Raw genomic sequence first — 57,786 nt, 5'->3', positions numbered from 1 at the left:
TATATATAATATAAGTATATATAATATGTATAATTTAATTATATATAATAGTAACTTACGAACAAATAGATTTAAGTAATACCTTTCTAAGAACTGTTTGGTGATAAAAAGAAACACTCAAAAAGAAACAACCATGAAGAATCTCCCTAAAACAAATCAAAGATCCAGCTTATCCCCAATGGTTCCTCTTCTTGGTCCTGGAAAGAAGTGACTAGTGGAGTTCCATAAAGAGGATTCGGTCCTGGGCCCTTCAGTTCTGTTCAACATCTTTATTAATGACTTGGATGAAGGTTTAGAGCAGTGTTTCACAACCTGGGAGTTGGGACCCTTGGGGAGGGGTCACGAGGGGGTGCCAGAGGGATCATGAAAGACCATCAGAAAACATAGTATTTTCTGTTAGTCGTGGGGATTCTGTGTGTTTGGCTCAATTCTATCATTAGTGGGGTTCAGAATGCTCTTTGATTGTAGGTGAACTATAAATTCCAGCAAGTACAACTCCCAAATGTCAAGGTCTATTTTCTCCAAACTCCACCAGTGTTCATATTTGAGCATAATGAGTATTTGTTCCAAGTTTGGTCCGAATCCATCATTGTTTGAGTCCGCAGCTCTCTGGATGTAGGCGCACTACAACTCAAAAACTCAAGGTCAATGCCCAGTATTTTCTGTTGGTCATGGGAGTTCTGTGTGCCAATTTTGGTTCAATTCCATCATTGGTGGCATTCAGAATGCTCTTTGATTGTAGGTTAACTATAAATCCCAGCAACTACAACTCACAAATGACAAAATCTATATTTTCCCAAATTTGGGTGTATCGGGTGTTTGTGCCAATTTTGATCCAGGGAATGAAAATACATCCTGCATTTACATTATGATTTATAACGGTAGCAAAATTATAGTTATGAAGTAGCAACAAAAATAATGTTATGGTTGGGGGTCACCACAACGTAAGGAACTGTATTAAGGGTTGCGGCATTAGGAAGGTTGAGAAACACTGGTTTAGAGGGAATGCTGATCAAGTCTGCAGATGGGACCAAATTGGGAGGGGATGCTAATACTTCAGAGGACAGTATCAGGATGCAAAAGAACCTTAACAGATTAGAGAGCTGATTAGCCAAAACTAACACAATTAATATCAACAAGGACAAATATAAGATATGATATTTAGGCAGAAAAAATGGAATGCAAAAGTACAGGATGGAAAATGCCTGGTCATGTGAGAAAGATCTTGGAGCTTTGTGGAGAGCAAGCTGAACATGAGCCAAGAGTGTGATGCAGCAGCTATAAAAACCCATGGTATTTTGGGCTGCAACAAAAGGAATCTAGTGTCCACATCGAGGGAAGTCCTGGTGCCTCTCTATTTGGCTTTGGTCAGATCTCTTCACCTGGAATCATACTGTGTCCAATCCTGGGCTCCACAGTTCAAAAGAGATACTGACTCTAAGCTGGAAGGTTCCTAGAGGAGGGAAACTAAAATGATCAAATGTCTGGAGACCATGAATAATCCCTTTGAGAAGTGTCTTAAAGAGCTGGGCATGTTTAGCCTGCGGAAGAGAAGGTTGAGAGGAGACATGAGAGCCATGTATCATTGTGTGAAAAGATGTGATAAGGAAGAGGGAGGGGGGTTGTTTTTTTGCTACCCTGGAAACTAGGACTCAATGGAGCAATGGGTTCAAATGACAGGAAAGGAGATTCCATCTGAACATTAGGAAGAACTTCCTGGCTGTAAGAAGAACTGTTCAGAAGTAGAACTCTCTGCCTAGGAGTCTGGTGGAAGCTCCTTCCTTGGAGGCTTTTAAGCAGAGACTGGGTGGCCATCTGCCAAGGATGCTTGGATTGTGCTTTTCCTACATGCAGAAGGGGGTTGGACTAGATGGCCCATATGGTCTCTTTTCCAACTCAATTATTCTATGATTTTAATAATGGTTTCATACTGTTTTCATTGCCATGACTTCCAATCACAAGGAAACAGAGCCAGTGAAGCATTACAGAGGACTTACTGACTGCACAGTGTAAAGTCTGCCTCGGAGAGAGGCGGGTTCTCCTTCTTTGGATGTCCTTAAACACGGGGGTGTGGGGGGGGGGGGTGCTCTTTCAAGTGGGATTTAGTAGGCTGTTAGGAATTGTGGGAGCTGAAGTCCAAAACACTTGGAGGGCTGAAATTTGCCCAAGAAAACATAACTAAATCCCAAAAATTTACTCCAAGCCAGAGATTAAGACTGAGAGAGACACACAACTGATATATATTTAACTATGAACTTTAATACTGTTTATATTTCGTTCAGCTTTAATGTTTGCAAATTTGTATATTTTGAATTGTATGCTAATGTTTTTATGTTAAGCCGCTTTGAGTCTCCTGTGGGAGAGATGAAATGGAATAATAATAATAATAATAATAATAATAATAATAATAATAATAGATTCATCGCCACTTTGAGTCTCCTTGCAGAGAAAAAAAGCGGGGTATAAATAATAATAATAATAATAATAATAATAATAATAATGAATCCTAGAGTTGGAAGGGAGCCCAGTCCAATTCCCTTTCTGCCATAAAGGAAGACATCATCAAAACCTCCAGATAGATGGTCATCCATCCTTTGCTTCAAAATCTCCAGGTAAGGAGACTCAATCACACATCATTCAATGGGAGGATGGTGGGATGGCCATCTGTCGGGAAGGCTTTGGCTGTGTCTTCCTGCCTGGCTGAAGGAGGTTGGACTAGATGCCCTTTGGGATTTCTTCCATTGGGGATGAGGGGAGCCCTTTTAATGTGACAAACTTCTGGACTGCAGACAACACAATCACATCTCCCAACAGGCAGTTTGGAAAGTACATCCTGGTATACCCTTCCTCTCCTTGAATTCACTTTGGTACAAAAGGCAGCATGTTCACTGTATCAGATCATTTCAGGTCATGCGGCCACAGCAGTTTTGGGGTTTGCTTTTTCCTTCCTGGCATGCATGAGAATATATGCATATCCGCAACTGTCAAGAAAAAGCCTTTCTGTCCTCATGTCAATCTTACCACCCAGGCTCCTTCTGCACTGCCATATAATCCAGATTATCAAAGGCAATAATCCACATTATCTGTTTTGAACTAGATTATATGAGTCTGCACCAGGCATGGGCAAGCTTCGGCCCTCCAGGTGTTTTGGACTTCAATTCCCACAATTCCTAACAGCCTACTGGCTGTTAGGAATTGTGGGAGTTGCTGTCCAAAAAACCTAGAGGGACAAAGTTTGCCCATGCCTGGTCTACACCGCCATCGAATCCTGTTCAAAGCAGATAATTTGGATTTTATATGGCAGTGTAGAAGGGCCCCTGTTTGTGCTCCAGTTGTCCCTCTGTTTCTGAACAAGAGCAGCAAGTACAGTGCCTTCTTTTCCCACCCGCAGAGCAACCCAATAACTCCAAGGCAACATTACCCTTAGGCAACACTAAGCTATAGGCAGCAAAGCTTGAGAAGTCACCTTTGAATACAGTGAACCGAATTGAATGGTTGAACCTATCCTTAAGTGGTTCTCCAGACTGCAAAGCAATGCTAGGAGGATAATGGGATGCCACAGAGTTCTGCCTGGACCAATGCTATTCAGCCTCTATAACAGTGGTTCTCAACCTTCCTAATGCCGTGACCCCTTAATACAGTTCCTCGTGTTGTGGTGACCCCCAACCATAACATTATTTTCATTGCTACTACATAACTAATTTTGTTACGGTTATGAGTGCATGTAAATATCTGATATCCAAATACCTTATACGCCCAAATTTGAAAACTGGTGGGGTTGGGGGGATTGATTTTTGTCATTTGAGAGTTGTAGTTGCTGGGATTTATAGTTCACCTACAATCAAGAAGCATTCAGAACTCCACGAACAGTGTAATTGAACCAAACTTGGTACGCAGAACTCCCAAGGCCAACAGAAAATACTAGAAGGGTTTGAGGGTCACTGACCTTGAGTTTTAGTTCACCTACACTCAGAGAGCAGTGTGGACTCAAACAATGATGGATCTGGACCAAATTTGGCACAAATACTCAATATACCCAGATATGAACACTGGTGGAATTTGGGGGAAACAGACTTGACATTTGGGATCTGTAGTTGTTCGGATTAATAGTTTTTAATTCACCTATTAAGAGCATTCTGATCCCCACCAACTGTAGAATTGGCCCAAACTTCCCACACAGAACCCCCCATGACCAACAGAAAATACTGTGTTTTCTGATGGTCTTTGGCAACCCCTCTAACACCACTTTGCAGGTGGAGAAACGCTGCTCTATAATAGCAATAATTTGGGTGACGGACTACAGATCATGCTTAATCAGGTTTGCAGGTGGAACCAACGAAGCTAGCATCAAAATCTAAAACTGCAACTCAGAAGATAGGATCACAATCCAAAATGACCTTAACAGGTGAGACAGCTGGGCCTAAACTGAGTAAAAAATGAAATGTACAGAGGTGAAGATGGGAGTCACCTGGCTGGAAAAGAGTCCATATGAAAGGAATCTAGGTGTCCTAGCAGTGTGATGGAGCAACTAAAAAAGCCAATGTGATTCTAGGTGGTACTCATAGGAATGTTGGAATCCTCTGATTGCAACTCAGAGGCCCTGTCACTGAACCAGAGCCCAATGGTGGCTCAGGGATTTTACTCCTCCAACACGGGATAGGTGGCAAGCAGCATCAGGTGTCAAAAGTGAGGAAGAAGAGCCCACAAGTGATGAGAAGCTGCAACCGTTTTGAACTTCCTGGGAAAAGCAAGATCCAGCCCTTCTGATCTTGGGTTGCTGTGAGTTTTTTGGGTTGCATGGCCATGTTCCAGTAACATTCTTTCCTGCCATTTCACCTGCATCTGTGGCTAATGGCATCTTCAGAGGTTTGTTCAGAGGTCTGTTGGAAATGAGGCGGAGTGTATATATATCTGTGGACTGTCCAATGTGGGAGAAAGAACCCTTGTCTGAAACAAGTCTACTTGCAATGGTAAGCTTGATTAGCACTGAGTAGCCATGAAGTTTGCAAAGTCAATTAGTGTTGTTGCCTGGAGGCACCCTCTGTATGGGAGGTGTTAACTGGCCCTTGATTGTTTACTGTCTGGTCTTCCCCTGTTGCTGAGTGGTGTCCTTTGTTTACTGTCTTGATTCTGGTGGGTTTTTTTTAAAAAAAACTGGTAACCAAATTGTGTTCATTTTCATAGTTTCCTTCTTTCTGTTGAAATTGTCCATGTGCTTCTTGTGGATTTCAATGGCTTCTCTGTGTAATCTGACATGATGCTTGTCAGAGTGGTGCAGCATTTCTGTCTTCTCAACTAATATTCTGTGTCCAGGTTGGTTCATCAAGTATTCTGCTATGGCTGACTTCTCAGGTTGGATTAGTCTGCAGTGGCTTTCATATTCCTTTACTTGTGTCTGGGCAATGCTGCTGTGTTTGGGTGTCCCTATGCAGACTTGTCCACAACTGCATGGTATACAATAGACTCCTGCTGAGGTGAGAGGATCTTCTCCACTGAGATAATGGAATGCAAACTCCTTTTGCAATTTGAGCCCAGTTTGCAGCAGTGATTGAAGTACACTGAATACAAAGGGGGGAGTGGGAGGAACAGTGAGAAACCAGGACATTTTGAAAGCAGCTGGAAAAGTGGGAAGACAGAGGATGTATTTACCCAGATGGTCACATCGGCACAGTTGGAGGAACAGTGTGCAGTTTAGAGGGAGTTTCCAAAGGTGTTCCATCCTCCCTTTCTTTCTTTCCGTACCCCTTGTTTCTCAAATCTGACCTTTATTACGTGTTTCCCCATGTGTCCTGCAAGGAGACAGAGGCGACAAGGCACAGAGTGACGTCAAGAGAGCAGATTGAAGGGGCGATGACTAGCTTGGCTTATCAGTTGCTGCTGGGATCTGTCTGTGTATCCAAACATGTTTGTCAAGCCAGCAAATGGGTGAGATAGCTGCTATCGAGGCAGGAGGGCCGCCAGCACTTGCTTGAATGTTTGGCCAAGGCTAAGTGCTCATTTTGGGCAAAACTAAGGCATGGGAGAAGAGAGCCTGGGTGGGCATAGCGGCACCATCTCCAAGCAGAGTGGGAAACAAGAAGGAAAATATGGCCTCCTTCCAGTTCAGGCCTGGACCAACTTCGGCTCTCCCTCCAGGTGTTTTGGATTCCAACTCCCACAATTCCTAACAGCCAGTAGAAAAGTGAAACAATGGAACCCATTGACCAGAAAAGTAGTGTAAGTTTCTTTCTCCAGGCATATGAAAGGAAAAGGTAGAGGATGAGATGATGATGATGATGGTAAGAGGCTGGACAGCAAACTGCTGGAAATGCTTTAGCTGGAAATCTGGTACTGAGAAGAGAGTTGGACACAATGGTGCATGAGACTCCTTCCAATTCTGTGACTCCATGACTCTCTGACTAGTCCCAAAGTTTATATATTGGAGAGAGCAATAGTTCAGTAGCAAAAAGACATGTGCTATGTTTATGTTTCCTATTCTATATCTACTCTTTCAAGAGTAGAGAAGACCTCTGAAGATGCCATTAGCCATAGATGCTGGTGAAATATCAGGAGAGAATGCTACTGGAACATGGCCATACAGCCCAGAAAACTCACAGTAACTCAGTAGAGTACAGCGATAATGCACTGACTGCCTGTGGATACCTGAAACCATGGATAATAGCAAAGATAAGACGCATATCTTAGAATCGCAATGGAGGAGCCAGAACAGCCCTCTACTCCTCTACTCCTCCTTTGTTGGGAGGTGTTAGCTGGCCCTGATTGTTTCCTGTCTCCAAGTCCCCTGTTTTCTGGGTGTTGTTTTTTATTTACTGTCCTGATTCTAGAGTTTTTTTTAATACTGGTAGCCAGATTGTGTTCATTTTCATGGTTCCCTCCTTTCTGTTGAAATTGTACATGTGGTAATTATGGATTTCAATGGCATCTCTGTGTGGTCTGACATGATATTTGTGCTCTCAAATAATATGTGGTGTCCAGGTTGGTTCATCAAGTACTCTCCTATGGTTGCCTTCTCTGATTGAATTAGTCTGCAGTACCTTTCATGTTCCTTGATTCGTGCCTGGGCAATGCTGCCGCATTTGTGGGTCCCTATGTAGACTTGTCCATAGCTGCATGGTATACGGTAGAATCCTGCAGAGGTGAGAGGATCCCTCTTGTTCTTTGCTGAACGTAACATTTGTTGAACACCTCCCAAAAAAGGATTCCCCCAGGCAAGAACCAGCTAGGCTTTGAAGCTGCAAGGCTATTCAGTACTAATCAAGCTTGTCCATTGCAACATTCACACTTGCCTCAAACAGACAGGAGTTCTTTCTTCCACCCTGGACATCATTCCACAGATATATAAGCCCCATTTGCTCCTGGAGCATGGCCATACAGCCTAGAAAACTCACAGCAGCACAGTGATTCCGGCCATGAAAGCCTTCCACAACACAATTTCATGTTTAGACTTGTGTCCCATCTCCAAGATATCTCATTATGCATATGTAAATATCAATATTTCAAAAATGGGGAGGTGCGGGGACGGGGGGCAAATAGGGATTGCTCTGATCCCAAGCATTTTGGATAAGAGATGCGGGGACATGAGGGAAACCTTCCACAAGGATGGTAAAACATCATACATCTGGGCATCCCCTGGGCAATGTCCTTGCAGACAGCCAATTCTCTCACACCAGAAGCAAATTGCAGTTTCTCACATAAAAATGATACTCAACCTGCACTGTAATAATAATGATACTAATTCATGCAGCATTCACGAAGAGAAAGAAATCAATGAGATAAATGTGTACGGGTTCTTACTTGGAAGGCATTGGGGGGGGGGGAGGGGTGCTGGCAAATCTCCTCGTTCCCTTTTTTCTCCCCCTCGTTCTCCCTACTTTCTTCTTTCCCACCTTCCTTTCTTTTCCTGATGCCAACAAATCTAGCAACTCCTTTTTCTCTTCTTAGCCTTCTCATGTGTTGTGGCAAAACAGAGGGAAACTAGTAAAGTTTTTGATGCCTTGGATGCACCGGTGATTCAGAGAATCTATGGGTCTATAGGAAACATAAATTAATTGTATGTTTAGACCTGGGTCCCATCTCCAAGATATCATACATGTGTGCAAATGCTGGTGTTCCAAAATCTGACATCCAAAACATTTATGGCCCTAGGTATTTTGGATAAGAGATGCTGCAAAGCATTGCAGAATTTTAAAATATTTAACAATAGAGAGTCAACATTGTACGTATAACACTAAGAAACAGATTTAATTAATAATTCTCCCTCAGGAGAGTGTATGTGCTCCATCAGTGTTTAACATTTACACAAATGACCAGCCACTGCCAGAGGGGACAGAGGGATTCATCTATGCTGACGATCATGCCACCACCACTCAAGCAGGGAGCTTTGAAATGGGTGAACAGAAGCTCTCCGGCCCTTTAGGCGCTCTTGCTGCCTATTATAGGAAAAACCAGCTGATTCCTAATCCATCTAAAACACAGACGTGTGCTTTTCACCTTAAGAACAGACAAGCATCTCAAGCTCTGAGGATTACCTGGGAAGGAATCCCACTGGAGCACTGCAGCACACAAAATAACTGGGAGTCACTCTGAACCATGGTCTGACTTACAAGAAGCACTGCTTGACTATCAAGCAAAAAGTGGGCACTAGAAATAATATCATACGAAAGCTGACTGGCACAACCTGGGGATCACAACCAGACACAGTGAAGACATTTGACCTTGCGCTTTGCTACTCTGCTGCTGAATACGCATGCCCAGTGGGGAATACATCTTACCACATTAAAACAGTGGATGTGGCTCTTAATGAGGAATGCCGCATGATCACAGGATGTCTACACCCTATGCTGCTGGAGAAATGATGCTGTTTCATCAATATTGCATCACTTGATATCGGTCAGGAAGTAGCAGCCTGTAATGAAAGGACCAAGGCAGTGGCATCTCTGGCCCATCCCCTGTTCGGATATCAGCCAGCAATCCAATGCCTTAAATCCAGAAATAGCTTCTTAAAATCTAGAGAGATACTCGCAAGAACACCTCAGCGAGTGAGAATCCAAAAGTGGTAGGCTAAAACCTGGAACCTCAATCAGTGGCTGATACCGGATGAGAGACTCCCTCCTGGGCACACACAAGACTGGGCGACTTGGAAGGCGCTGAACAGATTGCACTCTGGCACCACGAGGTACAGAGCCCACCTTAAGAAATGGGCCACAAAGTGGAGTTCACAACATGCGAGTGTGGCAAAGAGCAAACCACAGACTACCTATTACGATGCAGCCTGAGCCCTGCCACATGCACAATAGAGGACCTTCTCACAGCGACACCAGAGGCAGTCCAAGTGCCCAACTTCTGGTCAACGTATATTTAGTATAATGCCAAGTTTTTAACTTTGTAGGGGGTTTTTTGGCCATTATAACTGCATTCTCAGTTAGCTTCTGACACGATAAATGAATAAATAAATAAAGTAATATTGTTTCCCATAATCAACACTGTATTATATCTGCTATATATTTTTATTCTTCTGCTTTGTTTGCATGTTTTTAAATGGGAAGACCCAGCCCTCCAGCCAGCCAGCCAGCCAGCTAGCTCACCTCTCTCCGGTTCTGGCCTGGCACCTATTATTTGCACATGAGTTGTTGAAGAAGCATTAACTTTCTTCTGGAGATGATGCCTACTCCTGAAGTCAAAATAGCATGAAATTTAATTTTACGCCTATTTGACAAGGCTTGATTTAGTCTCCAAACCAACGCAGGAGATAAGAGTCCTCTGTCAACCTGCGTCCATCCGGGGCGGCTGGGCAGCTGGGGCGGCAGGCCTAATAGGGCCAATGAGCAGGAATAACACTCGAAAATCCCCCAGGAAGTGGGCCATTAAGGTGAGCCCTATCTCCTGTCCTTGCCGGCTCCTTGTCTGCGGTGTTCTCCGGTTGCCGGGCACTAAAGCAAACCAGAGTCTTGTTTGCAGAGGCTACGATTACAATACAGCCGCCAAATATTTGCTAGTCCCCAGTTCCACCAATTCACTATAAATACTTCAGCCCCAGGTGGGAAGGTGGAGAGTCGGGAGAGGAGACGCTGGGGGGCTGAACAAGCAAGCCACGCACAGGTAAGCGGGGGTCTGGTCTTGCCAATGCTGGAGGTGGGGGCAATGAAAACAAAATGCTGCAAAACCAAGCATCAAAATGCATGAGGCTCCTTCTTTTTTCCTTTCTTCTCTGTCTCACATGGATATCCTGCTGGTTTTACTCTAAGGAATTCAAGCCACAGAGCTTTGGAGCTCTCCAAATCTTTTCCTGGGGATTCTAGGAGTTGGAGTCTGAACTATGCATTGCATATGCCTCAACAGAGCAAGGAGGAACTGTTTTTCTGGACCATGAATTCCATATTCCCATAAGTGGCAAATTATTGACGTTGTTGCCTGAGGCCGCGTCTACTCTGTCAAATGAATAATAATAAATAATAAATAAACTTTATTTATACCCTGCCACCATCTCCCCGAAGGGGACTCAGGGTGGCTAACATGAGGCCAAGCCCAAAATTACAACAAAATACAATGCAAGTACAGCAAAATAAAATACAAAAAGCAAAAATACCATCAAAAATACATAACATAACAAAATAAAATAAACAGTTCCAAAATGACATGATATGAGAAATGGGACATAGTGGGCAGGCCAAATGTACTAGAAGCAAAATTGATATAATTGATAAAACCTTGGATGAGTTAGGGAGAATGTGTTTCTGAGGGGGGAACTCAAAGGGGTGAAAAGTGGGATTAAACCTTCATTAAGGGCAGAGGGAAAGTGCATCATGAGGATGGAGCTGTAATTGGGACAGACTAAAATGGAATATATATTCACTCACCAAAGGCACATTGGAAGTGCCAGGTTTTTTAGGTCTGTCTTAAAAGCTGCCAGAGGAAGGGCTTGCCTAATCTCACTAGGCAGCGGGTTCCAGAGTTGAGGGGCAATTTGGCACCACTTTGACTGCCATGACTCCATACTAGAGAATCATGGGACCTGTAGTTTTCTGGGATCCTAGCACTGCATTAGTTCAACAATGTAGATGTACCCCGAACTACAATGCTCAGAATGTCCCCTCTTATGAGACTTTGGGATTTGTGTTCCAGAAGAATTGCACCTGCAAGCTGTGTTAAGACTTATCCATGGGTTACTCCGCTCCCCAATATTCTCCTTACCACAACTCTATGGGCTAGATAATGGCTAAGGGTGCATCTGCACCAGGCACGGGCAAATTTGGGCCCTTCAGGTATTTTGGACTTCAACTCTCACAATTCCTAACAGCAGGTAGGCTGTTAGGAATTGTGGGAATTGAAGTACAAAACACCTGGCGGGCCCAAGTTTGCCCATGCCTGATCTACACCATAGAATTAGTGTAGTTTGATGTTACATTAACTGACATGGCTCAATGCTATGAAATCATGGAGTTTGATGTTGTGCCAGCAATCTTTGGCATAAAAGGCTTAAAACCTTGTGAAACTACATCTCTCATGATTCAACAGCATTGAGCCATGGCTGTTAAAAGGGTGCCAAACTATGGTGCGGTTGCACCCAAAGGCTATAAATAAGATGACAGCAAATCAATGTAGAAGCAGGTGTTGATACTGAATGAGTCACAGTACTGAAAGCATAATTCATCTAGCAAACTCAGAGGAAGGAAAGCAGTTCTTTGGTTGATATGCAATGGACGAGAGGGTTTGTTTCTGTTTACCAGGGGGAAGGTTTTTGAAAAACACAACACATCCTTTGCATGCCGTATGAAGGGCTGCAGTTGGGAATTGTAGCACTATGGACACCCACTTCAAACATTCATTGAAGGAGCATTGAACATTTTTGGCAGTGGACTTCTTTGACTGAGGGTACATCTACAGTGCAGAATGAATGCCATGGCTTAAACATTCAAACAGTTCCTTTATATAGCTGACTGTTTCTTTTCTCCCTTCTGTGATGTAGTCCACGGAATCAAGCACAAAGGGCAAAAATGGCAGCCGGCGTCATCCAAAGCCTAAGCAAATTCAGGCTCTCCACAGCCTTCCAGCACTCGTTCCTATCTCCAACCGCCTGCCAAGAGCTGATATTCCAAGACTTGTCTGAGGAGGAAGACATGGAGGATGAAGAAGAAGAGGAGGAAGGAGGAGAGGAGGATGAAGAAGAGGAAGAAGAAGAAAGGGAAGTTATGGAAGAAGGCGATCGTTCTGCAAGCCATGGAAGGAAAGAGGTGTTTGCTTCCAGCTCAAGCGGCACAGAAATGACACAGCAGCTTCTTCACTTTGCCGAGCGCATCAGTGATGACATCCAAAGCTATTTCGGCAGCAAAGGCAAAGAGGAAGGCTCCTGCAACATCTACGAGGCTGGCTGCTCCCCGAAGCTCTCTGGGCAGGTGTTGTACTACACCGACTTGGTCAGGCTTTCTCAAAGCAGGGAATCTGAGGAGGACGAAGGCTCTCCAGCCTCTCCGAAGGCTCCAGGCCAAGGCGATGGAGTGCTGTGGAGGCAGTTCTGCAGCCAGGAAGAGGTTGAGAAGCTGGGGCCCCTGGCCGAGCTCTTTGAGTATGGCCTGTGTGGGTACGTCAAGCAGCAAGTCTCCTCCGACAACAGGAAGCTGAGGCTGGAGAGGAAATACACCCGCGTGGCTCCAATGCACGGGCGAAAGCTGCCCCCATCCTTCTGGAAGGAGCCATCTCTCAGCCCACTATGCATGCTCCATGGCAACCCTCCGGACTTTAGTGACCTCCTGGCCAACTGGACCTCCGAAACCTGCCAGGAAGAGCTTAATGCTAGCCAAGAGCATCTTACTGGGGCTAACAGGCCAGGGGCGGACCATTTTGGTGGCTTATGACAGTCTGCTAGGACAGTAGTATCAGTAACACTTCTACTTTGGCGGTCTATGATAGTTCAGTCCAACAGATGACAAGCCTCTGCAGACTGAAAGCCAAAACCAAGGTCACAACAACGCCTGTGATAGAACTCCAATATGCTGATTATAACATAGTCTGTGCACATTCAGAAGAAGAACAACAAGTCACTCTAAATGCCTTTGTAGAAGCACACAAAAAGCTTGGCTTCTCACTGAACATCAGGAAAACTAAAGTTGTTCTTTCAGAAAAAGCCACTAGTCATTCCCTCTGCAATGCCAGTAATACAACTTAATGGTGTAACATTAGAAAATGTTGACCATTTCCGCTCCCTTGGCAACCACCTCTCCACAAAAGTCAACATCAACACTGAAATACAACACCGTCTGAGCTCGAATGAAGCCATAACAGAACACACAATAAAGCAAGCAGGGCACAGAATATTATTTGAGAACATGGAAATTCTGGACCTCTGACAACCATCATGTCAGATGACACAGAGAAGCCACTGAAATCCACAAGCACATGAAGGATTTCAACAGAAAGGAAGAAACCATGAAAAGGAACATAATCTGGCGCCCCATATTGAGAAACACCAGAATCAAGACAGTAACTAATGAACGCCATCCAGACACAGGAGGCCTCCAAGCAGCAAGCAATCAAGGGCCAGTGAGTACCACCCAGGCCAAGGATGTCTCCAGGGAGCAAACAGTTCAAAAGAAACAAAGGCCAGGCTACTTCCAGAAGGATGCCCTCATTATTGACTATGCTATCTTCTCAACTACTTACATGCTAATGGATGGATCCCTCTCAAACACTTGCAAATCAAGCTTGCTAACTGCACCCCTTTAATTTTGTATAACAGACAATGTCTTTTCCCTCCCACCCTGGACATTCCACAGGTATATTATATACTCCGCTTGCTTGACTACCATCAGATCCTCTGAAGATGCCAATAGCCAGAAATGCAGGCAAAATGAAAGGAGGAGAAAATGCTGCTAGAACCCGTTGGCCATGCACCCCGGAAACCACACCACAACACCCCAGTGATTCCGGCCATGAAAGCCTTTGACAATACAGTCACCTGCTTTGGTGGTCTGCAACAGTCCACTAGGGCAGTCAGATCAGGATTCCTTCATGTGCTTATGGGACTCTTTTCTCTTCACTGTATAATATTTGTAAATAAAGACTCAGGGGAAAAAATCAGTCTTTTCTAGTTCTTGTCCTGGATAAGGATGCTGTTCCTGGAAAAGGATGTTTGCAGGTGACAATGATAACAAAACAATTAGGATTGGGCCTTTTGGAAAAGATCGGTTGTGGAGAGTGTACCATTGCAACACAACACCCTCATGTTTTACTAGTGCCCCATCTGCACTGCCATGCAATGCATATTTGAGACTGCATTATATGGTCAGTGTAGACCAGGCATGAGCAGACTTGGGCCCTCCAGGTGTTTTGGACTTCAACTCCCACAATTCCTAACAGCTTTAGGTCCCTTCCTTTCCCCCCTCAACCACTTAAGAAAAGGGCCTGAGGTTGTTAGGAATTGTGGGAGTTGCAGTCCAAAACACCTGGAGGGAGGGTCCAAGTTTGACCATGCCTGCTCTAGAGGAGTCCATCTCAATGTTCCTGACATCTATTTGGCAGTGGAGATGGAGACAAATAGAGAAGATGCATTCTTTTAGTGCTTCATCACACTAGATTATGAATCCACTTTAAATCTGGTTTCTTCCTCCTGAAGAATTATGGGCTTTGTAGTTTAGTGAGGCTGTGAAAGGCTCCTCCTTAAACTACAAATCCCAGAATTCTGCAGGAGGCAGAAATCTGATTTAAAATGGATTCATTATGTGATGAGGTACTTAAAGGCAACACTTTTGCCTTGGGATTCCTTCTCCCTGAAGGCTGGAAAAGAAGGCTTAAGTCCTGAAGCCTGGGAACCCTGCATGGCACACACGTATGTGTGTGTTTAAGCATGTGCAATTGACAAAAGCATTTGTCTCCTGTGAAGCCCTCCTCCCAGCTCAGGAAGGCTCTTATCTATAGGAAAACAGCCTCACATCCTTTCTACCGAACCCTGACTTGAAGACAAGCTAGTGAGTTCTCTGCTATAGGCTAGTGATCTTGGGCTAGTGGGTTTTTGGCTATGGGAGGGACTGAGAGCTGATAAACAGTGCAAATCTTCTTAAGGTACCTTTAAAAAAACCAAACTTTTAAAAATCAAACCATACAATTCACCATTCTAGACACAAGGTGGCAGGAAAGGAACAACAAATGCATATACAATGACTCCACTAAGGCTGAACAGTCCACTAATTTGAAGACCACTGTGAAGTTATTGTATGAATTACAATGTTTTTTTTAAATCGGGACCAATAGTTAAGGAAGGCTATCTTTCTTTCTGATTATTATAAGGAAACAGTTTTCTTGACTGTTTCCTTAAGGTATCTTTGAGCGAGCTGATCTAAGACTTGTCTTGGGGAAAGGGGGGGGAAATAAATGCAACATCTAGAGAAATAAATTGGACCGAGGCATGTTAAATGTTTCCTCAATATGTCAAAGCAGCCATCCAGGTTGCAAACTACGGGTCAAACCACTGACGATGGTTGCCAGTTGCATCACGAAAATACTGCAGGAAGAACCATGCCTATCGTCTTTCCAGGTAAAATCATATTATTTTGCATGTGCCTATGCCCTATAACATATTTCCCAGATGGAAACATGTACCCAAGTCATATTGACATGGGATCAAGATGGCAAAAGTTATTAAAGAGGAAAAATACACCAACTAAAAGATGTTGCAGCGGTTTGCTTTTTGTCTGAGCCCAACTGGGAAAGGCAAGATGTTGCTGCTCCTCTCATCTCCTCCCAATGGGATAGTTGATGCAAACTATGGCTGGATCTCCATTGCTGTATATCGCAGGACCAGATTATCTGCTTTGAGCTGGATTATATGTGTCTACAGTATAATTTAGGATCAGATCCTGGGATATATGGCCGTGGAGATCCAGCCTCAGTTTGCCCTTTGAAATCCATCTGCAGCAATTGAAATATGCTGAGGGCAGAAGGGGAAAGTGGAGGAGGAGACAGACACTGGGACATTATAAAAGTCACCAACAAAGATGGGGTGAAATGAAATGTTTTTATATAAGGAAGGGACACCATTGTATTACACCGTGTTTCATTTTATTTATATGTGAGCTTCAGGAGGTCTCAGAAGATTGCGGTTTCATCTATAGGGACATAGTCTGATATTTAATGGACATTTCCCACTCCCCATGGGTCATTCAATGATTTTTTCACGGGTCAATTTGCAACAAATGGGTTTACAGTTTCTGACATCCACAATTTCCAACAAAGTACAGTAGAGTCTCACTTATCCAACATAAATGGGCCGGCTGAACGCTGGATAAGCGAAAATGTTGGATAATAAGAGAGGATTAAGGAAAAGCCTATTAGACATCAAATTACATTATGATTTTACAAATTAAGCACTAAAACATCATGTTTTACAACAATTCAAAGAAAAAGTGGTAACATTTATGTAGCAATTACTGGATTTACAAATTTAGCACCAAAACATTGTAATGTATTGAAACAGCTGTGGATCCGGGCAGGAGACAGACTGCATTGGATAATACAGAACGTTGGATGAGCGAAGGTTGGATAAGCGAGACACTACTGTACATAGGAAGCAGGATGTATGACTGTATCACCAACTGATGCCAGCCATACTGTTAAACCCAATACAGGCAGTCCCTGAGTTACAAACATCCAATTTACAAATGACTTATAGCTAAGAGGGGCCCAGACAGCAAAGAAAACACCACAGGGGCATTACCCCTCCCTATACTATCCAAAGCATGCAGATAGATAGATAGATAGATAGATAGACAGATAGATGGATAGATCCAACTTACATACAAATTCAGTTTAAGAATAAACCTGCAGAACTTATCTTGTTCGTAACTTGGGGACTTTAGAAATAGGAAAGGATATAGTGTGCATAAAACTACATATTTTCAGCTGGAATGCAAACCAAAATTTATATTTTGTGAAAGCACAACAACTAAAGAACAAAATGACAAAACTGTGTGGAAATGGAACACTATGGTTAGATGATGTCAACTGTTCCAAAGACCACCACAGATACCAAAATCTATGGATGCTCGAGACTCATTATATACAGTGTTATAGTAAATTGCTGTCCTTTATATAAAATGGCAAAAGTAAGGTTTGGGGTTGTTGTTTCTTTGGACTTATTTTGAATGCATTGACGTTTGAATCCATAGATGCAGAGGGCCAGTATTTGAGTCAGGTATCTATTACAGTGATTCTCAACCTTCCTAATGCTGTGACCCTTTAATATAGTTCCTCATGTTGTGGAGACCCCCAATCATGAAATTATTTTTGTTGCTACTTCAGAGCCATCATTTTGCTACTGTTGCAAATCGTCATGTAAGTATCTGATATGCAGGATGTGTTTTTATTCACTGGACCAAATTTGGCACAAATACCTGATATTCCCAAATCTGAATACTGGTGGTGTTGGGGGGGGGGGGGGGGATTGATTTTGTCATTTGGGAGTTGTAGTTGCTGGGATTTATAGTTTACCTACAATCAAAGAGCATTCTGAACTCCACCAATGATGGAATTGAACCAAACATGGCATACAGGACTTCCATGACCAACAGAACACACTGGAATTGTTTGGTGAGCATTGACCTTGAGTTTTGGAGTAGTAGTTCACCTACATCCAGAGAGCACTGTGGACTCTCTGGATGGATCTGGACAAAATTTGGCTTGAATACTTAATATGCCCAAATGTGAACACTGGTGGAGTTTGGGGAAAACAGACATTGACATTTGGGAGTTGTAGTTGCTGGGATTTATAGTTCACCTACAATCAAAGAGCATTCTGTACCTCACCAATGATAGAATTGGGTCAAACTTCCCACACAGAATCCCCACGACCAACGGAAAATACTATGTTTCCTGATGGTCTTTGGTGACCCCTCTGACACCCCCTTACGATCCCTGCAGGGGTCCTGACCCCCAGGTTGAGAAACGCTGCTCTAATATGACAACAGCTCAATAATGCCCCCTTGTAGTTATTACTAGCACAACAGTTCTCACTGGTGCACACAGAGAGCACACAGAAACAAGGAATGTTATTTATTTATTGAAAGTCTAAAAAACTCAGTTTTCTGCCCTCAGGCCTTTGCCTGATTAATATAATCTGCCTTTGATCTTTCATTTTATTGGAAGTCTGCTTTTCCTGTCTGATTTTGTTTTCAAGCTGAGTGTTATCATCAACAGCCACCTTGCAAGTAGGGAAATACAAATACATAAACTAAACACATAAATAAATGAGGCCCAAGCTGGGTTTGCTGTTGCTGTCTTTGTGACCAGCAAAGAGTCAAGGCTTGTGTTTCTATCAAAGGATTCCCAAGAGAAGATGTTTTTTCTTCACTCGCTTCATTAACCAGGAAAAAGCCACACCTGGTAACAACTAGAGTTGATAGCAACCCAAGGCAAAAGCCCTTGGGAGGGACAGCAAATGCACTTGTAATCCATTTCTTCTAGGATTTGCTTCTAGCAGCTCAAAGCCACCTCCAATCCATTCCCCTTCCTTGGATCGCATGGAGTTCGGAAGCGGCCCCCAAAACAGTGGTGCTGCTGCCTTCCAGGAGCAGGTGCAACGCCTCGCCAATGAAAACGTAAGGGTCATATGCTTGATTTATGATTCACTGATGAAAACATTGTTATATCTAAGGATCTGGAGAGGGTCTGCAATAAAACTGATCCATGTTAAAAACAACTTCAAACGTAACACTGAAAAATGAGGAATGGTTTAGGGGGCTGGGTACGTTGCGCTTGGAGAAAAGAAAGCTGAGAGGAGAAATGAGAGCCATCTTTAAAGATCTGACAGTCTATTTCAGAAAGATCTTGGAGTCTTTGTGGGGAACACGATGAACCTGAGTCAAGAGTGTGATGCAGCAGCTCAAAAAGCCAATGGAATTTTGGGCAGCATCCACAGCAGTCTAGTGTCTAGATCAAGGGAAGTTGTGGTGCCTTTGTATTCTGCTTTGTTTAGACCTCTTTCCCTGGAATCCCACTGTGTCCAGTTCTGGGCAAAGCAGTTCCAAAGAGATATTGACAAACTGGAAGGTCTCCAGAGGAGGGCGACTAAAAGGATCAAAGGTCTGGAGACCATGAATCCCTCTGAGGAGCGTATTAAAGAGCTGGGCATGTTTAGCCTGCAGAAGAGAAGGTGGAGAGAAGGAGGCGTGAGAACCATGTATAAATATGCAAAAGGATGCCATAGGGTGGAGGGAGCAGGCTTCTTTTTTGCTGCCCTGGCAACTGGGGCTCATTGGAGCAATGGGTTCAAATGACAGGAAAGGAGATTCCACTTGAACATTAGGAAGAATTCCCTGACTGTAAGGAGAGCTGTTCAGCAGTGGAACTCTTTGCTTCAGAGTCTGGTGGAAGCTCTTTCCTTGGGAACTTTTAAGCAGAGGCTGAATGGCTATCTTTCGGGGGTGCTTTGATTGTGCTTTTCCTGCATGGCAGAGGGGTTGGGCTAGTCGAGGCAGCTGTTATGGATTTCAACTCCCACAATACCAGCTGTTAGGAATTGTGGGAGTTGGAGCCCAAAACACCTGGAGGGCCGAAGTTTGCCCATGCCTGGACTAGATGGCTCTCGTGCTGTCTTCTTCCAACTATGATTCTATGAAAAGGGTTACCACCTGCAAACATAAATCAAAGCATACTGAAATCCAGAAATAATCCCCATCAGTGGCTGAGACACTGACACTTTTGTTTTCTGATGATTCAGTATGCACAAACTTTATTTTCATGTGCATTTTTTAAAAATGGTACAAAATTGCATCTGTGCTATGTGTATGAGGTGCATAAGAAACATAAAGGGATTTTATGTTGAGTCTTGGGATTCGCCTCAGTGTGATAGGTTTTCCCCCCTTTGGCCAGGAGCCCTCATTATTCCCAAGCTGGCCACTTTCTATTTATTTTATATTTTATAACTGTATTTGGCCATTTTTCAAAGCTGAAGATGCAAAGTTCTAAAAATGAGAATGAAAAAATAATTAAGTAACAGCGATAGTGTAGGAAAGCAGGGTTATGAGCACACGAAGTGTCATCGCAGGACCTTGAACTGGCAAATCAAGGCAACTGCAAGTGTTGGAAGAGAGGTGTGATGTTGAAGATGTTCAACCTATTACGTATCCCCTATCAACGATAGTGTGACTGTAGTAGTGAAATAGAGGGTTCATTTGCTAACATCCTTAGACGAGAACTGCAAGGCTTCTTCATCACCCCATAAACCAACATTGTTCTCCTGTGGAGCAGGTCCAGTTGCAAGACAGGAACGAACGGCTCTACAGCAAAATTGGAGAGCTGCAGGAAAAAATGGGAGGCCTGGCTGGCTCCAAGACCAACCTCTCCGCCAGACTGATCCACAGTGAAGAGGAGAAACTCAAGGTAATGCATAGAGTAATGCAATGGAGATGATGATGATGATGAGGGTGATAATAATAATAATACAGTTTCCTTATATTCCGCTCTATCTCCCTGAGGGGACTCAGAGCAGATTACAGTATACACATATATAGGCAAACAGTCAATGCCTTCTATATAGTAACAACAATGACATACAATACAAACAAAGGCAAAGGTTTCCTTATCCATCTCCAGCGTCTGCAGGTGATGCTCAATTTTGGCCATGGGGAGGTGCTCTTGTTCCATTTGCCATGCCAAGGAGCCTGTTGTGTGTAGACCCTCCTAGTCATGTTTTGCCGGAATGTCATCATGGGGCGCCTTTTACCTTCCCACCGAGGTGATATCTATTGATCTATTCACATTACATGTTCTTGAACTGCTAGGTAGGCAGAAGCTGGGACTGACAGCGGGAGCTCACCCTGATCCATGGCTTCGAACTTCTAACCTTCAGGTCAGCAGGTTTTTATGCAGCTAGCAGTTTAACCCGTTGAGCTACTGCAGATCATAATTCTTCATTCCCACCAGAACCCAGCCCAGTCAGGAAAGTTTAACACCTCAAATGTACTTAAGGCAGTCTTAGGAGCTTGCAATCCCACCACCGTAGAAAGCTAGTGTTGTGGTAGGTGAGCTCAGCAAGGTAGGATTCTTATTTGGGAGGGAGAAATCCTTCATTTGGCTCCCACCTGGCCCCATAGCCATACATCCAGAGCTGCCCCATGTAACCTCAGGGTTAGTCTCTGCTGGGTTTGGGTGGGGAGAGGGTTGGTTGGTGCAGTAGATCAACTTCCTTCCTTTGTTTCTTCACCAGATTTCCAAGGACTTTGTGGATTTTCAGATTCAGACCAATAAAATGAGGGAGCAACACGAAGCAGAAAACTTTGAGCTGAAAAATGTGGTACGTCTGCTTCCAGAGACCTTGTGGCTTCCTTCCAACCTCATGGGGTCCTTTGTCCTACATGTTCCTTCCTCGCCATCTTATTATTTTTCTTTTCTTTTTTTAATAGATGGGTTTCTTCTATGGCATATTGGTCTAAAGACCATTTAAACCTGGGACAGTGTCTGCCAAAAACCATAACCTTGGCTTTGGAGTAAGTTATTGACAGATCTTTCTCTTGGCAGTAGGTTCTGAAAGCCTTCAGAAGACTTTTAAGACCCAACAGAGAGAGGAGATGAGCACTAGATCATCTGCATACATCAGAATGAAAATCTTTCTGTTTCTGATTGCCATCGTATTCTCCTCCAAACCATCTGGCATCACCACTACTGACTTAAGTGAACTTAAACATCACCTCCTTCCCCCAAAGAATACCAAGAGGCCAAGACAGTGCCAGACTATGGTAGCTGTGTATCATGCCCTTATTAGTGATCTCACCTGATAGTGACTCTACATCCGTTCACACTGCAGGATTGTTGTGCTTTGATCCCACTTTCACTGCCATGGTTCTGTCCTAGGAAATCCTAGGTCTGGCAGTTTAGGGAGAGTCATTACTTCTCAGCCAGAGTGACTCCTTTGGTGCCGCTGACCATACTACAAAACCTCAGAATTCCAAAGGATGAAAACATGGCTGTTTACATATTATTTAAACACATATGTTTCCTAGATTTTGACCCTGGAAAATCGTATTCTGGAAGTCGAGCTTCATGCTGAGAAAATGGCCGGGGAACGCAATGCTTTGCGAGAACGCCTGCAGGCCCTTGAAGACAGCCGCAAGGAGCTGGCAGATGAGTACCTTGTGCTGAAGAGCAATTACCTTGCACTGGGCAAGGAACATGGACAGGAGGTAAGGGTTACTAACCATAGCATAGGCATCTAGTGTTGGCATAAAAGAAGATGATTTGTAAGATAACAACCACCATTTCCAAGATTTTTGTCATTTCTTGTTATGTCTGTGGGAGACGCCTTCATACTGCAGCTGACACAATAGTGTGTTGTGACACAGAGTTTGGAAATATCTGATGTAGGGTCTTTCATGGCAACACATTTGCTCTTCTATCCGAACTGTGATGGAGTGTGGACATTGCCGGTCTTCTTAATAAGTCTGTTCTCTTTCTTGGTCTCTTTTATAGATTGCTAAGAATGAGGAGTTGAGCAAAGAGTTACTCAACCTAGCTAATTCCCTTCACCATGTGTGGGGCAACCTCCCCAAACCCAATGTTGAAACGGTTGAGCCATCTGAGGAGCTGAAGCGGGTGCGTGCTTTGGTCCAGCGTCTTTCTGCCCGCCAAGTGAAGGTATGTCTCTTTGTCGGAATAATACCCATTCCAACAGACACTTCCACGAGAGTTTGGAACTATTTCTTTTTGGGACAGCAGTTTCCATAGTCTCTCAGCCTGCTTGGCTATCACAGGAATGAGGGATTCTTGGACTTGGTGTCTGAGCTTTCCTGACTTCTGGTGCCTTCCTGAAATGTTGGGTTGCCATTGCTGATGTGTGCCTTTGGGTCCTTTCCAACTTATGGCAATTCTATTATAGGGTTTTCTGAGTGCGTGACTTGCCCAAAGTTAAGCAATAGGTATCCATGGCCAACCAAGGAATCCACTCTCAGACACCAGACTTTCATTCCAGGTCTTGAAGTCCTTGGTGAATGAAATAATTACTTCAAGTGGTTTGCATGGACCGAAAGTCACATTCTCAAAAACTCTGTCTCTCCTCTACTGATAGAAATCTAACACTTGCTCCTTTTCTGTGTCTTTTCCCCTGAGCCTGAAGACATAGTGGCTTCAGAATATGAACGGCAGAAACTGGAGAAAAGTGTGAGTAATATGATTGTTGTGATGTTTTTTAGAGCTAGATCTCTTTGACAATACTCTAGTTTTACCATGAGTTGGATCTTTCATCAACGGGACTCTAAATTCTTTATGCAACTACAAAACACAGCATTACATATGAGCACGATAACTGAGCCCCATCCATGCTGTCATATAATGCTGTTGGAAATTGCATTATAGTACTTGCTTTGAATCAGGCCGGATTTTAGCACAGTAGATTAATCACCAGCTGCAGCTGCAGTAAACTGAAAGGTTGACAGTTCAAAGCCCGGGTCAAGGTGAGCTCCTGGCCATCAGCCCAACTCCCTGCCCAACTAGCAGATCGAAAACAGAAATGTGAGTAGATAAATAGGTACCGCGTTAAAGCAGGGAGGCATTTAGGCATGGCAATTATATCAAAAAAGGAGGAAGTTTATGACTAAAAAGCTCTTTCGCAGGGAAAATAGAGTGAGAGCACCACCCCATCCCCCATGGCTGGAACTGAGCACAGCCATCAAGATGCCAAAAGATAGGAAAGCCTATATAAACCTCTATCTATGTTGTCTGTCTTGTCATTGTATAATCGGCATTTAATGTATGCCGTATATGTATTCTGTGATCCGCTCTGAGTCCCCTTTGGGGTGAGAAGAGCAGAATATAATTACTGTATTTATTATTTATTTATTTATTTATGACATTTATATGCCGCTCTTCTCACCCTGAAGGGGACTCAGAGCAGATTACAAGTAAAAAGTAAATACAATATATTATATTATTATCACAGCACAATATTAATATTATATATTACATTGTACTATAACATTATACTGTAATATTATTAGTAATATTACATTTAATATACAATACTAGCTGTACCCTGCCACGCGTTGCTGTGGCATACTCTGTGGCAACCCTATTCTACCCTCATGGTGGAGAAGCATAATCAAAGCACTTCTGACAGATGGCCAAGCAGCCTCTGGTTGATGAGAATAGTAGAATGGTAGGGTAGGAAGAGACCTCCAAGGGCCATCAAGTCCAGTCCCTTTTGGAAAATGGGAAAAGCACAATCTAACCACTCCTAAGAGATGGCCAGCCTCAACTTGATGATGATGATGATGATTGAATCCTATGGTAGGAAGAGACTTCCAAGAGCCATCTAGTCCAGCCCCTTCTGGGATAAGGGAAAAGCACAATCAAACCACTCCTGAGAGATGGCCATTCAGGCTCAGTATAATACTACTACTACTACTACTACTAATAATAATAATAATAAAAGAATCGTAGGATAGGAAGATACTTCAAGGGGCCATCCAGTGCAGCCCCTTTTGGCAAATGGGAGAAGAACAATCTAACCACTCCTGACAGATAGCCAGGCTCAGGTTAATAATAATAAGAACAATAACAATAATAATAATAGCAGTCCACTTACATCTGGAGAGTACCGTGAATCAAAACAAAGATGAATCTGGACCAAACTTGGGAAGAAAACTCAATATGGCAAAATTTGTACACAGTGGAGTTTGGGGAAGACCTTGACATTTGGGAGTTGCTTGTGGTGGTGGGGGGGGGGGGCGACGGGCCCTTCACTCTTTCACCCCACGTAGGACAGAAGGGGAAAGAAGGGAGGGAAGGAAGGAAGGCAGGAAGGAAGGAAAGATAGAAGACAAAGGGAAGAAGGAAACGAAGGAAGGAAGGGGAAGGGTGGGAAGGAGGAAGGGAGGAAAAACAGAAGGAGAAGAAGGGAAGGAAGGAAAGAAAGGGCAGAAGATAACAGAAAGAAGGAAAGGAAGGAAGGGCAGAAGATAAGGTGAAGAAGGGAAGAATGGAAAGGAAAGGTAGGACAGAAGGGGAAAGAAGGGAAGGAAGGGAAGGGAAGGGAGGAAGGAAGGAAAGAACAGAAGATAAAGGAAGGAAGGAAAGAGAGGATAAGGGGGAGAAGGGAAGGAAGGAAGGAAGGAAAGAAGGAAAAAAGGGAAGGGTGGGAAGGAGTTAGGAAAACAGAAGGGGAAGAAGGAAAGGAAAGGGAGGGAGGAAAAACAGAAGATAAGGGAAGGAAGGATCACAGCACTCTGCCTGCCCCATGGGGTACAGGGAAGCTGGGGGGGTGGTGGTGGTGCAAGAGGCCCGCCTGCCTAGGAAGGCGCCGGGGCTCGGGAAGGGAGGCGTGCAGCAGTGGAAGGCCGGGCGGAACTTGGTGCTGGGCCTCTGGGAGACCTCTTGGGGGGAATGGAGGGTGGGAGGGACGGACGCGAAGCCCCAAAACAGCCAGGGAGGAGGGGGAGGAGTCCTCTTTGCCTGCAACTGCTCCTGGGAAAGGTGGGCCAAGCCTCCCCCAGGCGCAGTTGCTATGGAGTGGAGAAGCCGCCTCCTGATTCTCCTGCCTCGCTTGAGGCTCCGTCGGTCAGGCTGGTGTTTCTGATTTTGAATTTCGGTGGAGCTGCGGCTGGCTCCGGGAGGCCCAGCAGCCGTTGCCGCCACAAGTTCTGCTGCGAGAAGATGGAGGAGCTCTCTTACATGCACGTGCACCCCCCCCCCCCACAGCTGCACACATGCGCTGTGATGGGTTCTCCTTTTCTTAAGGATTTATAAGTTCTTTTTGTTTTTTTGTTATTTTTATTATTGTTGATCACACCTTGTATGGTAAGGAGTTTTGTTGCCAAATTTGGTGGGTATTGGCCCAGCGGTTCTTTTGTTTTTAAGCCACTCACGACGACATGAGCATTTTTATATATATAGATATAATTATAATATCATTTTATTAGTAGTAGTAGTAAATTGTATTACATTATAATATTATCAATATTATATGTATATACAATATATTATATTATATTATATTATATTATATTATATTATATTATATTATATTATAAGCACAGTGCAGGAGACAAGATGGAACTGTAAATAAATAAATAAATAAATAATATCATGGATTTCCACTGCATCATAAAAGTGACTAAATAATGCAGTGTAGCTGGAACCTGAGTTGTCCAAAAGAGATCAAAACTAGATAAAAATTAATACGGTATGACTTCTACAGTTTCACTTACCCTACATATTTTTTATACATTTTCTAGGTCTTCTAGTGCTATGCTATGATACGTTTCTGTTGGAAATAGACTGGTTTTTGATGCCACACTTCAGCTGCTTGGCTAAGTTTATCTTTTACGCAATGAAGACAGATTAATGTTTGATCCAGCATAAAGTTTACTGTGTCTTCAATATGTGTAAATATACTTTCTGATGCATTAATTCCTCTCTTTCTCCCAGCTCTTTGGGAACCAAGATCACTTCACCAGAGAGATTGAAAATATGAAAGAAATGTACAACTCCCAGCAGCAGAAATTAGAGGAGAGAATGTGAGTACGGCCAACGTAGCCTGCCTTTGACCTAGAGCATGATTTTTGATCACAAGGTCCTTCAGGTATTGTTGGACTGCAAGGCACAGTAGTCCTGGCCAACACAGCTAATTGTGAGGTTTGATGGGAAGCACAGTCCAGAACAATTCCCTCCCATAATTCGAGTGTATACACACTCAAATATATATTTTAATATATGTAAAAAACTAAAGGTTTTCCCCTGACATTAAGTCCAGTTGTGTCTGACTCTGGGGGTTGGTTCTCATCTCCATTACTAAGCTGAAGAGCCAGCATTGCCCATAAACAACTTCAAGGTCATGCGGTAGGCATGACTGCATGGAGCGCCGTTACCTTCCCACCGGAGCGTTAACTATTGATCTACTCACATTTCCATGTTTTCGAACTGCTAGGTTGACAGAAGCTGGGGCTAACAGTGGGGACTCACGCCGCTCACTGGATTTGAACCTGTGACCATCTGATATGAAATAATATAAATGACTTTTTTTTTTGCATAGTGTTAACAAAATCCACATCCAGGGCTATAGCCACATAGCAATTTTACCACACACTGAATGCCATGGCTAAATTGATTGGTAGTTTTAAAGATACTGACCCTTCTCCATCAGAGTTCTGGTGCCATAAAAACTACAAACCCCAAGATTCCATAGGATGGAGCCATAGCAGCTGGTGCGGAGCTACTACGATTCTGCAGTCTGGAGTGGATCATGCCCAAAGTGGATTGTGCAAATGGATGGATATAAAGCTTAATCCCTCATTGGTAGAAATCCCCCAGATTATTCTCTTTGGCTTTGGTTTCCTTCACCAGCCACTAGTCACACAACTTCTTTTAAAAGTATTTTTAAACCATACGTATTAGAAACGTCGGCATTCCCCTCTTATGATGCCACTGTCAGCTATGCATGTGGAACTACTATGTTATCCTGGACCATATAGGATTACATGTCAACCTGTTTATCCATCTCAAGCTGTCTAGGGCACTCTCCACACAAGAATGACCACAAATAAGATGATAATTGGGGTTGCACATTTTAAATTTCAGTTCCTTCACATTCCCCTTGCCCCTATCCAAATGTGTGTATTCATACCTGCCAACCAAGGCAACCCTCAAGCTATTGGATGAACAGGCTGGCAGTCCAATTTATGTCACACAGAAGCTCATCGAGGTTTGTTTGCTCAGCTTCTGTTGGATAGCTCATGTTTTTTGCATGTCTAGGGTTTCAATGGGGAAGGAGCTCCAAGAAGCAAAGAAGGAGATCCGGAGCACGCAGCACAAGCTTGCGGAGCAGTCGGCGGTAAGGAAAGCTTCAAATGGAAAGGCAGAAGTTGAAAAGGAGGACATGCTTAAGAATAGAAAAAACAGGACCAAGCAGTGGTCATAATCCTACATCCAAGTTGCGAAGCATATGGAATGAGGCACGAATGGTGCTACACAGTGACCACACCCAACTTTTCACAGAGACATGCGTAGCCAAACAATGTTACACTGGGGTAAAGTTGAGCAAAAGTTATGCGTGAGGAAGAAAAGGCAAGCTAGGAGTGCCTGCCACACTTTGCTTTTGTTTGGGGCTCCTGGGAAAAAGGAGACACCAGTCTCTCTTTTCCTCCTGCTCCAAAGTAATTGAGTGAGATCTCGTTTTGTACTTTGACTTAATGCAGCAAAGTGGGAGAAGAGAGAAACTAGGACTTTTTAATAGAAGCAGACAAAGGCACGGCTTACTTTTCAGAGCCGTTCTTGCCAAGCCAGGACAGCTAGAGGGTAAGTGAACCAAAGCTGCAACTGTGCAGCTGAATGCTCAGCTAAATGTGCATGCATATCTATGCACAGTGTGCATAGAAACGCAGAGTGTGCACCCATGGGCAAGGCCACCACATGCACAATACCACCTTTGCCAATATGACCTAAGAGTGGACCTTGTGCATTAGAAAAAATAAATGTCCAAAGACTTCATTACACAAATTGAACCACATTAATAATCACTGAGGAAGAATACTAAACTAACAAATACTAAAAGAAGTCAAAAAAGTAACACAGCAGTGTGCAAAATAAATACTTATGACAGCATAATGAAGACAAGTGTCTTGATTAATAACAATGAGGAGAGAAGGAAGCAGTCTGGTTGGCTTTGCAGAACATGTACATTTTTAAGAATCTTCCAAAACAGGGCTGCCAAATATTCAGGATAAACTTTCTTGTTTTTCTTTGCTTGGATGCCAGGTTTTGCTCTCTTCTCAAAGCCAGCTCCAAGAAGTAGAGGAGGAGAACTCCCGGCTGCAGCTGCGACTGAAGGAGCTGGTCGAAGAGTATCGTTCGCGGCTCATTCAGTACATCACAGACCTGGCGGTGAGCATTTCCTCCTCACTGGAGTATGATGAGTAGCAGGTTCAGGTCCTGCCCCCATGTAATAATAATAATAATAATAATAATAACAACAACAACAACAACAACAACAGCAATTTATTTGTAATTGTAATGCACCCCATCTTCCCTGGGGGACTCAGGGTGGTATCAAAGCCTAGCTTCTACAAGATAACCCCTTAACTTAAGGCAAAAAACCCAAAGTGTATAAATCAAAAAACAAGATTGGCTTCCTCTCCAATTCTGTATTATCCTTTATGTATAATTTTGGTTTTGAGCCAGGCTTTAGCACAGCAGGTTAAACTGCCAGCTGTAGAAAATCTTGCCGATAGAAAGGTTGGCAGTTCAATCCCAGGTCGGGGTGAGCTCCTGCCATCAGCCCAACTTCTGCTCACATAGCAGATCGAAAACAGCAATTTGAGTATATAAATACCGCTTTAAGCGGGGAGGTAATAAAAGGTGCCAATAAGGACATGCCAGCGATTCGATCAGGAGGACATCTATGGACAACAAAGCTCCTCGGCATGGAAGATGAAGCAGCAGCACTTCTCTGTTGCCGGAGTTGAGCACAGCCTCCAGATGCTGTAAATGGAAAAAGATGGGACAGCCCATATCTCTGTTTATGTATTGTATATCCTTGTTAATTGTATAATGGCATTGAATATTTGCCGTATATGTGTTCTGCAATCCGCCCTGAGTCCCATCGGGGAGATAGAGCAGAATATAAATAAAGTATATTATTATTATTATTATTATTATTATTATTATTATTAGCTATACCCTGCCACGCGTTGCTGTGGCCCTCAGAAAACAGAAGAATTCTAGTTGAAGGAATAGACAGAAGGGACAGATGTAAAATGAGGTAGCCAAGCTTGTTTCAAAAATAAAAATGAAATAGAGGTAATTTGATAGCAATAGTTTCAATGTTTTTGAATATTTGCATAGAGCTGTAATTTAAGATAAGACTGTCCAACTCTGATTAAATCATTATTGTGGAGGTTGAAAGACTGTGGCTTACAACTCGAGGGAGAGACCACCTCAAACAAATGGACCCTACTGAAAACACAGTACATGAAAGGCCTTTTTCCTGTGCAATCATCCTTCAAAGACCTGATGAAAGAAAAGGATCTTCACTTGTCTACAAAAAGATAGCAAGGAAGACACCCAGCAATACTAAAATATTAATTATAATACTACATATAATATATAATGACAATACTGTTTTATTATTGTATATTTTATATTTTAAGTTGTATTATAATGTTTTTAATTGTGAGCCGCTTTGAGTCTCTGTACGGAGAGAAAAAATAGGATATGAAATAAATAAATAAATAAATAACTCCTACATTTGAAGTCCAAAACACCAGGAGGGCCAAAGTTTGCTCATGCCTGATCTACACTGTAGAATTAATGTAGTTTGACTGCTACAAAATCCTGGGATTTGCAGTTTCCTATACTCCTCGGCAAAGGAGGCTCAAGACAACAAATCCCATGATTTATTTAGCTGCGGAAGTGGTACTGAACTGCATTCATTGTAGAAGCAGCCCAAGGCCTTGTCAAACTACAACTCCCCGGGATCCACAGCCTTGAACTAAGTTAAAATGCTACTGAACCACATTAATTTCCCAGTGCAGATGCACCCCCCCTAGTTTCATCTCCCATCCTTTCTCAAAGGCATCTCCCATCATCCCCAGAGTGTTTTGTATCAATCCATCACCTTTGGAAAGCTCAAGGAATCACTCTGCACATGCTCAGAGGCACCCAGCAATTCCAAGAATCTTTGCCCACAAAACTACTCCTCTTGCAGGCCTCAGACCCCAATCTCAGGCTCCTGCCTCTCACAATTTCTCCTCCAAACAGGAGCCTCCTCTGCAGTAAATAAAGCTTTTGGTCACTCTTGCTGGCCCTGGAGAGTGGTGGGCAGGGTAATCCTTGGCTCCCCTCCCCCCAGGAGCCATGTGACACAAACTTAAAGTTAGCATGGGGCTGGAAGCCTGCAGAGCCATAGCCAGGAATCCGGTGGATGCTGCACAGAGAGAGAGAGCATGTTGGAGCATGGAGAATCGAAAAAAGAAGGGCATTGCTGCAGAGTGAAGGCACAAAATAAATCTAAAGTGTTGTTTACCTCTGTTTGTTTGTTCTTTCCCCTCAGCTCCTAATGTGCCCCCCCCCATCCCTCCTTTCCTTCAGTTGCAAGTTTACTCCTTGGAAGAGGAGGAGGGAGCCCAGCCTCCTCTGCACTCTGCTGCTGCCTGGGGAAGCACTTCTGGGGTGGGGGGTGGGAGGGGGACTCACCCTTCTCCACACCCCATAGTTTGAGGACCCCTGATGTAAAGGATAGTGACAGAGTAGCAGGCCTGCGGGGATGAGGGCTTTTTCTCCAGCTCCTGAAGGGAGGGCCTCCATGGGAGCCTGCTGGGCATGCGCACTCGCTGCTGGCCATGCACGTGCACTCCTTCCCTCCCCCTCCCTCCCTAAGGCTTACAGTTGAACGTCTTTCTAAGGGGGGTGGGGGAAGGGAGGGGGGAAGTGTTTTTTTTGGGGGGGGGGTAGTGGAGAACATATGTTGGGTTGTTAGGTGTATTGTGTCCAAATTTGGTGCCAATTCCCCCAGTGGTTTTTGAGTTCTGATGGTATCACAAATGAACATTACATTTTTATTTATATAGATGATGATGATGATTATTATTATTATTAGAAATCCAAGGTGAGTGTGCATTTGGAACAAAAGTGGGCAATCTGTGGCTACCGAGGCATTTCTCTGCCTCTTGACAGCATCAGTGTACAAGAAGTTTGAGAAAGGGATCGCCAACAGCATCAGTGTGGGGTTTCTAGCTAGCAAGGATCCTGAAGCATTGGTTGAAGTTCCACTACTAATAACCCAGCCCTCCTCAAACCCTGTGTTTTTCAAGGAATACATGGACAACAAATCAGCTACTGCTGTAACAAAGGCTGGCAAAGCACCCTCAGAGCCTGCTCACATGAAGCGCTTTGTGGACAGCATGCTGAAGGACATCCGGGCATCCTACAAGACCCGGGAAGAGCAGCTGGCTGGAGCCGCTCGAGGCTATAAGAAACGCCTGCAGAACATGGTCAAAAAACACGAGGGGCTGCTGGTTGCATACAGGTAGGATCAGAAAAGGAGGCCAGTATGGCATCGTGGACTGTGGCGCAGTTGGCTGAGTGTCAGCTGCATTAAGATCACATCTGACCAAAAGGTCATGAGTTCAAAGCCAGCCCGGGTCGGGGTGAGCTTCTGACCAATTGTGTAGTTTGTTGTCAACCTTTGCAACCCGAAAGACAGTTGCATCTGTCAAGTAGGAAAATTAGGTACCACCTATGTGTGGGGAGACTAATTTAACTAATTTACGAGGCCATAAAAAAGACTCCAGCAAAGCACTCCAGCAAAGCATGCTGGAAATGCGGAAGTACTTCATCAGTGTCGCAGATGGACGATGAAAGCAACAGCTCCCCTGGCAGCCAGAAAAGTTAAATAGCCTCTGACAGTCTGTCTATATCTGTTGTGTGTCTTTGGAATTGAATGTTTGCCATATATGTGTACATTGTAATCCGCCCTGAGTCCCCTGTGGGGTGAGAAGGATGGAATATAAATACTGTAAATAAATAAATAATAAATCGTGGGTTGAGCACTGGACCATGATTGTGGAGAACAGGGTTTCCCAGCCATGGAAGCCCATTCGATGTCCTTGGACAAGTCACACACTCTTAGCCTCAGAAACAAATCCATAATAGGTTTACTATCGTGTTGCTTTAAGGTGGAAATGGCTTGAAGGCACAGAACAAGGAGCACGAAATGTCTCGCTTGTTTAGACCAGGCATGGGCAAACTTCGTCCCTCCAGGTGTTTTAGACTTCAACTCCCACAATTCCTAACAGCCAACCAGCTGCTGGGAATTGTGGAAGCTGAAGTCCAAAACACCTGGAGGGACGAAGTTTGCCCGTACCTGGTTTAGACACTGAGCAGCCAAATGCAAGGTTCCAAGATGACTGTAAATGCTCTGTTACTCCAATAAATCCATCTTTTTCCAAGCCTGACCAATAACTATTTCTTGTTGGTAGCAGGATGCAGCGCGAACAGATCCGGTCCCTGGGCAGCAACAGCCTGGATCCTGGCCCGCCAGAACACAATTTCAGCATCACTGATGCCGAGTTGCTGACCAACACCTCTCAAGAGCTGAACCGGCTCCGGGAAGACAAAGCAAGCCTGGAAGGCCAGCTCCACGAACTGCAGATGAAGGTGACCCTGCTTGGATGCTAGTTTCTGTTACTTGGATGGCAGTAGATCATCCAGGATCCATCTCACTTTCTTTGAGTAGAAAGGATGGGACGCAGATGACATACCCATATTGGCTCGAATCTCATGTGCCATCAAATCTAATACACACCTCAATTTTCAAAACGCTGAAGAAACCCACAGAAAAGTATTTGCTGACGTATTTGCAGCATAAGGTGCACTTTTTGTAACATGGCCATTAATGTTGCTGCCTGGTTAGGATTCCTTCTTTAAAAACAAAAGTGTTAGGGCACCAAAGCTTCCTGCAATGGAAAGGAAACTGGATGCTCCTGTGCTATGGAGTCACGGGGATTCAGTTTCGCAAGGCCTTGAGTATTCTCTGCCAAAGAATGCTGATGCCTCACCAAACTGCAAATCCCAGGATGGCATAGCATTGAGTCATTGCAGTGAAATAAAAGATGATGTTCCTCAAATAGGAGCTCCAGGTGCAGCTCCTGAATCAGCTTCCCCTTTGGCTTTGGCTCAGCACTAAGGTGTGGCTGTATAACATGAATCTAATGCACATGAAATACAACACCGCCTGAGCTCTGCGAGTGCAGAATTTTCTGAATGAAGCAAAGAGTGTTTGAGGACTGGGACAACTGTAGGGGTACCAAAGTGCTTAGTTATAAAGCTATTGTCCCCCCAAACCTGTTATACACCTGTGAAATGTGGACTTTCTACAGTTGTCACATTCAACTCCTGGAATGATTTCATCAGTGTTGCCTCTGAAAAACCCTGCAAATCTCTTGGGAAGACAGGAGGGCAAATGTCAGCATGCTGGAAGAAGCAAAGACCACCAGCATTGAAGCAATGCTCCTAAACCATCAACTCTGCTGGACTGGCCATGTTGTCCGAATGCCTGATCACTGTCTCCCAAAGCAGTTACTATACTCCCAACTCAAGAACTGGAAACATAATGTTGGTGGGCAGGAAAAGAGATTTAAAGATGGGCTTAAAGCCAACCTTAAAAACTGTGGCATAGACACAGAGAACTGGGAAGCCCTGGCCCTTGAGCACTCTAACTGGAGGTCAGCTGTGACCAGCAGTGCTGCAGAATTCAAAGAGGCACAAATGGAGGGCAAAAGAGAGAAATGTGCCAAGAGAAAGGCGTGTCAAGCCAACCCTGCCCAGGACCACCTTCCACCTGGAAACTGATGTTCTTACGGCGGGAGAACATGCGGATCAAGAATAGGGCTCCACAATTGCCTACAGATCTCTGCCAAGACACTACACTTGGAGGACCATCATCCTCAGGTTATGAGGGATTGCCTGAGAAGGCACATGGAAAGGTAATTTATTCAAAAGAAGGTGTTAGACTTGAGTAAATACAGTAGATTAGAGAATGTCTTGATGAACCACCATAGTTCTCATCTACACCAGTCACTTACTGTGGACTGGCCTTGAAAGGGACCACACGCTCCATCCCCGAGCGATGCAGTGATGTGGAGTCTACATGGTCCTCTCAGCCTGAGATTATTTTGGCCAAGCTGGACCATCGCCTTACCATCCCTGGGGCCATCACTACTGTTTGAAAACAGATAGTTTGAAAAGTGGGGGGTAATATACTGGAGTTTTCTCTTCTTTTTGATAGGTACCAAGGACCTTAAGCAGCTGAGGGGGAAAAGGAAGGGGCCTGGGGCTGTTAGGAATGGAGTTGGAGTCCAAAACATCCGGAGGACCCAAGTTTGTCCATGCCTGGCCTATATATAAAATGTTGCATCCAATAACATTAAGTCCCATATGATATATTACAAGTTGGAAATGGTTTCAAAGTGTGTTTTTTCCATTATGGTTTACAAATTCTGTCATTTTAAATGTATACTTGCAAATAGGTTCAATGGTGAATATTGGATCAAAACAGCCCTTCTTACTTTTTCACTTGCTTTGCAGGTAAAGCTGAGTGAAAACGCTGGTCCCAGGACAACACCTGCACAGTGAGTACCAGTTCTCCTTTTTATGGAGTCAGACACAGGTACCAGAAACGTTTTCTGTGGCTTCATCTACACAACCATTGAATGCAGTTTGAAACTATATTTATACAGTCAGCACAGGGATGGTCAGTTCTATGCAGCGTAGGACTGCAGTTCGAGGCAGTTATGAAACAGCATTTATTTCCACCACTTTGAAGGAGTAATACGAAAGAATAGAGGACTCCAATCTTTCACAGTACACTGGTACAGAAATTTGATGCCGCTTTAATGGCTGTAGCTCCAACTTATGGAATCCTAGGATTTGTACTTTGGTGAGGTATTTAGCGTTTTCTGCAAAGGAGTTCTGATGGTATAGCTCAGTCGATGGCACTTAGAAGATTCTATTTGGTTCACCAAACTACATATCCCAGGATTTCATCGGGTGCAGCTACGGCTGTTAAAGTGGGATTGAACTTTTATAATTGGGCAGTATGAAAGAGACCAGACTCGAGTCCTTTACAACTTATGGCTACCATAATGGGGCCCCTTATGGAGTTTTCTTGGCAAGATTGGTCCAGAGACAGTCTGCTAGAAGTGATTTTCCCACGGCGTTTCCTTGGCTGGGCTGGGATTTGAACTCTGGCCTCCTGAGTCATAATCCAATGATATGTTATTGTGGCTCTCTAGATTGAGTTTAGAGGTAATATTGGGTATTTGTGCCAAGCTTTAGCACAGCGGGTTAACCACCAGCTGCAGAAAATCTTACCCATTGAAAGGTTGACAGTTCAAGCCCGGGTTGAGGTGAGCTCCTACTGTCAGCCCAGCTTCTGCTCACCTAGCAGATCAAAAACAGCAATGAGAGTAGATAAATAGGTACCGCTTTAAGTGGGGAGGGAATAAAAGGCGACCATAAGGACATTCCAGTGATTCGATTGGGAGAACATTTATGGACAACAAAAGCTCCTCAGCATGGAAGATGAAGCGACAGCACCTCCCTGTGACCATGGCCTCCAGATGCCAAAGATAGGAAAAGCCTATACCTCTGTTTATGTATTGTCTGTCCTTGTCAATTGTATAACGGCATTGAATGTTGGCCATATATGAGTTCTGTAATGCACCCTGAGTCCCCTCGGGGAGATAGAGGAGAATATAGGTAAAGGTAAACGTTTCTCTTGACATTAAGTTTAGTTGTGTCCGACTCTGGGGGCTGGTGCTCATCTCGATTTCTAAGCTGAGCTTTCATTGTCCTAGACACCTCCAAGGCCATGTGGCCAGCATAACTATATGGAGTGCCATTCCCTTCCAGCAGAAGTGGTACCTATTGCTCTACTCACACTTGCGTGTTTTTGAACTGCTAGGTTGGCAGAAGCTGGGCCTAACAGCAGGAGCTCACCCTGCTCCCTGGATTCAAACTGCCAACCTTTTGAGGAGATAAAGTGAAATATAAATAAAGTATATTGTCATTATTACTATCGGGAGCCTGAGCTGGATCTTTAGGGAAGTTCATCATGGTTGTAATTACGAAGTTTGGCTGCAGGTTGGTGAAGATGGCTGAGAGCAGTCTGACAACAACACAAACCAAAGTGACAAGCCTATGTGCTCCACATCTCCATTGCCATCATATTAACTGACACCATTCCTACCATCAATATGCATGCCTCGAGCTGAAATGCCCACCCATCTCCCTTGAAAATGATTCATCCTATAGTGAGCTGGGACTGCTGGAATATGGAGCCAGGGGATCTTTCTCCCTTCTGTGCCTCGGATGCCCGCTAGAGGGCAAGCCGGCCCTCTCCAAAGGCATGCCAAAGGGAGCACAATGCATTCCTCAGTTCATACCATCCTTTCTATACAGTCGGAAGAATTCCCCCAGACATCAAATGTGACCTATATTTTGCTCATGCAGTCCCCGGACAGACTGGGGAACTTTCCCACGGCTGGCCTGCATATTTCCTCACAATCAGATCACCTCTCCTCACGGCTTAAGCCACCGCAGTGAAATAAGTGGATTTGCCCATAAGTACAATACACGTATTCCCCTGCCCCCCAAATGCATGAATTGACAGTCCAGGGTCTCATACCAGCAACATTTCTCACCGATGAAGTCTGCTATTTCAGCAAATACTTCATTGGTGCAAAAATAGGGGGCTCCTGGTGTGGTTTGTATACATTCACAAAGACTTACCTTGCAAGAAGGTAGCACAGCAATGTTGCCCTGAAGCCGAGGGACCCAAAAATATGTAAAGACTGCTTCATCCAGATCAGTATAGTCAGCCTTCTACATTCACTGGGTTAGGGGCATAGGACCCCCACAATAGGGAAAAATAGTAAAATCGCTATTTTCTCTCTCTAGGAATAGCTAGCTTTTCCAGCGTTTGACCGATTTCTTCCAAATCATATTCGAGAACCTAGAGATTTCTAGAGTAGTGTTCAAAAGCATTGATTCGAAATCTCGTCATCAAGATATTTTAGATTCTTGTCTAGACATTTTACTTGCTTCTCAGACCATAATTCAAAACCTCAGAGCCAAACTGGTCTGCAACAAACAATTCAATGCTAATAGAGCAGTAATCAACAGATGGTTTGATCTAGCACAGTGGTTCTCAACCTGTGGGTCCCCAGGTGTTTTGGCCTACAACTCCCAGAAATCTCAGCCAGTTTACCAACTGTTAGGATTTCTGGGAGTTGAAGGCCAAAACATCTGGGCACCCACAGGTTGAAAACTATTGATCTAGAATGTAAAGGTGCCCGACAAGCTCTAATAAATTACTTCCGACAGACACTTAAATAAATAAATAAGGACACCACTTCTCTTGACATTTTAACTTCCATGAGATTATCTTATAAGGCATGCATAAAACGGGGGGGGGGGGGGATACACATGGTAGCATGCAATGGAAATAATGAGCGCTAGCTGTGATGGAAAAGAAAGAGAAATGGTTTTAGGATATATTTTTTACTGGTACACAGTCAGACTGGTTCCATCACACCAATGAGTCCCCTTCAGGGGGAGAAGGGCGGGGTAAAGGTGCATGAAATAAATAAATAAATAAATATGGACTGATTGATAACTGGCAAATAGAGGGAGAAAACGTGGAAGCAGTGACAGACTTTGTATTTCTAGACACAAAGATTACTGCAGACGCATACTGCAGCCAGGAAATCAGAAGACGTTTACTTCTTGGGAGGAGAGCAATGTCCAAAATCGATAAAATAGTGAAGAGTAGAGACATCACACTGGCAACGAAGATTCACATAGTTAAAGCAATGGTATTCCCCATAGTAACCTACGGATGTGAGAGCTGGAACATAAGGAAGGCTGAGCGAAGAAAGATAGATGCTTTTCAGCTGTGGTGATGGAGGAAAATTCTGAGAGGACGTTGGACCACAAGATCCAACCAGTCCATACTTCAGGAAATAAAGCCCAACTGCTCATTGGAGGGAAGGATATTAGAGGCAAAGTTGAAGTATTTGGCCACATAATGAGAAGACTGGAAAGCTTAGAGAAGACGATGATGCTGGGGGAAATGGAAGGAAAAAGGAAGAGGGGCCGACCAAGGGCAAGATGGATGGATGGCATCCTTGAAGTGACTGGCTTGACTCTGAAGGAGCTGGGTGCAGTGACGGCTGACAGGGAGCTCTGGCGTGGGATGGTCCATGAGGTCACGAAGTCAGAAGCGACTGAACGAATAAACAACAACAAATGGGATACTCATGTTAGCAAGCTTTATGGAACAGAATCCCCAAAGAACCTCCTCTCTATTGATTCCAAAATGACTGGTTTGCCCTATTGGCTTCCTGTGCCTGTGTCAGAGATTTTTTTCTAACACTGCTTTGCGGGTGGGGGTGGGGGCTGGTCTCATCTCTGCCATAAGGGATCACCTGTGACTCTTCTCAGTACCATTTTCCTCTTCCTTTTTATTTCTCAGCACCATGGATGAGGCAGGCTGGGAGCAGCTCAGGAAGCAGCTGCGAGAATTCACTCACCGCACTCAGGTAAAGCTCTCCAAGAACATGGCAGTGCTGAGGGAACTCGTAGTAGCAGGGTGTTTTGTGCATATTCCTTCTGGCAAGCGGATTCCTACACAAGAGTTCTGAAGTCTTAGTTTTGGACATTTACGGGACACTTTGAAGGCCCACAAGGAGAAGAATGCAGGCTTTCCATATCAACCAGTTGGTCAATCAAGCTCTTCTTGCCTCTTTACAACCACAGGAGGACTTGGAAAAGGAGAGGAGCCAGTTGTTGACACGGGCCATGGTGGCAGAAGAACAGGTGGCTGAACTGCAGGACTATGTGGATAAGCATCTGGGGAGGTGAGGCTGATGTTTAGCTTGTCTGCTGGATCTCTGACATTGAGATAATGCTGTCATATATTTAAAGAGCCCTGTGTGCATTTTTAAAAAAGTTATGATACTTAGAGGACTTTTATCACATGAGGATGGCAAAGTGGAATTTCCGCAAGATAATACTGTCTCTGGCAGTACTTATCACACAATGTCATGCCTGACTTCCTGCTGCTTTGTATTTTGGCTCACTTTAGATGTTTTCATACTCCGGGAGACTTTTTGTATGGTTTGGAGCAAAAACACTGCCTGAAAATTTCAACCAACTTTTAAAATGCTGTGAATGTTGATCCTTCCTGGAGGATCATAATGGTGATACTGGGTGACACCGGCTCGGACCCCTGGCCACTTATCTGTGGGGTCCTGCAAGGTTTGATTCTTTCCCTCATGCTCTTCAACATCTACATGAAACCGCTGGGCAAGGTCATCCAGAGTTTTAGAGTTGGGTGTCATCCCTATGCAGATGACACACAACTCTTTTACTAATTTCAACTTAAATCCAAGGAAACTCCCGGGATCCTGGACCGATGCCTGGCAGCTGTGATGGACTGGATGAGGGCCAACAAGCTGAGGCTTAATCCAGACAAGACAGAAGTCCTCCTGGTTAGTCGTGAGGCCGATCGGGGTCTAGGGTGGCAACCTGTGCTCAATGGGGTTACACGCCCCCTGAGGACACACGTCCCCTGAGGACACACGTCCGCAGTCTGGGGGTCCTCCTGGATTCAGACCTGATGCTTGAGGCTCAGGTATCGGCCGTGGCTGGATGGCATTTAAAGCTTGTGCGCCATCTGTGACCATACCTCAAAAAGCCTGACTTGGCCACAGTGGTCCATATCTTAGTTACATCTAGAATGGACTACTGCAATGCACTCCACATGGGGCTGCCTTTGAAGATGATCCTGAGACTGCAGTTAGTGCAAAGGTGGGTAGCTAGATTACTAACTGGGTCTGGTTATAGGGAGCATACCACACCCTTATTAAAGCAGCTCCACTGATTGCTGACACTTTCTGGTCCCAATTCCAAGTGCAGGTTATTACCTTCAAAGCCCTGTAGGCTTGGGTCCAACCTATCTTTGAAACTGTATCACCTTCTGTGAGCCAGCACGAGTGCTAAGATCTGCTGAGAAGGCCCTCCTCTCGGTCCCACCTCCATCTCAAGCGTGGTTGGTGGGGATGAGAGAGGGTCTTCTTGGTGGTGGCCTCCCAGCTTTGGCATGCCCTCCCTAGAGAGATCAGGCTAGCTCCCTCTCTCCAAGTTTTCCAGACACATCTGAAATCATGGCTTTTTAAACAAGCCTTTGACCAGGATTTGCACCTTAATTATTAAACTCAAGGACCTAGTGATTGTTTCACATTAGCACTTTATGGGACTTATATCAGCAGCCTTTGCTGCGTTTTACTGAATTTTTTAAATCAGTAGGGGTTTTATATGTTGTTTTATGTAAACTGTGATGTAAATTTACCTTGTTGTGGATTTATATGTTCATGTACCTCGCTTTATTCTGTGTGTTGTTGCACTATTGAGTGAGCCGCCCTGAGTCCCTTCGGGGAGATGATGGAGGGATACAAATATAGTTTTATTTATTATCACCATCATTATTATTATCATCAACCAGTGAGCCTCCCTGATTGACCAACCCAAGTCTCCTAGAGCAACACTTAATCCACCATGTCCTCCTGGCTCTCAAGTAATATCTGGAAGGCCACATAATTTGCTCCTCTGAAGTAGACGTATTTGATTCTTGCCACCTGAGCGCCAAGGATAAGTGAGCCTAAGGAAGGTTTAGTGCCACAACACTGGGCTGACAGTACATTTGTTTTGCTTCTTCCGTAGGTACAAGGAAGAGATCTTGCGGCTCAGGAAACTTCTAGGCACAGATGGCCTCCGGGCATCTAGCGGCAGGGCTTACAACGCCCCCAAGGCTTCAAAACCCAAGAGGAATGTCAACAATGAAACATAATCTCTATGTCACCATGAACTATGATGAAAGTGTAGCATCCTCAAAAGGATGGGCATCTTGGTCCAAACAGCAAACTGGACATTTAGTACATTTCTGTCCCTCAGAAAGATTCCAGGAAGCAGAGTTCACTCAGAGCAGTGCAAAAAGATATTTCTCACAAACCAGTGAGATAGGTTAGAACAGTCATGGGCAAATTTTGGCCCTCCACGTGTTCTGGACTTCAACACCTACAATTCCTAACAGCTGGTAGGCTGTTAGGAATAATGGGAATTGAAGTGCAAAACATCTGTGGGGACGAAGTTTGCCCATGCCTGGGCCAGACTATGAAAAGTTAAGTGAATCCCACTGCTGGCTGCCTTGTGCTGCATTAAAGTTTGCTTCTTCTTTTTTCCCCCTTAAAATGTAAAAGCTGTAATACTTGGAATGGCCACTTGAAGGGAACAAGACAGCATTTAGTTAGTAAGGAGATTCTGATGCAGAGCTTTTCGAACATTTCATAAGTTGATGACAGACTTCTTATGCATGCTTCATTTTGTGACACTGTAATTCAATTTCTCCAGCAAACCAGACGTTAAATTAACCCCTTATAAGAGATACAGATACATACATAAATTGTAAATAATACAATGGATGGGGACACAACGTATCTTGTGAAAATCTTCCATTTATATTTTCAAAAATTGTTTATTTCACATAGACTCAGAAATTTCTCATTAAATTCATGCGACACACTTGCAGCTAGCAGCTGACACACTAAAGTCTGGAAAGCTTTGTTCTAATGGGAAAAATCCCAGTTCAAATGATTTCTTTGGGAGGAAGGTGGCGGGAGGAGTTCACATCTCCACCTCCCACTATGGAGTCCAAAGGCTCAACAATAGCCTCTTTGCAATCATAACTTTCTAAGCTGGCCAGTTCTTAGACTGGGCTTCCATCTGATTTGTCCTGCTGAATTCCCCGTATCATCTTGATATCATAAGCCCAGGTTTGGTTCACTCCTTCTCCAGCTGTTGTGGTTGGGATCCAGTTGGGGAGAGGGAAGCGGCCTGCAACAACGCGAGCATCCTCTGGAAGTTCCAGAAGCAGCTTCCTCTCCAGAAGCAGCAACTGGAAAAGGAAGGGCAGACACTGTGTGCACCTCTCACCTCAGAAGCTCAATAACTGAATACCAAAATCCGAGCCTTTGTATTTCTGATTTCCATGTTACAGATGGATAACTCTAGATTCCACATCTTTAACTGGGCTAGAAAACTCACACCCAAATGAATGGATCTGAGAAGAAACCAAGCTGGAATTCCTTCTCAAAACCAACATGACCAAACTATGTTACTTCAGACATCTCATGAATCAATGGGGTTTAATAGAAAAAACTACAATACTTGGCAAAGAGGGAGGCATTAGGAAAAAAGAAGGACACCACATTACAGGTAGCTAGATGGCGTGAAAGTAGCTGCCAGTCAGAGTCTATATACTCTGAGCAGAGCTGTTGGGTAATTCAAGATTGGTGATTTTTACATATTCCCAAAACTATTGAATATGGATGAACAAACTACTGAATATTGATATATGCTTCCTCCCACATCTGTCTCTACAAAAAGATTGTACTTACCACACTGGGAGCCAGAAACACTGTGACATTCTTGCAGTCTGAGAGATTCACCTTTAAAAATGGGATGAGGGAAGAGACAAATAGCATAACTGATTAGTCTGGTCAAGTTCAATCCTTATCCACTTCGATCCAAGGTCACTTCCTGCCTTATATTCAAGACAACAGTTTCTAGAATCATGGGTCAGCTTTGAGATGTGCAAATATATTATAGCAGGAAGATTCATGGATTACATTCAATGTCCATATATGCATGCAAAATAATATTAGAGGCTCGAGGATCTAAATCTACAGCCATGCACTGCCTGAGATCCCTGAAGATTATACTTTGTTCATCTGAAGAAGTCAATTGCAGCACACCTTCAAAGCTCAGGCAAGAGTCATAAAGGTCCCACACAAATGTCTCTTGTTTCAAGGCCAAGAAAGGTTTATTTGAGACCTTTAAGGGTCTTACCTGTCTTGTTGCCATACACAGAATTCCCCTCCACAAGAACTTCTATCTCACCTTCCAAAGATCTTCTCGAAGGAAAGAGACCTTTCCGTAGCAGCCGGCCTTCCAGGCACGATAGCCGGACCATCGCAAAAGCCATGGATTGAGTTCGTAGCCGATGGCTGGCCTGAAGCCTTGCTTGTAGGCCTCCAATACCTGGAGGCAATACAGCCATCAAGTCTCAGGAAATTACTTTGCATATTACAGTTCCAAGATTCCCTGGCTACTGCCCATGTCAACTGTGAATCCAGAAGCTATAACTAAAAAGACAACTTTTCTAGCTGGCCGATTCTTTGTACTGAGCAGGAAAAAGTTTTGAGCAGGTGCAAATTCAAAGGACAGCAAACATCAAACAAACGAATCATAAAGTAAGTAAGCAGAAGCTTGCTTATTTATCTATCCTTAGTATTTCTACATTTCTATCCTAGCATATAAGCTTCTAGCTCTATTGTTGGGTTTACAGAAAACACCACTGTTTGGACACAGCATCTGTTCTTTCTTGAGCTGTCTAGTTAGCAAGGGACTTATTTATAAAGTGATTCGAAAGGTTCTTTTTTCAGTCACAGCATTTCAGTTATTTATCTCGTGGGAGGCAATTTAGAGGATTTCAGAAAATGCTGGGATGACTTTCTCTAATGGAAAAACTTGTGTAAGCAGAAGGGTATTTTATTCCATGTGGAATGTAAGCTTGAGACCTAAGCCTCTTCTTTGGAGCCAATTCTCTATATCATATTGTATTTTCCTTCTCACAATGTCTCTTTGCACATCTTGCTTAGGCAGTATGCTGTGCTTACAATTCTCCCGTCTCCGGATCCCAAATCAACCATCTTTCCTGAGCGTCCTTTCAGCAGTGACATGACATTCTCTACTTGCTTGATACTTGCTGGAACATAAGGCACCTGGATGAGAGAAAAAAGCAAGCTCTGTTGGGAAGGGCCATAGTACTACTAGTCAGGACAAAGACACTGGAAACAATTATTATTTATAGTGATGGGAATAGGCTTAGATGTCTACGTATCTATCCTAATATAAGAAGAGTAAAAATCACTGTGATAAAAAATAAATCTAACACAAGCTTTGTGTTTAAGGTGCTGTGATGAGATACAACCATTTCCATTGCGGTAGTCCCTTATAAGGGATACAGACAGATGCAATTTATCATAATTAAATGTTTGGGGACACAGCATATCTCATGAAAATCTTTCATTATATACTTAAAAATAAATTATTTGGGGCTAAACTTATTGCTGAGTTTTAGTTTTGGTGTTATAGCTTAATGGTATGTTGTATCTTAACCTGAATGTTTTATACTGTTGCCTTCTTGCATATTGTATTTATTTGTGTGAATGTGAATCACCTAGCATCAATAAACAGAAACTTGTCTTTGTAAGTGCGTTACAAATAGCAGGTTATGTATGCTGTATATATACCCATATTTACTTGAGCTGAATGCCCCATCAAATCTAATGCACACCTCCATTTTCAAAACTCCTCACCTGCAGCTTTAAAGGCACTTTGCGGAATCCTGGCATAAGAATCCCTGCCCAGACAACGTAAGCAGTCAAGCCGGTGCCGGCAGCAATCTGGAAGAGGCCCCAGCCATCCACGGTTTTGCCTTGCAACTCAGCTGCCGCTTCTCCTGCATCTTCGGGATCCATGTCTGCAATACCAAAGGGAAGTGCAAATGGGGACGAGGTGTGTGTGACAAAATGATAAGAATAGAATCATAGAAGAGACCACATGAGCAATCTAGTCTAACCCTTCTTCCATGCAGAAAAACACAATCAAAACACTCCAACAGATGGCCATCCAGCCTCTGTTTAAAGGTTTTGAAGGAAGGAGCTTCCACCACACTCTGAGGCAGAGAGTTCCACTGCTGAACCACTCTTCTTACAGTCAGGGAGTTCTTCCTAATGTTCAGGTGGAATCTCCTTTCCAGTCATTTGAACCCATTGGTCTGGGGGCCCTTCCACACAGCCCTATATCAGAATATCAAGGCAGAAAATCCCACAATATCTGCTCTGTATTGGGTTATCTGAGTCCACATTCAGATAATGTGGGATTTTCTTGATATTCTGGGATATAGGGCTGTGTGGAAGGGCCCTGGGTCCCAGTTTCCAGGGCACTCTTCCCTCTTCCTTATGGCACCCTTTCACACATTTATACAGTTGTCGTGTCTCCTGTCAACCTTCTCTTCCAAAACCTAAACAGACCCAGCTCTTTACAATGATCCTCCTCATAGGGATTCGTGGTCTCCAGGCCTTTGATCCTGTTAGTCACCCTCTTCCCCTAGACATCTTCCAGCTTAAGTTATTATTATTTTACTGACACAAAAACATAGTATGTCACAGCAAATGAGATCTATATGCTGGATTTTGTATCACAAAATCGCAAGTCGAACACTTCCCAAGTGTCTAGGACTGTGGGAAGTTGTTATTTATTATTATTATTATTATTATTATTATTATTATTATTTCCCCTTGAATTGTGGTGCCCAGAACTGGACATAGTATTATTCCAGGTAATGAGGTCTGACCAAAGCCAAACAGACCAAAGCCGAATGACTTCCCTCGATCTGCACACTAGACTCCTTTGGATTTATTTATTTACGATATTTCTATCCCACCTTTTTCAGCCCAATGGCGACTCAAGGCAGCTTACAAGCTGGCAGCAATTTGATGCCATAACAATCCACAATATACATTTAAAACATTATAAAATCCATACAAAAACTATTAAAACATATAATAACCAATGTCTTCCTGTTAATTTCATTTTCCAGTAGCATTGTCTAAGCCGTTCCATGTTTCAGTGTTACATAATTCTGTGTTTGTCTATTGCACTGCATTTCCAAAGGCTTGTTCAAAGAAGGTCAGAAGGGAAAGGGCTGATCTAATATCCTTAGGAAGTTCCACAGCCGAGGGGCCATCACTGAGAAGGCCTTGTCTCTTGTCCCCGCCAGGCGCATCTGGGAAGAAGGCAGGATCGAGAGCAGACGATCTTAGATTCCTAGATGATTCATAGGGAGAGATACGTTCGGACAGGTAAGCTGGGGCTGAACCGTTTAGGTCCTTATAGCCTAAAGCCAGCACTTTGAATTGTGCCCGGTAGCAAACTGGCAGCCAGTGGAGTTGACGCAACAGTGGAGTTGTGTGCTCCGTGAGCGCTGCTCCAGTTAACAATCTGGCTGCTGCCTGCTGGACCATTTGAAGCCCAAAATGGATGCAGCCCAAAATCCCATTGGCTTTTGGAGCTGCTGCGTCACATCCTTGGCTCATGTTCACCTTGTTCTCAACAAAGACTCTAAGATCTTTTTCACATGGGATTCTTTGTGTCACCCATCTTGTATCTTTGCATTTCGTTTTTCCTGCCTAAGAGTAACATCCTACTTTTGTCCTTGTTGAAATTCATTGTATTGGTTTTGGCCAATCATCTCCCTAATCTGTTGAGGCCATTGTGAACTTTGATCCTGTCCTCTGCCATCCCTCCTAATGTGGTCTCAACTGCAAACTTATTCAGCATGCCCTCTAAACCAGGCTTGGGCCAAATTAGGCCCTCCAGGTGTTTTGGACTTCAACTCCCACAATCCCTAACAGCTGGTAGGCTCCTTCTTCCTTAAATAGGCAAGGAAGAAAAAGGAAAAGGCCTCGGTCCATCACCGCCCTCTCCTTCTCCTAGAAACAGGCTTCCTTTTACCTGCAGCGGAAGTCCGGCCAGCTTGAAAGTGCAATGGGTCCGTCCCTTAAAACGCTCCGTGTGGAAACAGGCGCTCCGAGCATTGAGTTCTGCCTGAGAGCAAACGAATAGGAAAAACAACCTAGAAGGAAGGCTGTGCTTCTTCTCTTCCCTTCCCACCACCAGATCGAATGGCGTATTGGACTTCAGTCCCCAGGATCCCCAACTCATTGATCTCAATCTTTCTTAGAGATGCTGCCCACTGAAGTCCAAAGGTTGGGAAGAAAAGGGAAGCTGTAGCTGCCCAAGGCTTTCATGGTTGGAATCACGGTTGCTCTGAGTTTTCCGGGCTGTCTGGCCATGTTCCAGTAGCATTCTCTTCTGGCCTGACATTTTGCCTGCATGTGTGGCTAACAGCATCCTCAGAGATGGAGTGTGTATATACTTGTGGGATGATGGTGGGAGAAAGAACCCTTGTCTGTTTGAAGCAAGTGTGAATGTTGCAATTGGCAAGCTCCATTAGCATTGTGTAGCCTTGCAACTGCAAAGTCAATCAGTATGGGTTTCTGCATAGAGGTAGCCTGGCCTTTGTTGTCTGGAGGCATCCTCCGGAAGGTGTTAGCTGGCATTTGATTTGTGTTGTCGATGGCTTTCATCGTCGGAAACACTGGGTTGCTGTGAGTTTTCCAGGCTGTCTGGCCATGTCCCAGAAGCATTCTCTTCTGGCGTTTTGCCCACATCTATGGCAGGCATCCTCTGAGGTTGTGAAGCACTTGAATGTTTGCTGTCTGGAATTCCCCTGCTTCTGAGCGTTGTTTATTTATTTATTTATTTATTTTATTTACTGCGCTTATATACCACAATTCTCAGCCCAAGGGCAACTCATTGCGGTGTACAACATAGAAAAACATTGCAAATTACAAAACATAGTGTAATATAATCCACAATTCATCATTATCAGAAAAAACAACATTATCATCAAAACATCAACATTATTGCAAAAGCCATTCCGAGTTGTCTCATCGTCAAACCCACAATCCGATATCATTTCCGTTGTTCCATTCCTATGGTCAAATTACCAGTCATTGCACTTCTTGATCAAATGCCTTCTTAAACAGCCAGGTCTTTAACTTCCTGCGGAATATCAACAGGAAGGGGGCTAGCCTGATGTCCACGGGAAGGGTGTTCCACAGCCGAGGAGCCACCACCGAGAAGGCCCTATCTCTCGTCCCCGCCAGCCGTGCCTGTGACGCAGGCGGGATCGAGAGCAGGGCCTCCCCGGAAGATCTCAAAGTCCTCGTGGGCTCATAGGCCGAGAGGCGGTCAGTTAGGTATCTTGGGCCGGAACCTTTAGGGCTTTATAGGCCTGTTCTTTATTTATTGCCTTGATTCTGGTGTTTCTTAATACTAGTAACCAGATTGTGTTCATTTTCATGGTTTCCTCCTTTTTGTTGAAATTGTTCACATGCTTGTGGATTCCGATGGCTGCTCTGTGTAATATAATATAATATGGTAATGGTAATAATAATAATAAAATAGTAAAAATAATATACATGGTCAATTATAATATAATATAATAGGATATAATATGGCAATCATATAATATAATAATATAATAATCTATATAAATAAAAATGTAATGTTCGTTTGTGATACCATCAGAACTCAAAAACCACTGGGGGAATTGACACCAAATTTGGACACAAGACACGTAACAACCTAATGTATGTCCTCCACTCAAAAAATTGATTTTGTCGTTTGGGAATTGTCGTTGCTGGGATTTATAGTTTACCTACAATCAAAGAGCATTCTGAACTCCACCAATGATGGAATTGGGCCAAACTTAGCACACAGGGCTCCCATGACCAACAGAAAAAACTGGAAGGGTTTGGTGGACATTGACCTTGAGTTTGTAAATTGTAATTCACTCACAACCAGAGAGCACTGCGGACTCAAACAATGATGGATCTGGACCAAACTTGGCACGAATATTCCACATGCCCAAATATGAACACAGATGGAGTTTAGAGGAAATAGACCTTGACATTTGGGATTTGTAGTTACTGGGATTTATAGTTTACCTACAATCAAAGAGCATTCTGAACTCCACCAATGATGGAATTGAACCAAACATGGCATACAGGACTTCCATGACCAACAGAACACACTGGAATTGTTTGGTGGGCATTGACCTTGAGTTTGGGAGTTGTAGTTCACCTACATCCAAAGAGCACTGTGGACTCAAACAATGATGGATCTGGACCAAACTTGACACAAAAATTCCATATGCCTAAATATGAACACAGATGGAGTTTGGAGGAAATAGACCTTGCCATTTGGGATTTGTAGTTACTGGGATTTATAGTTCACTACAATTAAAGAGCATTCTGAAACTCACAAATGACAGAAATTTATTTATTTATTTATTATTTTATTTATTTGCTTTATTTCTATACCGCGTTTCTCAACCTATAATAGGTGACTCAATGCGGTTTACACAATATTAATTACCACAACAATAACAATTAAAACACAGCATACCCAATAGCAAACACACAACCATTCATACAATGCCTCGATCGCAAACAAGATCCAGTCTCATATCCTTATGCCGTTCCTATGTTCAGTTTACCGTCATTCTGTGTACAATTGCGCTGATTAGCCAAACGCTTGCTCAAAAAGCCAGGTTTTGAGCTTCTTCCTAAATGCCAGCAACGAAGGGGCCTGTCTGATGTCGTTTGGTAGGGCATTCCATAACCGAGGGGCCACCACCGAGAAGGCCCTGTCTCTCGTTCCCGCCAGCCGTGCCTGTGACGCAGGCGGAACCGAGAGCAGGGAGATGATATCATTAGATGCATACATAAACATTAAAAACATTTGTCTCAATATTAAAACACACTGTTTAAAAACCGTCTTAATCATCTGCGTCTAATCTAATTGGCCTGGTAAGGCACTGCTGCTTTATTTCTCTGTCCTGAAAGCTTGGTCCCACGGCCAGGTTTTTATGTTTGACATATACATGCTGTGCTCTGCCCTGAGTCCCCTTTGGGGTGAGAAGGGTGGAATATAAATGTTTTAAATAAATAAATAAATAAATAAATAAATTCTCCTGTTTCTGGGGAGTGTTCTTTATTTATTTATTTATTTATTTATTTATTTAAAACATTTATATTCCACCCTTCTCACCCCAAAGGGGACTCAGGGCAGATGATATCATTAGATGCATACATAAACATTAAAAACATTTGTCTCAATATTAAAACACACTGTTTAAAAACCGTCTTAATCATCTGCGTCTAATCTAATTGGCCTGGTAAGGCACTGCTGCTTTATTTCTCTGTCCTGAAAGCTTGGTCCCACGGCCAGGTTTTTACCATCCTTCTAAAGGACAGAAAGGAGATGGCCAATCTGATCTCACGAAGAAGGGAGTTCCATAGCCAGGGGGCAATCACCGAGAAGGCCCTCTCTCTCGTTCTCACCAATTGCGCCTGTGACAATGGCAGGACGGAGAGCAGGGCCTCATCGGAGGCTCTTATTTACTGTCTTAATTCTGAAAGGCACTGCAGACTAATTCCACTAGAGAAGTCACCTATAGCAGACCGCTTGATCAGCCAACCTGGACACAGAATATTATTTGAAAACACAGAAATGCTGGACCACTCGGACCACCATCATGTCAAGCTACGCAGAGAAGCCATTGAAATCCACAAGAAGCACGTGGACAATTTTAACAGAAAGGAGGAAACCATGAAAATGAACAAAATCTGGCTACTAGTATTTTAAAAAAACCAGAATCAAGGCAATAAATAAAGAACAACACTCAGAAACAGGAAAATTCCAGACAGCAAACAATCAAGTGCCTCACAACCTCAAAGGACAACAAATCAAAGACAGTTGAAGAGGCCTTAGTTCTTCCTGAACTTTAGTCCTCCTGGGTTTTTGGACTTCAGTCCCCAGATTCCCCAGCCAGTTTTATCTAATAGCTAGAAATTCCAAGAGGTAAAGTTTGAAAAAACTATAGTCTGGGAACCACTGGGGCCCCTTCTACACAACCATATAATCAATTTCAAAGCAGATAATCTGGATTTATATGGCATTGTAGAAGGGGCCTGGGTTCGATGCTTATTCTTCCTGCTTAGTGGTTTCCAATGTATAAGAGAACTACAAATCCAGTCCCCACCAATAAGTATTACAATTTTGTTGAGCGCCTTCAAGTAATTTCTGATATTAAGGATATCATAGGGTTTATTATTATTATTATTATTATTATTATTATTATTGACTGACTAGGAGCCAATAGGTTCTGGATCAGTAGTGGTCAATGGACCATCTCTTTAAGTAGTGCTGGCCCTAAATGTATTGCATTGTCCCAAAGCAAAGGGGAGCAACCTTTCCATATCATCCATATCTTCTACTAGATAGTAACAATAGGACAGAGGAGGCTGTAATGGGCTTGATGAGGAAGACACAAAGTTTGGAAACGTCATGTTTTGGATTTTAGCTCCTCAAATCCCCCAACCTGTATGGCTATATAAATCACGCTGATTGGAGATTCTGGAACCTGTAATCTAACAACAACAACATTTCCAAGCTCTGACTCTATTGTAGAGTGACCTGGAATGATACAACTTTCTGTTATTCCTCTGAAAGTGCAAACTCCAGCCCACTTCATTTATCACATTTTAGATTGCAACACGTATGTTGTGAAAAACCAAGAGGGGAGATTAAATGCAAGACTCCAAGGGAGAAAAGGAGGGATGTTTGTCTAAACGGAGGCTCCCACTCCGACTTTGTCTCCTGGCGTCAGATATTAGGCACAAGGGGGAAACGCAATCCTTCTGGGCAGATAACTTCAAAGGAAGGGGACCATCCGTCATCCAACATGTCATTAAACAAACCAGCCCGGCAGAGAAGCTCGTCTCTCACCTCCTTAAACCAACAGTCCTCAAAGCTCGTGCTGGGAAAATAAACACAAAGGTCCAGGGAGAGATGGGGACGCAAGCCAAACACCCTGGTGCATATCATCTGTACAAACAAGACAATCTTGCTGAATGCTTTAGACTAGAGCATCCCAAAAGAACAGCACCAAGGCTGGGCTTGTGGTAGGACAGAGGCTTGATTCTTAATGGCCAAGGATAGTGAGAAGCATAGAGTAAGGCATCTAGTCCCAAGACAAGCTCCCTCCATCTTCTGCTTGACCTCCCTTCAGTGAAAGGGATCCAGGAAGTTTACTACCTTATCCCATTGAGAAATTTCCCAGTTGAGAGCACTCTGGCCTCTTTTCAAGCATGGAGAGACACGTATCTCATCACATGAGTTAAACCATTTCCGGCTGTCATGCATAGCCCTCTGTGGTTGGAAAGAGGCAGAAGTGTCCTTTATTTTATTTGTCGTGTCAGAGCAACCAGTCAATTGTATTACATTTCTAACAGAACAAAACAAACAAACAAACAGACAAAACACAACATTTGCAAGTTTGGTAGTTGATTAAATGTCCTTTGACCAGTATCTGGCCACTTGGAGTGCTTCTGGTGTTGCTGCAAGAAGGTCCTCCCTTGTGCATGTGGCAGGGCTCAGGGTGCATTGCAGCAGGTGGTCAGTGGTTTGCTCTTCTCCACACTTGCATGTCATGGATTCCACTTTGTAGCCCCATTTCTAGAAGTTGGCTCTGCATCTCGTGGTGCCAGAGCGCAGTCTGTTCAGCGCCTTCCAAGTCGCCCAGTCTTCTGTGTGCCCAGGGGAGAGTCTCTCATTTGGTATCAGCCATTGGTTAAGGATCTGGGTTTGAGCCTGCCACTTTTGGACTCTCGCTTGCTGAGGTGTTGCAGCGAGTGTCTCTGTAGATCTTAGAAAACTATTTCTAGATTTAAGTTGTTGACGTGCTGGCTGATGCCCAAACAGGATGAGCTGGAGATGTCTCTGCCTTGGTCCTTTCACTATTGGCTGCTACTTCCTGGCGGATGTCAGGTGGTGCAATACCGGCTAAGCAGTGTAATTTCTCCAGTGGTGTAGGGCGCAGACACCCCGTGATAATGTGGCATGTCTCATTAAGAGCCACATCTACTGTTTTAGTGTGATGAGATGTGTTCCACACTGGGCATGCATACTCAGCAGCAGAGTAGCATAGCACAAGGGCAGATGTCTTCACTGTGTCTGGTTGTGATCCCCAGGTTGTGCCAGTCAACTTTTGTATGATATTGTTTCTAGCACCCACTTTTTGCTTGATGTTCAGGCAGTGCTTCTTGTAGGTAAGAGCACGGTCCAGAGTGACTCCAAGTTATTTGGTCCAGGGGGATTCCTTCCCAGGTGATCCTCAGAGCTCGGGATGCTTGTCTGTTCTTGAGATGAAAAGCACATGTCTGTGTTTAAGATAGGTTAGGGATCAGCTGGTTTCCCCTGTAATAGGCAGTAAGATCACCCAGAGCTTTGGAGAGCTTCTGTTCAACCATCTCAAAGCTCCCTGCTTGAGCAGTAATAGCACGATCATCAGCATAGATGAAACTCTCTGTCCCTTCTGGCAGTGGCTGGTCATTTGTGTAGATGTTGAACATGGATGGAGCAAGCACACTCCCCTGCTTCTCTGGCCCTGGAACTCAACAAAAAAGCTCCTGTTTTGTAGCAGGTTTCCTATGAGGCGGGTGAGGTGGTATCCTTTGTGATATTATACATTTTTCTCAGGAGGAGGCGGTGGTTCACAGTATCATAGGCTGCTGACAGGTCTATGAAGACAGCTCCTGTGATCTGCTGCCTTTCAAAGCCATCTTCTATGTGCTGAGTCAGGTTCAGCACTTGCGATGTGCAGCTTTTGCCTTTCCCGAAAGGACGGAACACACTCTGGCAATCGCCCTCATCTCATTGAGACATTTCCCCCTGGTAGGACACTTCAGCCTCTTTTCAAGCCTGGAGCTCATCACATGACTTAAGATACTTCTGGCCATCATGCATCGTCCTCTGTGGCTGAGAAGAGGCAGAAGTGTCTTGGAAGGAGGGACTGTTTGTTGTCTGTTTTTATACTTTTATAGTGTTCACATGGTTTTATACTGTTTATACTGCTTATATTGCTGTTTTATTATATTGTTGTTAAATTGTATATTCATGTTTTGATGTGGGCGCCATTGGTGCCGATTTGTTAGCCTTCCTGAGTCCCTCTGCGGAGGCTGAGATAGGACGGGATATAAAAGCCCTAAATAAATAAATAATAACTCCCTCTGGCACCCAACCTCATCACATTTCCCTCTGGGATGACACTTCAGCCTCTTTTCGAGCACATCACATGTTCTGGGGTTGAAAAGAGGCAGAAATGTCCTGAAAGGAGGAAACTTTAAACATGGGCCAGCCATTCTGTTCAGAGCTTCTGTCTCTTATCAAACTTTACTCCCATGTTTACAACTGAAAAACAGGTGCGATGGGAACCACTGAAGTGTCCCGTCCTATTTCACGGCCCAACCGTCAGAAGTCTCTTGTCTCCTATGAGGTTTGGTGCAAAACAATATGATCCAATGGAAAGCAATGGTTTTCACCTGGATCACTGTCTCTTGTATCCTATGGTTTTGATGCAGAATCAGTGGACTCCATGGAAAGAACTGGTTTTAACCTGGTGCCAATCTCCTTTCACGTAAAAGGCTTTGGGAAGGGCAATGGATCTCTTGGTTTTTGGATATTGTTTCTCCCGATTAAACAAAAAAATAATACTGACCATATGATTAATATAAGATGAATGTATTGCCAGCTCTTAGGTTTCCACGCATGGGAAGCAGAACAGGATAAGGGTGATTCTCTACTCTTAAATGGACAGTCACCCATGCTTTTCCCTCTCAATGTGATGAGGTGGAAGGTCGCCAGTAGCCCACCGAGATGGCGCTTTTGCATGGGTTGTGCAACCCTCCGCCATGGCAACTGGGAGTGTTGAGGGGGCCAAGGGAGAAAGGCGGCAATGGGGTTTTAGGCCATGCTTTGCTGGAGATGAATGAGCCCCAAGCCTGTCACTGCAGCTTCGTCAAAAGCCAAGCAGGTTACTTCTGCTCCTAGTGACAGGAAGAAAGGCTGGATGAAAGGATCCAAAGGAGCGGTGTTTGAATGCGCTACCGGAGCCAAACTAGTTTTCAACAGCTGTTTCTAGAAATGAGTTCTTTTTTTTTCTCCTCCAGTGGCTTCTGATGAGTTAACAACCCCTAGGAAGGTGTCCTTTAGTTGTTCTCAGAAGCACTTTGTGTGGAGGAACGCTGTGTTTCAAACTGCACGACAAAAGGAACAACCCTCTATCCTAAATCCAAAGTTGCCGCAAGAGATTGCAGACAGAGTTGGCCTTTTGTTTTTCTGGTGGTTCAGTGAGCACAAACTTTGTTTTCACATCATGTTGTGTCTAAAGCCAACCTTTTCTATATTTCACGCAATTCCTTGAAGCCATGTGCATACAATATATACAAAGCAAAATGGAATTTCGCATTTATACTTGGGTCTCATTCCCAAAATTTTTCATTATTTGTATTGTATCTATATTCCTGGGTTAAAAATGTCATGATTTCCTAATTGGTTCTAGCATAAAAACTTGGGGAAAATTTATTAAACTGCAAAACTTTTTCTTTGCGGGAGGGACATCCTGCTATAGCACATTTTGCTCTAGTTTTTCAATGGGTCTCAACCAACTCAACCTAGTTTGTGTCACAAAAACAAAGTTTCTGGAGAAGAACAACTACCTTCAAAGTGAGTACTGCACAATTAAACAGGAAATAATGCTTTCAAACCAGGAAGATAACATGTTTTCAAATTTTGTTACATAGTGTTATCAATGGGGAAAATCATGTGCTATGACAAGCAGACATCTTTCACCACTAGAGGGAACATGTCTCCTAATAAGTTCCTAAAGTTGGGTAGCTGTGAGTTTTCCAGACTGTCTGGCCACGTTCCAGAAGCATTCTGTCCTGATGTTTCACCCACATCTATGGCAGGCATCCTCAGAGGTTATGAGGTCTGTTGGAAACTAGGCAAGTAGAGTTTATATATCTGTGGAATAATGTCCAGGGTGGGAGAAAGAACGCTTGACTGTTTGAGGCAAGTGTGAATGTTGCAGTTGGTCACCTTGATTAGCATTGAATGGCCTTGCAGTTTCAAAGTCTGACTGCTTTCTGCCTTTGTTGGGAGGTATTAGCTGGTTCTGATTGTTTCCTGTCTTGAATTTCCCTGTTGTTTGTTCCTTTTTATTTACTGTCCTGATTTTAGATTTTTTAAAAAATACTGGAAGCCAGATTTTGTTCATTTTCAGGGTTTCCTCCTTTTTGTTGAAATTGCCCATGTAGTTCTTGTGGATTTCAATAGCTTCTCTGGGTAGTCTGATAGGGTGGTTGTTAGAGTGATCCAGTGTAGAAGGGGCCTGTGATAGAACCAATTAGGAAATAATGTCATTCATAATCCAGGGGAAAAAAATAACCACGTTGCAGAGTGCAAAAATTGAATGTCACTCAATGCACTTAATTAGGACAACGTTTTGTTGAAGGTTTTCATGGCTGGAATTACAGGGTTGCTGTGAGTTTTCTGAGTTGTCTGGCCATGTTCCAGCAGCATTTTCTCCTGATGTTTCACCACCACCCCCATCTGTGGCTAATGGCATCTTCAGAGGTTTCTTGGAAATGGAATGTGTATATACTTGTGGAATAATGCCCAAGGTGGGAGAAAAACTCTTGTCTGCTTGAAGCAAGTGTGAATGTTGCAATTGACAGGTTTTATTATCATTGAGTAACCTTGCAGCTGCAAAGTCAATCAGTGTTGTTGCCTGGAGGCATCATTTGTTTGGGAGGTGTTGACTGGCCCTTGGTTGTTTGCTATCTGGGGTTCCCCTGTTTCTCAGTGGTGTTTCTTATTTCACTGTCTTGATTCTGTTGTTTTTTTAATACTGGTAACCAGACTTTGTTCATTTTCATGGTTTCCTCCTTTCTGTTGACATTGTCAGTGTGCTTTTTGTGTATTTCAGTGGCTTCTCTGTATAGTCTGGCATGATGGTTGTCAGTGTGGTCCAGCATTTCTATATTCTCAAATAATATTCTGTGTCCAGGTTGGTTAATCAAGGACCCTGCTATGGCTCACTTCTCTGGTTGAATCAGCATATAGCATTTTTCTTGTTCTTGGATTCGTCCCAAAGAGCTCTGAACAAACCTCTAAGGATGCTTGCTGCAGATGCAGGTAAAACGTCAGGAGAGAATGTTATGGAAGATGGCCATACAGCCCAAAAATCTCACAGCAGCCCATTAATTAGGACAGTTGAATGTCTGAGGAAGCTTAAAACTGGAGTGCCATTGACTGTCAATGCATGAAAGGGACCCATGGTGGGGCTCAACAGGGCTCCAGATGGGCCGGCTCTCCATGCTGGCCTTGTTGCGGCACTCAACTCTTGGGAGATGTACCGTACACAAATCCTCCTGCTTGGCAGCCTTGCTCTTTTCAGTCCAAAGGCCTGGATGCCATCCAGCAGTGGCTCTCCTTCTTCTGTGCAAAGCTTCCGGAACATGGGCTCCTTTGCACCCTCTGGCTTAACCGTTTGGGAGCCATGGCCTCATTCCTTTCGGCTCTCTCTCTACCTTTTGTCTCCTGACTTCCACTCCTCTCCCCAAGAGAAATGTATGAATCCCACCGAGCCTGGGAAAA

At 43.8% G+C, this 57,786-nt stretch overlaps 3 protein-coding genes across 6 annotated transcripts; 2 read left to right on the top strand and 1 right to left on the bottom strand.

Annotated features, from left to right (window-relative positions):
* The first annotated feature begins 11,981 nt into the window (after positions 1 to 11,981).
* On the top strand, positions 11,982 to 14,056 carry PERCC1 (proline and glutamate rich with coiled coil 1). The gene has a single exon (XM_060784339.2). The coding sequence runs from the start codon at positions 11,994 to 11,996 to the stop codon at positions 12,849 to 12,851; it is 858 nt and encodes a 285-aa protein (XP_060640322.2). The 5' UTR covers positions 11,982 to 11,993; the 3' UTR covers positions 12,852 to 14,056.
* Positions 14,057 to 18,506: 4,450 nt separating this feature from the next.
* On the top strand, positions 18,507 to 41,958 carry CCDC78 (coiled-coil domain containing 78). Its single transcript, XM_060786257.2, has 15 exons — positions 18,507 to 18,584; positions 20,236 to 20,367; positions 21,194 to 21,280; positions 21,987 to 22,166; positions 22,453 to 22,617; positions 23,089 to 23,139; positions 26,404 to 26,492; positions 27,727 to 27,805; positions 28,729 to 28,854; positions 31,782 to 31,996; positions 32,952 to 33,126; positions 35,056 to 35,099; positions 39,005 to 39,071; positions 39,289 to 39,389; positions 41,254 to 41,958. Exons 1-15 carry the CDS (start codon positions 18,507 to 18,509, stop codon positions 41,378 to 41,380), a joined length of 1,716 nt encoding a protein of 571 aa, XP_060642240.2. The 3' UTR covers positions 41,381 to 41,958.
* A 68-nt stretch (positions 41,959 to 42,026) lies between these two features.
* On the bottom strand, positions 42,027 to 47,260 carry ANTKMT (adenine nucleotide translocase lysine methyltransferase). 4 transcript variants are annotated; one of them, XM_060786258.2, is made up of 6 exons: positions 47,170 to 47,260; positions 44,970 to 45,133; positions 44,268 to 44,372; positions 43,489 to 43,629; positions 42,987 to 43,037; positions 42,027 to 42,484 (listed from the first exon to the last, which is right to left on the bottom strand). In XM_060786258.2, exons 2-6 carry the CDS (start codon positions 45,129 to 45,131, stop codon positions 42,296 to 42,298), a joined length of 648 nt encoding a protein of 215 aa, XP_060642241.1. In that variant the 5' UTR covers positions 45,132 to 45,133; positions 47,170 to 47,260; the 3' UTR covers positions 42,027 to 42,295. The 4 variants fall into 4 exon arrangements, with proteins under 4 accessions (XP_060642241.1, XP_060642243.1, XP_060642244.1 ...); XM_060786260.2 differs by lacking the exon at positions 47,170 to 47,260 and adding an exon at positions 46,226 to 47,158; XM_060786261.2 differs by lacking the exon at positions 47,170 to 47,260 and adding an exon at positions 46,758 to 47,158.
* Positions 47,261 to 57,786: the final 10,526 nt, after the last annotated feature.

The sequence above is a fragment of the Anolis sagrei genome, chromosome X, assembly GCF_037176765.1.
Source record: "Anolis sagrei isolate rAnoSag1 chromosome X, rAnoSag1.mat, whole genome shotgun sequence".
NCBI classification, from domain to species: Eukaryota; Metazoa; Chordata; class Lepidosauria; order Squamata; family Dactyloidae; genus Anolis; species Anolis sagrei.
Note: the sequence above shows the minus strand (reverse complement) of the source record. Positions and strands in the feature narration are given on the sequence as shown.

What these genes read in the sequence shown, in the direction of transcription:
- PERCC1 (XM_060784339.2), top strand. Translation starts at nt 11,994, where the DNA reads ATGGCAGCCGGCGTCATCCAAAGCCTAAGCAAATTCAGGCTCTCCACA.
- CCDC78 (XM_060786257.2), top strand. Translation starts at nt 18,507, where the DNA reads ATGGAGTTCGGAAGCGGCCCCCAAAACAGTGGTGCTGCTGCCTTCCAG. An exon ending in AACGCCTCGCCAATGAAAAC is followed by an intron (nt 18,585 to 20,235) that starts GTAAGGGTCATA and finishes CCTGTGGAGCAG; the next exon opens with GTCCAGTTGCAAGACAGGAA. An exon ending in AGTACATCACAGACCTGGCG is followed by an intron (nt 28,855 to 31,781) that starts GTGAGCATTTCC and finishes GTGTTTTTCAAG; the next exon opens with GAATACATGGACAACAAATC.
- ANTKMT (XM_060786258.2), bottom strand. Translation starts at nt 45,131, where the DNA reads ATGGATCCCGAAGATGCAGGAGAAGCGGCAGCTGAGTTGCAAGGCAAA. An exon ending in TTCGAGAAGATCTTTGGAAG is followed by an intron (nt 43,038 to 43,488) that starts GTGAGATAGAAG and finishes CCATTTTTAAAG; the next exon opens with GTGAATCTCTCAGACTGCAA. An exon ending in TGTTTCTGGCTCCCAGTGTG is followed by an intron (nt 42,485 to 42,986) that starts GTAAGTACAATC and finishes TTCCTTTTCCAG; the next exon opens with TTGCTGCTTCTGGAGAGGAA.